Here is a 61,042-nt window from a genome sequence, read left to right as displayed (position 1 = left end):
TTTGTTATAATTTCTGGTATATATTGTTTTTGCATAATGATGTTCTAAATGAATATGTAACACATGTTTAATAAATACATTTGTGCTAGTATTTTGTCTTTTCGACCTTGATGTTAAACTAAGTTCAACCTAAGTTTTAATCAACTTATATTTTAATATGTTTATAAATATTATCATAGTTCAGATTGAATCGATATAAGGCAAATATACATTGAAAATAAATTTATTTAGACATACATCAAATAATCTTTTGAACATTATTATGCAAAGGTGATAAATAGGCATACTAAGAATTGGTGCCCCAAATACCCACAATAACAAAAATATTTTGGAGTACCCCTTTTTTTGGAAAACAAATGTCGAAAATAATGTTAAATCCACATTTGCAAGTAATTTCAACACTCTTTCATTTGATATTTGCATCATTTTCTTCTCCTTTAAATTTGTTGAAAAATTCTTTCAGTATTCACCAATACGGTTTAGTGGCTATGTGTCTACTTTTTTTTCAAGCAAGATTATCACACAAATGTTGATAATTTATATTTTCATAGTAAGGTGAAAATAAATTAATCCCGTTCAAATCTCAGATGTTTCACCATAGTTCCCTCTAATGAATTTATGGGTCTAAACTTTGTCTTTTATTAAAGCAGAAATTTGTGTGTGATACCAACCAAGTGCATTTGAGTGTGGAATAAGTTCTGTATTATGTTTTTTTTTTATTTCTGAGTATCAGAGAATCAGGGATGTATATGGACAGGTAATTTCTGGATACCTGATTATTCATGGAAATTTTGTGTCGTTGATTTTCACTAATTTAAAGTGCAAGTGCACTGCATGTAGACATACGTCTTGTGGGAAAGTTCCTGATTAACTCAGTTAACGTCAGTGGTTTATCCCAGACAAACTGTACGTCCGATTACTTCTACCTTTGCGAGCGCTACGGGTAAAATTGACTAAGTTCATAGATTTAAGTATCCGGGTTCCTCACAAGGACCAATATGTCACGAATGACCGCCATGGAGCTAAATGGGCGAAATGAACTGCTGATTTTTTGTCAATGTCTAAAGTTCAAAGTACTACAGAACAATGAAGCTGTCGTACTTGAAGGTCAGCGTGCCAGCGCGGCGCAATGACAGACACCTCTCACCAATACGATCCCGAGTGAGTTTGTCCCGCTTAAGCTGGTTTCCTCTCCGGCCGTACGTGGGCAATAATATACATGTTTCATATTAATTAATTTTTGATCGCTAATTTTGTACTGTGGTAAGACACGTTTGGTCAAGTTACAACATCCATCTTGAAAAGTTTTTGAGGGGCCGAGGTGATCTCATCAGTGCGGTCGCTGTGAGTTCAAATCCAGCTCATGCTGGCTTCCTCTCCGGCTGTTCTGTGGGAAGGTCCTTCAGCATTTTGCAGACTGGTCGTGGTTTTCACCCGGTCTCTGTCTGGTTTGCTTCCACCATAATGCTCGCAGGCGTCGTATGAGTGAAATATTCTTGAGTACGATATAAAACACATAAAATAAATAAGTAAATAAATCATAAGTCTTTATCAAGAAGGTTAACAGTTCAGACTTAAGTCGAAAATGGCAGTTGGAAGCAGACCCCTGACACGGTGCCGGGTGCAAATTTATAGCAAGGTTGTCATTTATAACATAAATCTTGACAGGACCCTTGGCAAAAAGTTATACGAGTAAGCCTCGTAAAGAAAGACGTCACCACTAAAATCAAATGTGCCTTTTAACTAGCTTTGAAATATTGCTTATATTAAGTACACTGAGGATGTACAGTCATAAAAACTTGTTACACACGGCATTCAAAAAAATCTGACATTCTGTGTGCGAGTTGTAAAGTCTTGTCATTTAAAAACTTGTATGCTTCACTTGACTGCATTTTTTAAAGATAGGGTCAGTTGATCTGGACTTTTTTATCTCCCAAGTGAGATTAGATTGTATTTTCTGAGTTCAGACTTCAGACATCGCCTGCAGGCTCATAAAGCTACGCAGTTACATGCCCAGGTAAAACACGTACATATGCTTCGGTCTTTGGTTACTACTGTCTCAGTGAACCCATCATAAAGTCATTGTATTTCGGTGGTTTTCACAATGCTTTGATCCATTCACCATCACAAAGGTTCAAAAAAAGTTCTCAAAGCACTAGTGGTCAGATCGGGCCTCTGCTGTGATTGAAAGGTTCCTTAAAGACTCCACCCAGAGTTGTGGCAAAGGTTATGATTAGGCCCAAAGCTAAGCTGGAGGTCCCTACCGTATAACGATAGGAACGTCCAGTTTAGATTTTCGGCTTAGGTTATGATTTACGTGCCAGTACGTGTCGTCTGTATTTGAATACTCAGTTCCTCCACATTTCCAATGCTGTAAGAAGAAAATCCATTTTCGAGAGCAAGCCTGCAATGCTGACCCTGATATTGGCCGGAGCATGGCTTGTGTTTAAAAAATGTTCAAGTTATGGAATGAAAAGTGATAAAGAAGAACCCCTTAGAAAATTTAAGTGGGTTGATCCGGTTACCTAGTTACCAAACAACTTTTTAATGATCGCCTAAACTATATAGCTGGTTTAGCTTTTATGCCTAAATCAAGCACATGGGCGCCGACTGTGAGTTCAAGTAAAGCTCAATCTGACTTTATCTCCAGTCGTACATGGGGCCTTGCATCTACCTGCGGGTGGTCATTGATTTCCCCAATGCTCTTTCTGGTTTCCCTCTCACCATAATGCTGGATACTGCCTTATAAGTGAAATATCCCTAGATACGGTGTAAAACCCGAATCAAATAAATGAAGAAATAAATAGACCTTGTCCGGATTACACAGTAAAACTTTCACGAAATGGCACTACGTACTGTATATTTACTGCTGCAGGGTGCGGACCAGAAAAATCCTCACACAGATTGAAAGAATTCATGAAGAGGTATTCTAAAACAAAGATCATGGTTTTAAGGGTAATGAAAAAAGTTACCGCCCCCCTCCCCCAAACAAGAACAAGAAAAAAAGAACAGAAGAAAAAAATGACTTTTTAATAATCGACTACCTTTTAATGATCCCTTTATTTTATGCATGCTTTCTTCCAAAAGTGGAAAAAATTTTGACATCATCCATGAACTTATTGGGAATGTAGGGCCTGCTTAACAACCCTCCATTCAGGCTCTATATCTACTTCCTCTGACAGCTTCCACTGTCTTTGTCATGACTGCATGCTACTTCCTATTTGGACTAACCTCTGGGACCTTAGAAAAACTGTAGCCACTTATACGTCCAAAGTATAAAGATGAGAAGCGGATAGGCACACCCTGTGTTGGGACACATCCTAATCTGCATATCAATAACTGTCGTACATGGGAAGGTCTGCCAGCAACCTGCGGATCGTCGTGGGGTTTTCACCCGGGCTCTGCCCGGTTTCCTCCCAACATAATGCTGGTCGCTGGTATTATAAGTGAAATATTTTTGAGTATGGCTTAAAACTCCAATCAAATAAATATTAATAATTAAAATCCAAATGTTTCATTTAGCCTTTAATACTCGTGACAATGCACCAGAGCTGAACCTTTAATACTCGTGGCAATGCACTAGAGCTGAACCTTTAATACTCGTGACAATGCACCAGAGCTGAACCTTTAATACTCGTGACAATGCACCAGAGCTGAGCCTTTAATACTCGTAGCAATGCGCCAGAGCTGAACCTTTAATATCCTCGTGACAATGCACGAGAGCTGAACCTTTAATACTCGTGAGGGTGCACCAGAGCTGAACCTTTAATCCTCGTGGCAATGCATCAGTGCTGAACCTTTAATCCTCGTTGCAATGCACTAGAGCTGAACCTTTAATACTCGTGACAATGCACCAGAGCTGAGCCTTTGATACTCGTAGCAATGCGCCAGAGCTGAACCTTTAATATACTCGTGACAATGCACCAGAGAGGAGCCTTTAATACTCGTGGCAATGCATCAGAGCTGAACCTTTAATACTCGTAGCAATGCGCCAGAGCTGAACCTTTAATACTCGTGATAATGCACCAGAGCTGCCCAGTATTGCCAGTACAGTTCATAAACATTTAGTGCAATAAGGTCTCACCACGTAAGTTCGCACAGATTTGTATGTGTTAGTGACCTGCACATGATGCAAACCCTGTTGGCTAATGTCACATTTAATGTGTTATCATTGGGTTGATATGATTTAGTATAAAATTGTATGGGAGCATAAAAAGTAAATGAAAGAGAAAATGTAAAATTAATATTTAATACTAAAAATTCACTTGAAAAAAATTCATTTCAAGTCAGAGCCAAAGTAAAAGTGGCAAAATATTAGGTGCTAGAAATTATATTACCAAAAACACCCTTCTATGATCAATATTCAGACAAAATGAGTAACTCGGTGTTCGAAATTTTAGGTCAACTACAGTAATCTTTTATCAGCGTGTCATTACATAAATAGAGACATTTATTGCAGTCAGTGTTGAAATAAGGGCAAAGGCCTGTTCATCAAAGTTCAGTGAGAGAAAGCGATTGTGTAAGTAACAGGAACATGTCCAAACGTGTGACATCCATACAACCAGGGACCAGAAGAGAGTTCAGCAATGGTGTAAGTAAAACTAGCAAATCAGCACATTCATGCTAAATAAAAGTTGCATGACTTGTCACGTCTTCAGTTCAGTATTCGACCTAAAATTTCGCCCGAATAAGTCCATCGTTACGTGGTAAAACTTATATTTTTGCAGTAGGACCTACCATCCAAACAACCCTCCGCACACCTTTCTGAAATCAATAGAACTCTCAGAATTGTGCAAAATGAGGCACTTGGTCATGGACCAAATTTCAGGTCAAACAGTAGGTCTTGTTTCAACTCAGATAAAGCAATCGAAAAATAGGCAGGTGCTTTAGTTTTACAGGATGAGTTGGAGGATTAATGTAGCTATAAGTTTCATACTAATTTTCCGTATATTTTGCCAATAACGTTCAAGGACAAATTAATGGCCTACCTAACTGCTAAAGAAACATGAAATTGCAGTAACTCTTTCAGAATGTCTTTCTTGATTGTTTTCTTTCTTCTTATCCTTTAACTCCTCGCTCACTTAGTTTCATTGTTTTATCCTAAAGCTGGCCTTCAGCATGCCTCTCACCAACAGATGTAGATTTTACAAAATAAATATTGATGAACAAATCAGTACACATCTGAAACTTAGTTAACGTGGTAAGATTTGTTGCAATGTTTTTGTGGGGTACAACGAAATGTAGTTGCAAGAAATAATTTGTAATCTCTTTCTCATTATTTGTAGCGTCCGACAGGAATCACATTAGTAATAATAATGACGTCGAGGCATCACTATGTAAATGTAAAAGGTTTCACAAGCTTTCGATCCACATGATGCCTCGACTTCATTAATTACTATTGAACCCACGTACAACTGTGAGACTTTAACTAGTATAGAATCACATCATTTGTTGCTGTTGTTCATTTATTTGAATGTCCCAAATTGTTCATAGTATACCCTAAATGATCTAAAAGTTCGCCCACATAAGGGCATTTTAGAGGCAAATCAGTATCACATAATACTATTTTTGGTGCTGAAACTTACAGAAACTTGTCAAGCAGAATAGCATCCCATGTTCCAAGCAAACTTTGAAACACCTTGTGTCATGCACCGTCATGGAGGAAACGTATGGTCATTTAGGGTGTGTCATTCACTGCAGTTCATTGGATGTAACTTGACCGACCGTCAAAAGGGCAAAAGGGTTCTAAAATTTTTATTAGAGTTTTGGTGAAATTTCTTTTTTTGTTTTTCTTATTCTTAATTTCTTTAAAATCCCTTTCTTTTTCATTAGCCAGATTAAAATTTACAAATTTTCCTATTAACTGACCATATTTATTCTCACATGGCTTGGTCTTGAAAAATGTTGTTCGGGTGGCTCAGTGAAACGTGTTCTACGCCATGACTGTAATCCGATGTAGCCTGCCAGGCTAGGTTGTGGCCTCGTTGCTCTGTTCACATTAGGGCTGGACTTTTATAGCCCCAGCTAGGACCTCAAAGAAAGAAATTTAATTACCCAGCTGTTGGTCGCTCCTCAGTACATGACTTCATAAAGATTTGTGCTTCCAAAACATTAGAAATACTGCATTTAAAGACAATCTAAAGGTACATGTAAAAACATTTAACTGTTTAATCCTCTACTTATACTCTAACAGCATGCAAAATATGAAAAACCTACTACCTCTACTTTAATAACTACAAGTTAATTAATCGCCTTGAAAGAACACTATCTCATTTAATTTTACTTCAAATCTTAAATAACTGTTTAAATACCACTTCCCATGCAGGCTAGTAACTACTATGTTAAAGTACAAGTTAATATGAACGTAGTCCTATGCGACATCACTTAAACAATGTTGGATTTTCAAATCAAAAGGGTGGGTCCTAATACAACATGACATTGCCTTGCTACATTTATGGTGGCTATGCATAGTTATATTGCAATGGAGTCAATGGAGACCTGCGCAGCACTTTTTCAAGCTTTTCGCAGGTTTGCAAGGGGTTTATTCAAGTATATTCTGAATGTATTATTTTAAGTACAGTGATAAAATTATACTTTTTACGAAGCCGTGAAATTGGTCAATTCAATCAGTGTAGTTTTCTCATCAAAATCAAATTAAAATGTACATAGATTGCGCTGAAATTTTTCTTTTATACTCGAAAAGGTTGAGAAATTAGGGTAACACAATGATGAATGACATTGTCTCTGGATGAACCCCCCTTAAACTGGGGTGGCTTCCTAGATAACCAGATATGTCCGGCAGGGAATCTGAGATAGCAAACAAAACTGGGTCACCCAGCAGGGACACTTTACTATATTTATAGTGTTTGATTTCAAGTCCATATTTAATTGGTTGGGCTCTACATGTACTTTGTACTTGTGCTTGGTTTTCTGATAAGGTCCATGCATGTCTCCTAAATCTCCAGTAAGATAACAGTCAGTTAGCCTGTCAGTGTCTTTCTGGTTTGAAAGTGAGTTGGAAATGTTAGATGTAAAGAACGTACACACCATATACTGAATATATATATTTTGGAACCCTGAGATATCATTTGTTTTATTTGATTGGTGTTTTATGCCGTACTCAAGAATATTTCACATATACGACGGTGGCCAGCACTATGGTGGGATGCAACCGGGCAGAGCCTGGGGGAAACCCACGACGATCCGCAGGTTGCTGGAAGACCTTCCCACTTAGGGCGGGAGAGGAAGCCAGCATGAGCTGGACTTGAACTCACAGTGACCGCATTGGTGAGAGGCTCCTGGGTCATTACGCTGCGCTAGCGCGCTAACTAACTGAGGCCTGAGATATCAAGTGACCTGATCACTGTATTTCACCCAAAGCTTAACAAATTAAAATTCACTGCCAGAAGCACATAAAGACATTGGACTGATACTTTTGATACTTACACTTAAGCTTTTCTGATAAGAAATTTATCAAACTTTACAAAAACTCTTAAGTGGCCACATAACGAGAATGAACCAATCAAAATAAAACAAGATGTGTCACCTGAAAAATGTTGAAGTGTAAGTGAAATACAGAATTGCTGCTGTCCCATACCAGTACCAGAGGGGGCTATAGATGTACACCTTGTCGGTCAGTCCATTATGGATAAAGTTTCTAGGACTTGTTTTCAAAATGATTCATCGTATTGAATTGAAACTTTGTACATAGCTTCAACATGACAAGTTTTGATCAAATGTGAGTTTCTGGTCGTTTCGTACATTTTCGACGAAATTGTTTTCACTTGTTTGTCTTGTTTTGGACTTTTGCAGTTTTTATGACTTTCTTCCAAAACGTTGCATTTGTTAAATTGAATTCAAACTTGGTATGTGGACATACCATGACAAGTTACAGATTATGTTCTACATTTTGACGATTTCTTGTATTTGCGACAAAATTAAGGCCCTTTTTTGTTTGTATAAAGTCTGGCATAGCCATAGCACTAGTTGGTCTTTTTAGCCTTTTTTGGTAATTGTAGCAGAAATGAATAGTTTCTTTCTTTTCACAAGGTTTGTCCAGGATACAGGATAATCCAGGAACTTTGTATGGCAGCGGGAAAACAGAGTGGTCAGTAATCACAGTAACACAGCACACAGCACCGAGTGTGACCACCCTTAGCCGCGATAGCTCCTGGCTTATTGCCTTAAAATGTGAAAATCACCAGGTGGAAACTGAAGCCACAATTGATAACGAACACTTACCCTAGTTGTTGAGTTATTTAATACTGAGAGAAAACAATATAAAATTGTTTTGCGCGTTTACGTTTTTGTTGAGTAGATTTATATTTTTACTTTTCTAAAACATTGAGAGAGAAAGGTGCTTTCAGCACTACTAATATCTGTCCTAAAAATTAAAACAATAAGGGTTATTCTGAGAGCTCAAACTGCTAACATATGTTTCGCTTTTGCAATACTTACAGATTGCTAGTTTTCAACCTTTTGGCATATTGCCATTCATTTCTGTTTAGTGCTTTACATGGCTTGAGTAAATTACACCATTTACAACCTCTGTTTATACCTTTACGACCTGAAATGAACCACGTCATTGCTTTAATGTTTATGCTTCAGCATGATATGGGCAAACACTGCCACATGTGACGTTAAACCGCAATCAATCATTCATTTATTCATTCATTTTATGCAGGAAAAGGTTTAAAAACTGGAGTGTATGTGTTTGAAATATATGAAATACCAATATTGTAAATCATTCGATAGAGCATGATAAAACATTTTTGATTTTCACTAAGTTGTTAGAAAACCCTTCTCTGGTTACAGCAGGGATATTGTTTTAATAAACGCAGACTATGTTGTTAAGAAGACAATTAGACCTGAAGACCCACAGAACAGGGCATGAAAAAGCAGCTCGGTGAAACAAAACATGCTGTATCAGTTTATCAGATTTAAGCTTTTGATTTTTTTTTCTTACGAATAACTGGGGAATGTTGCTGGTTTACTCTTTGCTCCTTCACTTTTCACACACTTATAAAACTGACTGCGGCCATGTACATGTATGGGAAATCCTTCTTCACATTGATGTTAAGCACCAGTAAATAAATAAATAAAATTCTTTTTGTTGCCTTATCACTCAGACCTCAAAAAGGGCGCTAGTTTTGCACCAGGCTCTGTTTTGTTTGCTTCAAACATAAACTCTGCTTCCATTGTATACGTGAACAATATCTGGGTGCGGCTTTTTAACACTTTATCTTGAATAAACATCCTGCGAATATTGCGAAAAGTTTTAAGAATAAGAGTATATGTCGTTTATATGTCAGTATGTCAGTACTGGTTTCCTGTCTCATTTCAAACCCTGACCATCACAATGGCAGTGCAGCCACTGAGGTGATGATTTGTGTATATAACTTGATGCATGTACTCACCTCCTCTGAAGAAAACTGACATACTCTATTCTGTTCTATTCTAATGTAAATAATATTTCTCTGAGTTAAGTGAAGGGCCTTCAAAAGTCAATTTATTCGTCTGTGTCATGTGCTTGTTTGTCAGATAAAACATGAATACCTATCTGGAATTATTACATACAGGGATAGAACTTGGCCGTCATGGTCAAAGGATGCCGCCAGCGATAAGTCATGAGCAAGTGCGTTACATGACATGCCTCGCCTCTAAATTAAAATGTTGACAACGTTACTTGTAGGTTGGTCTACTGCTCTGGCAAACTTTCTATTTTTGAAATAAGGTGCTCATTTTTTTCTCTTGAACTGTCTTCTTTGTGTCGTAGAATAGGTTTGGTACATGCAGGAATAGTCGGTCGAACTTTTCAAATCAGAAGGTATGAGTTATAATAGCCCCAGACTCACTGCATACCTGTATCTCTCAGAGTCGATTTGAGGTAGTACATGATTCCCCATTGAGGTACTTTTGCTCTGAAATAGATTCACACCGAATTACCTCTACTGAGGTCACTCTCCCTTTTCAAAAGGTGCATTTTTAGGAATACGTTGTGGCTACCAGAAAATGGCTAATGGCAAGTTTCGGAGTGAAAGTGGCATAAGCAAGTTGAAGACCTATAGCTTTAAGACATATTTTGTAAACTTGTTGGGAAACCCCTGATAAACATTATGTATTTTTTAAAATCCATTCGGAGGTAATTTAATACAGTCCTAATTAAATACAGCAGATAGCTTTAGCAACCTTGTCAGGTATAGATTCGACCTAAGCTGAAAAACATTGATTTAAGATTGTCAACATTTCTGTGGCTCTCTAAAGGTTTTTTTTACATACTGTTGCCTAGAAAAAAATTTGTCACTGTCGTGCTACATACAACATGCTTTAATAGGCAAGGTCCCACTCAAAACCTGATCTCGTGTCACGTCATAGTGGCTGTCGTGTAATATGTATGCTTTGGGCTTAACGTCGTGCTTGACAATTCTTCAGTCGTATAAAGACGAGTCATTATTTATTTCATTTATGTGATTGGTGTTTTAGGCAGTACTCAAGAATATTTGACTTATACGATGGTGGTCAGCATTATGGTGGGTGGAAACCGAAGACGAGTCATTAGGTGTGTGTACATAATATATTGTGTCTTCTTGTGACAGGGTGAATCCATGCCGCTTAAGTGCAGCCGTCACTGAAGTATCATGCCGAAGACACCACGTACGACAAAATAGCAAACTGTGCATGAACAACTGTTATATGTTATGTCAAGTCAAATATACTCCAATTTGAAGTTTGTGGGTTTTAGGGTTTTAAGCAAATTCAAAAGTTGCTTTGTCCCTTGTCGTCACAATTTACACTTGCTGAACCAAAAAAATTTCAGTGTCCCGTAACAAACTCAGGACAGCAAACAACTTACTTTAAGACTATCTATGTACTAGGACAAAGGTCCATGCTAACACTAACTTCTCTTAGCTACAACCCATTGATATTCTGTGGCCAATGCACTTCCCCGCTATCTAACCAGACATGGGAGACAATGGAGGAGAGAGATGCTTTTCTTGCACAGCTTGAAACAGAGAGAAATTAAAGTTCCGTGAACAGCTTCTATTGCTTTGCTATGTCTGACCGAAAAACTGTAAAGGACAGCTTTCATACTGTCACTATATTCCAAAAAGTAAGGGGCACTCCTATTTGTTTTGATACTTGTTTAAAATAGGATTGAATAAATGCGAATGAGCAAGGAATACCATTAGGCTGTTTAATGACGTGCGATGACAATCATCAAAACATCTTATATGACGGCAGCCAGCATTACGGTGAGATGAAACTGATCGGAGCCCGGGGGAGACCCACGACCATCAGCATTTATACTGCACATCGCATACTGTTTTGAATTGTATCTGTTTGTACATGTCAAAAAGTCTGCATTGTATTCCGTTTAAGTCATATCAAAGAATTAATGCGCCATCTGAAGGGGTTGTTTGTCAGTTTTGCTCTTTGCATCCAAACTGGGAAAACCAATGTGAACTTGTGCTATATGGTTTTATTACTTAAGTTTTGGCAAGACAAAAAAGATTAGCGGGGAACTGTACTGTTTCCAAAGACAGTGTAGTATCCAGTACTATTCAGGTGAACAACAGGTACAAATGTAGGCTCAATCTTCGACGGTAAAGGGCTGTGTGTGTTTGCTACACTTGAGGTTTTACGTCTTACTTGACAATTTTTCAGTCCTATGACGACGAGGAGTCATTAGGTGTGTGTACATATTGCCATGCATGCTCTAACCTCTCGGTACAGAATATATCCTGATGAATAGCGTTATAATTCTGTGTAAATTAAGACACGAAATAGGTAATGGAAAACATTTTGCTAGAAATGGTAAATGTAGCCTGCACACCACTGTGTGGTGTCGAGAACCCTGTACACATATATATGCATGTACTATATTTACCAAAGTAGGGTTGGTATTATTGTCTTCACGATTAAAGTTACCGGGTTAAGCGCTCGACACCAAATTCTCAACCAATTTTACTGCATGGTACCACTGAAGTCGCGTTCACGCGGAACGATTTGTCGTATTGACGCCTCGAGTTCGAAAAGTGAAATGAAGAAAGGAAAGTCTATTTCATAAGTCGTCTTTACACGCATGAAATAGACGGGCAGATCGGCGCTCAGATCGGCTTTTAGGCTGAGCCATGAAGGGCGTATTCTGCTGTAATAGGTTTACACGGACGCACTGCACAAACTGGTTATAACTTGTTGTGGGCAAGGATAAACTAGGTCAAATTCACATTTCAAAAGTGATTTAGAATTGTCATGTAATGCGGCAGATCTAAGTGACTGGGTTGAGCCTGAACAAACACATATCCCCGTGTGGGTCATCAGGTATGTAGGCCCTACATCACTGAACATTTCTGAGAAATCCAAAAGTTGAACTGACTGAATTAAGCATATACACCGATATTTATATATATGCCTATGAGGGCGGTAGAAAGCTGTTTACGTCCATTCTATCAATTTCAAACCCCACGGTATTGCTTCGTTGATTAAAGCGGAGAGACAGCGTATGTGCATGTACATATGGTGAATTTACTTGCTCTGTGCAGCATGCTATACGTGCAACGTTTATTGGTTTAAATCAAAAAGAATTTGCCCGTAAAAAGTTAACAGACTGGAAATGTTCAACCAACAAAAAGGAAAGAAAACAATCTTGGAAATCAAGAATGTTAAAACACTACAGCCATTGTAATCCACTCTAAAGCAAGTTGCCTTCTGGTTAAATTACATTATTTGAAAAGTACAGAAATTAACGATTGCCTCTCAGTGGGCTCTTGAGCCCCATCACATGAAAATATCACTGGATTTGATCTCTCCCGCGTCATGTTAATTTCTTTGTCCATGCATGGTGCATGCATGGTGCATGAATGCACCAATCACAAGCCACACCTTATTTTATACACAGGCGCAATAGATCCCCACATATGTAGAATAAGGTTTTGCATATATATGTACGCAATAAACGTTTATTTTGCATAAATATGTACAAAGAAATTGCACATATGTACAACTATTTTACACACGTGTGTAGGACACATTAGGGAATAAATACCAAACCGACATGCTACATACGACAAGACAGGTAGTGACTGTAAGTTGTTTTGCTGTTGCTATCAGTGTGTTTCTGTATATACACTGTATGTAACACGAATCGATGCACGTACATCGAAAGGAATTGTTGTTTGAGACATAGATGAGATCGACCTTCAATACCAAAACCGAAAGCACACCCTATGCCAGAGGCATTGGGGATCAATGTAAAGTTGGATCACATACTTAAAACTGCATGTGAAATCTACAATATTAATTTACTTCCTTGGCCTGAATAATAATAATATCTTTATTTATTGAAGTTAACTCAGTCAGTCTGTGCAAAACTCTTCTTCCTCAATGCATTTAGGGGCCTCCGTGGCTCAGTCGGTTAGCGCGCTAGCGCAGCGTAGTGACCCAGAAGCCTCTCACCAATGCGGTCGCTGTGAGTTCAAGACCAGCTCATGCTGGCTTCCTCTCCGGCCGTACGTGGGAAGATCTGTCAGCAACCTGCGGATGGTCGTGGGTTTCCACCGGGCTCTGCCCGGTTTCCACCCACCATAATGCTGGCCACCGTCGTATAAGTGAAATATTCTTGAGTACGGCGTAAAACACCAAAAAAAAAAAAAAAAAAAATCAATGCATTTACAAACAAAAACAACACTGAAGCCCATCAGCTTACATACATAAGGGTATATACCCTTATAATACATGTAGTGCTAGTCGGTTCGGTGTCAATTCATATGCAGTCCAATGTGTTCGGCGTGACTGTGGGGCAACACTAATTATGTCGGCTCATGGACCGACCTTTCTTGTCGTATAACCAGAAAGTGATATTAAATCCTAAGCAAACGAAGAGATCCCTTGCACTGGATACAATCATCCAATATATATCACGTATATTATCTTAATATCCAGCCTGTCCGAGTGGTTTAAGGTGCTTGCATTTCCATTCTGGGGTCAGATGATCGGGGTTCAAATCCGGCCTTAGACAAGGAGTTTGTATATTATCCAGCTCTCGTTTTTCTTGGGGTCTTTGCGACGATAATTGTTTGGCAACGTTCGTGTGACCGTTTGCATATTCTGTAACGTTCCATGAAGACCACTTCTCTTCTACCAATATATTATGTGGTATGCACATCTGTATGTCATAGTTTTTGACGTGGTGATGTTTGTCAGTAACTGACCGAAGTTCGAAGTTTGAGGCACATGTTGACCTGAAAAGCTGACCAAAGTCAGTGAAGAAGACACTTTTGAGTATAGCCAGCTAGGCCTGGGTTAAGCTGGAAAGTACACCCTAAACATGTGTCCTTAAATACATCTACACACATGTGATGTATGAACACAAGCTTGTGTTCTTTCTCACAAAATCTTTGTGCCATACTTTAACAACTGTATCTTGTGTTGAATTAACACAAGGTTTTGTTCGTGTTTTATTTTTTCTAACACAAACACGTGTACTTTAAATTTGTTTAACACATGGTTGTGTTGGGGTAATACATTTCTATATCGATTTATTTATTTATTTATCTATTTGATTGGTGTTTATTTGATCGTACTCAAGAATATTTCACTTATACGACGGCGCCCAGCATTAGGGTGGGAGCAAATCGGGCAGAGCTCGGGGGAATCCCACGACCATCCGCTGGTTTGCGCCTGTCAATCCCACATACGACCGGAGAGGAAGCCAGCATGAGCTGGACTTGAACCAGTTCACTGAATGAAACAACACAAGCTTTTGTGTTAGATTTCAACACAAAGTGATTTTTCTGTTCCTATCCAGTGTGAAGATAAAGGTACTATGGTTGGACAACAGTATCGAGATTATGTGTTTGCTAGGTTTTTCTTTCGTCGCTTTTCACATTATTCAGATAATAACGGCTGGAATACCTAAAAGCAGGTCAGTCTCAATGCCATTTATTTTAATAGGAGGCCTAATCCTATGGAAACCGGATGCTACCATGCTCTCTCCTGTATATATGCCCCAAAGCAAGAACATCGATATTTGAACGACAATGCGAGAATGAGTCCAGATTAGGTTGAGATTAGGGCGACTGCGCAATTTTCAGTCTGGATTCCCACCATTCTGCAACGACAATGGGTCAAAAATCTCGTGAAAATCTCGTTCCGTCGTTGAAATCTCGCGTTGTCGAGTGAATCTCACGTCTTCGTTGGAATCTCCCTCCCTCGTTTAATTCTCAACCAAATCTCGTCTGGATATCGACCAAATCTCGCAATGAACATTAAATCTGAATTTAATCTGTCATTCGAATGGCGAGTTAATTTCGACCAAATCTCGCACTGTCGTCTGAATGGTGCTTGAATCTCGACTAAATCTCGTGTTCCCGACTAAATGTCATCTGCATGTCGCGCTGTCGTCCGAATCTCGCACTGTCGACCAAATCTCGCCTTCCGGTCAGCTAACAGAGGTGCATGGTGGAAAGTGGCATCGTGGAGAGTGGTACCAGCAGCATTGGCAATGTCAGCACTATGATTGGTGTCAGCTGCATGATGTCCCATATTCTCTACATATAATAAAATATTGCGTGTTTTCTGTCAGCAACTTGCATATGGTCGTGGGTATCCTCCGACCATAATACTGACCGTCGTCGTATAAATGAAATATTCTTGATTACAGCGTAAAACATAGATAACATAAATAAATAAATATCCATGGATAGGGGCCTCCGTGGCTCAGTCGGTTAAAGCGCTAGCGCAGCGTAATGACCCAGGAGTCTCTCACCAATGCGGTCGCTGTGAGTTCAAGTCCAGCTCATGCTGGCTTCCTCTCCGGCCGTACGTGAGAAGGTCTTTCAGCAACCTGCGGATGGTCGTGGGTTTCCTCCGGGCTCTGCCCGGTTTCCACCCACCATAATGCTGGCCACCGTCGTATAAGTGAAATATTCTTGAGTACGGCGTAAAACACCAATCAAAAAAAAAAAAAAAAAAAAAAAAATCCACGGACAATGTATAGCAGTCACTGGCTTAATTCCGGTACGTACCGGTACAAGCAATAAGGACAATGAGCAGCGGTTATTTGACAGGTGTCCTACATGCACGTATTACTTATTTGGACAATCTGCATGGGTGACTAAACTGGGCCCCTCCACACATTGTGCACACAGACAAATATATAATTGGCCCTGACTAGACAAGGCATATATGTCTCCCCTGACTGAGGTCCTGCCGGCACCGGTAAGCCTATTTATTTCATATAGGGACATGAGAGGGGTAACTTCCCGCCGATTTGTTCACGGTTATGTTGACACTAACGGCCGTGTGTGTGTATGCTTTAACCGCAAAAATGGGTTTTAACTGCTATTCTAGAAGAGTGTATGAGTCACCATGCAGTCCTTGTGTGAGCCTTAAACGCGGCTTGCCTGATAAGAATCAGAAAGCCACGCCACGTGGAGTTAAGTTCATATACGTCAGTGCGGCTGAGAATGGCCCATCTTGAACGAGCTGACGTGGTACTGCATGACACTTGATAGGACACAGACCCCCATTACAACTTCCGTTTTGTAGTTCTGTGTATTTTAGGGTGTAAAGTCTTTTTTTGCTGCCAGCCTGCCGTTTTTGGTGTGCAGGTGCATGCTTGGTATCAAAATGATGGAAATTGTCTAAGCTTTGGGCAGGTATGAGTTTTAATGGTGAAAGTTTGAAATTCTGGGCGAGAGGACACAAGGAGACAGGTGGCGATGAGGCTGCGAGTGACGTCCCCTTGGCGTTGCTAGGCACCCCTCCCAGCTGCCGGCATGGAAAGGTCCAGATTTTGACGATCAACCCATGTCAAGATTTTTACAGCTTCTTTCTCACAGGCTGGGCCAGGTATGCACCAAAGCTTATTGGCCTCGGAATATTTGGGACTGAGCTACAGCGCTAAACGTTAACATTGTCGCTAATGGGGGTCTGTGGCCATACTGTAGCTGAGGATCCGGCCACAGGCCATTAATTTTCCATAAGCGACAGTGTTAACGTTATCGCTGTAGCTCAGCCCCAAACATTACGTGACCAATAAGCTTTGGTGAATACCTGGCCCAGCCTGTGAGAAAGAAGCCATTAAAATCTTGACATAGGTTGACTGTCAAAATCTGAAACTTTCTATGCCGGCAGCTAGGAGGAGTGCCTAGCAACGCCAAAGGGACGTCACTCGCAGCCTCATCACCACCTATCGTCTAGTGCCCTCTCGCCCAGAATTTCAAACTTTCATCAGTAAAACTCATACCTACCTAAAGCTTACACAATTTCCAGCAAATGATACCAAGCATGCACCTGTACACCAAAAAAGGCAGGCTGGCAGCAAAAAAAGACTTTACACCCTAAAATACACAGAAGTACATCCTCCCGGATAATGGAAGTTGTAATGGGAGTCTGTGTCAATCCCAGACAGTGACTTCATCAGGGACAGGGGCCAATCACAAGTACAAGTAATCACAAGATATCCCCGACTTGACCGAAAGGCGAGCTTTGGTCGAGATTCGGGCAACATGGTGAGATTCAGACGGCATTTACTTGAAAACGCGAAATTCAGTCGTGATTTAGGCACAAGTCAGACATTGTCTGAATGTCGTCTAAATCTCGCCTGAATGTCTCACGGTCGGCCAAATCTCGTCCAAATATCGCGTTGTCGTCCGAATGTCGCTCATTATGAAACTTCAGCTTGGGTTATAAAATTACTTATTTCGTGGAGACAGCAGTATTCTGAAGAGATTAAATACCTGCCGACATTCTGACCGAGAAGTCGAGATTCAATGTTCATTGCGAGATTTGATCGATATTCAGACCAGATTTGATCGAGTATTAACGAGGACGCGAGATTCACAGGACAACGCGAGATTATGTCGAGGTTGCGATATTTGCACGAGATTCTCGACCGAATGTTGTTGGTATCTCATGGGAATCTCGACCTAACCTCGCGTTGTCGTCATTATCTCGACTAAATCTCGCACTGTCATTTAAATATCGCTGTTCATGTTTTGGGGAAGTGTGTAGGCCTAGGAGCTCGGAGCTCGGACATTTCCCCCTTTGGACATTTCCCCTAATATATATGTAACCAACAAACGAACACAATATTTTTTCTTTTAGTGTGATATGCTTATTGCAGTATAACACTGTATACCATGCATGGCATGTTCGCACAAAAACATTAACTTCAGATGAGTTACTCACCTCAAAATTAAAACAATATTGACGAATGTAATAAAGCATCACAAGCATAATAAGTGTGGTGTGTATGTGAATAAAGGTCGCATTTAACTTAAATGGCAGTGAATGTCGTTCATGGCACGTTTTATTACATGTCACGCACATGTTCATTATATGTTTATTGCCTGTTGAGTATTGTATTGGAATCTTGTGCCAGCTTCACCCACCTCATGTAATGCTCTTATATATTGTGCATGTACATGCATGTATGATATTCATTATCTATGAATGTATGCTTAGGGTTTTACGTCGTACTTAAGAATTTTTCAGTTCTATGATGAGAAGGACTCATTAGATGCATGTGTGTATATTTACATGTCGTGTTTTCTTGTGTGGCAGGGCTAGTCCGGCCGCCACTTAAGTATCATGCAGAAGGCAACAGACATGACACCCTACTTACATGCAGTTACATTATACTAACACCAACCTCTAACCTCTCACTGCTGAGGGCCAAACAATGCAGACACAAGTGCCATTTTAACGTCTTTGGTATAGGCCTATGACCCTACCCGATTTTCACTATGAGAAAGAGTTATTTATGCACCCATATACTGTGGGCGTGTATATGTACTGATAAGTATTGTCATAATTAGATCCCGCCATAAGCACAAGGGGGTGGGGGGGCACAAGTACTATGGAATAAATATATAATAAACTAATGTATAGGAGTACCAAATATATGTAGGCCTACATGAGTGGACAACTTTCACTTTCGTTTGTATAAAGCCTGGATAAATACTGGAATCCAGTCACAACCGGTCGCTTTGTGTGTCCCACTTTTTCCATTATCCACTTAAATACATACAATCTGAGGTTGATATACTGGAATCTGTCAGCACTGAACACCGGCAGTCTTTAGAGGTTGTGTTTTGTACCCTGGCCCTGAAAAAAAAAACTGTCATAGCACTGCGCCTTGCCTGCGCGGAACGTGACCAGTGCGAGATCCGTCTATCCAGCGATTAAACTTATTTTCTTACAAAGACAGTCTTAATGTTATAAAGTGTAAAGTTTAAAGTCTTATTTACTTTAAATTTTTGTTAGTATGCACGCTAAAATATTTTCCGTTATATCTTTTCACTGACTGATGAGGCCTTGATTTTTATCACAGAAAAAATCACAGAAACATTCAATCCGTACTTGGAGAGAAGAGTTTGTGTCTGGTTATATTGTTGACTCATGCACTTGTCCGAAAACTCACATGGAGTCTTTCATGACTCAGCTGATCTGAAGGCCGCATGACTCAGTTCTCTGAGTTGAATTAGCTCAATTGCATAACTCAGATTGTTGCGTCAGCAGACCAAACTTTTCTCTCAGTGTAATCACACGGATTTAATGGAAATGTTTTTGAGGATTCACATGTATAGTGACAGTAGTCACTCATAGCCCTATATAGCCTGAGACAAAAGATGCTGAGACATATGTACACTACGGTATATAGCATGGTGGTATCCACGTGGCCAGCAAACTATGCATGTCTGGTTCCTTTCATTTTCCCGAGTTATACACCTACTCTTCTCCTCTCTTCTCCACTTCACCGGTCACATATCTAAAACCATGGTCAGTTTTCCACTCATTTTTTAGCTGTGTAGGTGTCACTATACCGTGATTGTGATTGACAAGCTTAACGTTACATATAGCAATTAATAATAAAGTTAAACCGGGAAGTTTCTATGGATGACCTACAATAGTAGTGTAATAGTAGTAAGTATGTATATAGTAAATGTAAGTACGCTGCATGTGTATATCGGTCAAGCTCACTCTCAGATATATACATTGTGCTTCTCACCACACAGAGAGATAAACGCGCAGAGCACGTTTGACACTTGTAACGTATGTTTAGCGTGTAGTGAGACAGTCGGGATATACACGCTGTTCACAGTGCTGGATGAGTATATAGATAAATAAGACACTGTGTATGTATTCCAGTTGTTTATAACATTTACGTTTGCATTCCCCAGCGACAGTATGACTGACATCCCTCGACTGATTGAGAAGAAGAGAGATGGAAAGTGTCTGGAAGACGACGAAATACGGACATTTATCAACGGGCTTCTACCTGGCCCGAATAAATGTGTAGACGACGGTCAGCTTGGTAAGTTTTATTTTCACTGCCAATTTCTTGTTAATATACGTTGGAATAAAATGAAACAAAGGGAATTATTACACCAATGTAGAATGTAAACTTTAAGGGAGGAGAACTTCTACATTTATAAAACTGCATTGTAACTTACTTATATGTGAGTACATGAATATACCGGCTAAGACAATATGGGGCATGAAAGATATTAAATCCGGAATGTACTGTAACAAAATTAATTTCCGAACCAGATTAGCCGTTATATACATGTACTAACATATAAGTAAATTCATGTTATAAATTAGCGCTAAATTTTACCATTCTATATTCAGAAAAAATTAGATTTGATATACTTTTGGCAGAAACCAATATTTAATTATGCTTTAGTTAAGAGACAGGAGAGTCAGTGGTGATGTTGTATGAGTTGATTCATACCCAGCATGTAGCGAAAATCTGGTTATGTCTTACATGTACATGTACCAACTCTTTCCCCCCACCATAATGCTGGCCGCCGTCGTACAAGTGAAACATTCTTGAGTACGGCGTAAAACATTAATCAAATAAATAAAATAAAATAAAATACATGTACCAGCTGAAGAAAAAATAAATACAGGTATATAACCTCTTCTTTTAACTTTTAGTTGATTTATATGTAAGTGCATTCTCCCTTAGCTTTCATTTTAACTTTATTTCCATCGTATTACGACGCATCTTCTTACTTAATTAGGCTTACAAAGGATAGTTCTATTGCCATTGTGCATACACATGAATACATGCATGTATAATAGCTATAGTTCCAAAAAATCTTCTTACTTAATTAGGCCTATAAATATATATATAATTATATATATATAACAGACAACCTTAGGAGTAAAGACAGCACTATCGCGTTTTACTTGTACTGCAAGTTAAATATGGGTCAAGGTATAAGGTGCATGAAACAGTGTTACTCAAGTCGCGATGACACACACGCACACACACACAGAGGCTAACTGAAATTATCCCTCTCCCCTCACCTTTTTTTTTTCAAGACTTACATACGTAAACAAAATCTCAAGTAAACCCAACCTGCTTTGTTCCTTGAGACTATTCCTTATCTTGTTTTCCCTAATAAGTTTGCCTACTTTTTAAAATCGAAGTGTCGTGGGTTTCGTCCGGGCTCTGCCCGGTTTCCTCTCACCATAATGCTGGCCGCCGTCGTATAAGTGAAATATTCTTCAGTACGGCGTAAAACACCAATCAAATAAATAAATAAATAAATAAATAAATAAAAGTCCATAAGCTCGGTTTCGACAGCAAGAAACCCATTGCCTCGGCTGACGTCATAATTATTCAGAAACCAGTGGCATGCTGAAAGTTGGGCCGAGTTCAACGTATTTTGACAAGGGCGACACCTAAACTGCTATCGACTGTAAATCCTGTTACTAACACTGCTATATTTGAAATTGTTTACACGTTTTAGTATGATATAACCTTTATAAATGAAAAAATAAATGAATCTCTTGCAGTATATGATCTTACGGCGGTGTGAATTTAGAGATGGGTGTTAAAATTTAAAGCCATGTAGTATATTTGCAGAGACAGTACAGAAACACTGGCTAAAGGCAGTTTTGGTAGCGAGTATGACTGATTTCATAGACAGCTGAATATAGGCGACTCTCTAAAAGAAATGGACTATAAGTGTTGTTTTCGACATTTATAAATGTTAACTTTATTTATTTATTTATTTATTTTTTGACTGGACAGGCGCTTTACGCCGTACTCAAGAATATCTCACTTATACGACAACGGCCAGCATAATGGTTGGAGGAAACCGGACACAGCCTAAGGGAAACCAACGTTCGGAGAGGAAGCCAGTGTGAGCTGGACTTGAACTCAAATCGGCCACATTGGTGAGATGCTTCTCGGTCATTGCGCCGCGCTGGCACTCTAACCACCTGGGCCACGCAGGTCTCCTATAAATATTAAATATCTTGTATCGTTTAATAATCGATAATAATAACCAGATACATGTATATAGCTGGAGCATTCCTTAAGCGTTTCTTTGAGCATTCCTCAAGCACACCAGAAACAATCCAAAAGCAAACCGTACATGTATAGTGGCTTCTCATGTTGTAGATTGGCTCATAAGAATTTTAGTCATATTTGTTGATTAATTTCGATTGTAATTTTTATTAAATTTGAATAAGTAGTCTTGAAAATAACTATATGGTACTAATTATTTATTTTATTTATTTGATTGGTGTTTTGTGCCGTACCCGCGAATATACCTTTTACACAACGGCGGCCAGCATTATGGAGGGAGGAAGACGGGCAGAGCCTGGGAGAAACCACTAGCATCTGTGGAACTAATTAATCATGGGCATGATATAATTATCATAAACTCTATACACAGGTGCCATGCTAATGGCTATTTATCTGAAAAAGATGAACGACCGTGAGACGACGGTGCTAACGAAGGCCATGCGTGACTCCGGGGAAGTGCTTAGTTGGCCACAGGAGTGGAAAGGAAAAGTAGTGGACAAGCACAGCACTGGGGGAGTTGGGGATAAGGTCAGCCTCGTTCTGGCCCCAGCCTTGGCCGCGTGTGGAATGAAGGTTGGTACATGTAACATGATAACGCAAATATATTGGTGTGATACGATATATGATCACACAGCGAGTTAGATGATATGCTGCCTTGTATTACTTATGGGTTCAGCTATAGTGTTGTTGCGGGACCGGTAGATCCAGGATCAATCCTTGGTCGAGTCACACCTAAGACTTTAAAAGAGGAAGTTGTAACTTCCTCGCTTGGCGTTCAGCATGAAGGGGATAGTGCAACGACTGGTTGACCCGTATCAGTATAATGGCTCGGGCGGGGCGGCTTACTTGCCTTCGGTAAGTCGTCTCAGTGATGCAGCACTAAATAAAAGAGCGGTGGAAATCCGTCCTGTAACAAGGAGGCACATTACACGTGCATGCACCCTAATGATTCCTTCGTCGTCATATGACTGAAAAATTGTTGAGTATGACGTAAAACCCCAAGCACTCACTCACTATAGTGTTGTTGGATATATGGGTACCCTAATAATCTTTCGTTATTCCACTAAAATTCGGTTTCTGCGTAACGTAGGAATGTATTTTCGTTGAACCAAATGATTAATCTGTTCATGACAACGAATTTAACCGTAATAAGGATCGGATCAATCCCTACTGGCGAACGGAATAATCCGTAATCAGGAACGGATTAATTCTTCAGGAGGAATGGATTCATTCGTCGGATTAATACAATCCCCGTTTTCCCTCAGAGAACGAGTTTAAAAATGTCGGAATAATCATAAAATTTTTTATTTTTGATATATCATGGGTTCCGTTATCATATCTTAAGTGAAAAGTGCTTTGTTAAATTGTTCAACTACAAAATATTTATTCTGACTCCAAAATGAAATTATATGTGTGTCTGGATTATTATCAAAACGAAAATGTCCAATTACGCATTCGAGCTCACGCCATTGTACTACATAATATACATGTATATGTATATATTGTCAGGTGATAGTATGTGCCGTGTTGAACGACCAGGACGATATTTTTTCTTGATCCACTGAGCCACGCCTATGCGAACAATTATATTTACTTTTTGTCTCGCGGGAAATTATATAGGATTTTAATAACTCAAGCCGACATTACACCGGTCGCTATTATTTTCACAGATCAAGCCGATATTATACCAGTAGCTATTATTTTCACGGCTCAGGCCGATATTACAGTGGTAGCTATTAATTCCAGGGCTCAAGCCGATATTACACCAGTGGCTATTATTTTCAAGGCTCATGCCATTATATATTACACCGGTAGGTATTATTTTCACGGCTCAAGCCGATATATATTACACCGGTAGGTATTATTTTCACGGCTCAAGCCGATATATATTACACCGGTAGCTATTATTTTCACGGCTCAGGGCGATATTATACCGGTAGCTATTATTTTCATGGCTCAGGCCGAAATTATACCAGTAGCTTTTATTTTCATGACTCAGTCCGATATTATACCAGTAGCTATTATTTTCATGACTCAGTCCGATATTATACCAGTAGCTATTATTTTCATGGCTCAGGCCGATATTATACCCATATACCTATTATTTTCACGGCTCAGGGCGATATTATACCCGCGGCTATTATTTTCATTACTCAGACCAGTATTGTACCGATAAAGCTATTATGTTCACGGCTCAAGCCGATATTGCAAAAAGCAGTACTTTCAGAATTCTTTTTAAATATGGATAGGAAGATATTATTACAAGGTTTTGAAACCACATGAACTCTCGCTGTTATCTGTGTTTGAAGGTTCCAATGATATCAGGCCGGGGACTTGGACACACTGGCGGAACTTTGGACAAACTCGAGTCTGTACCAGGGTACAATGTTTCTCTTAGCAAAGAGCAGATAGAGTCGGCCTTACACCATGTAGGCTGTGTCATCGCTGGTCAGACAGCTAATATAGCACCGGCGGATAAGAGGATGTATGCGTGCAGAGACGTGACAGCAACAGTCGACGACATATCCCTGGTCACAGGTATATGCACCTCCTTAAACGTGACAGTCACAGTTACAATCGCGGTCAGTGATATATCACAGGTGCATGCATGCCTCCTGAAATGTGACTGTTGACAGTAGAAGACTGGTGATACTTTATAAACATGACAATCACCATCAGCCATAGATATACCTCTTTTAACGGGACAATAACCGTCCTTGATATATGAATATAACGGTTGAGCTTTAAACATTGTTCTTGATTGATTCTAGGACAAATAGGCAATTTTCCCAGAAAAGAATACGTGTGTATACATGTATTGACTTTAGGTAAAGTAGGGAATTTTCCCAGAAAGGAATGTGTGTGTGTATACATGCATTGACTCAAGGAAAAATAGGCAAGTTTCCTAGAAAGGAATGTGTATGCATGTATTGACTCTAGAAAAAGTAGGGAATTTTCCCAGAAAGGAATGTGTGTGTATGCATGTATTGAATGTAATGTAAAAATATATATTAAATATACCAGTACAGCTTTGTACTGGCTTTATCCAAGAGCTTTACATGTAACTTCGAAAGAATTCCTCCTGTAACTGTCTCTTGCCCTAATAATTAGACAAAAATAATTGTAAATTATTGTAATAAATCATAAGCATTAAAAGTCCTACCTTTAAAGCACACTTTATTTTAGACTTACTGCACATTTCAAAATATTTCAGGATCAATTATTTGCAAGAAAGCTGCTGAGGGTATAGACGCGTTGATCATGGACGTGAAGTGTGGCGAAGGCGCCTGGCCTATTTGTTCTAATGTAGAGGATGCCAGCAAGTTAGCGAAATGTTTGGTAAGAGAATGTACGCTGTGCTAAAAATATTCCACATATACGACGGCGGCCAATAAGGCCGTGGGTTAGACTCCATTTCTCTCCGGTTTAGTTGCGACTTTATCTTTATACTCATAGTTTAAGCGCGATTTCGACATTGTTTCTGTGATGTATATAGCATGGGTATAATATCGCCCTGAGCCGTGAAAATAATAGCTACCGGTGTAATATATATCGGCTTGAGCCGTGAAAACAACACGACGGACTGGTCAGATATATTTTAAGTGTTGCTTCAATTAATGTAATTCCATAAGCCATATACAATAGACGTTGATTCTTATTCCGAAATGAAGATCTAGGCACTCCGGCCTCCTATATACTCAAATCTGACCACCATCATATTCATGTAATTGAAAAAGTCTTGTGCACCGCGTTCAACCAATCAACCGATCCATCCAAGACCAAGACTGGATAATCCTTTAATCTGTAAAGGGCAGATTTAGAACATACCAAGATTATGACGGCTTAAGTCAGGCGTTTAATTGAAAACTGAATGAAGTTCAATAAGTATGAACCGTTTCGGAATTGTCACATGCCACAGGTAGCAGCTGGAATCGGCCTCGGCATTAACACCGTTGCCTTGGTGACACAGATGGATGCTCCACTTGGTCGAGCAGTTGGCAACGCCCTCGAGGTTGCGGAATCGGTTCGATGTCTTCAGAATAAGGGACCAGCTGATCTTCTGGACATTGTCTCCGAACTAGGTATACTGGCATATACCTATAAAAAAATAAAATGTTGTTTTTTTTAAGGCTGAATTGCAGTGGAATCCTCTCGGAAACCGATGACTGTTTAAGGGCTTGATGGTTTCAAATGAAGAGCAACCTGGATATCAGGGAATTTAAAATTCATTGAATAATGTTTCTGTAAAATGTATGGAACATCTTAAGTTTATTGGTCTGAAAATTACGTATTCCTTATAGTTGTAAAATAAATGTAGGATTAAATGAAATTTATGCTGGAGATGATGTTTTCCTTTTTGGGGGGGTGGGTGGGCAAATAGCAGCTTGAGATAGAAATCAGTGTATCGATGCACAATTCACAAACACCAAAAAGTAATTGTGTCGATGATATATTTATACCAGGTGGTGAGCTTCTGGATCTTGTTCAACCAGGACAGGATGGGAAGGCCCGAATTAAGTCTGTGGTTAGAGACGGACGCGCGCTGAAAAAATTCCAGGAAATGTTAAATGCCCAAGGGGTTGACAGCCAGCTTGCGCAGAAATTATGTTCATCCGTCAATCCTCTATCGGAATTGTGTCAGGCTGAACACAAAACAGAACTTAAATGTCCGACAAAAGGTGAGATTATTTTCAAGCATTTTCTATTAGTTAGCATAGCTACCTCATGCATGTATGGTCAGGTCTGTTAGCAACCTGCGGATAGTCGTGGAGTTACCCCCAGGCTTTACCCAGCTACTTCCCACCATTGTGCTGGTTGCCATCGTTGTAAAAGTGTAAGTGAAATATTCTCAAGTGCAGCGTAAAACACCAATCAAATAAATAAATACACATAGAGTACATATATTTAACGACACGTTATCATTGCGGTGAAATATAGGTGGGAATTGTTTTTCTCATGTACAATAGGACGTTGCTATGCACTCAATATTGTTATGGACCAATCATACAAAGTAACTGCATGTACCTCTACCAGTATCTTTTGAAGAGCTGGTTATCCGCAAATTATAAAGAACATGTAGTAAGTATGAATTATATTCCAGTCATGTCTAATTATATTTTGTGTGTGTGTGACAAAGGTTATGTGATAAAGCTGGACGCCATGAACTGTGCCTTGGTGACACGTGATCTTGGTGGCGGACGTATGGTGGCGGGTCAACAGTTAAACCACGCTGTTGGCTTGGAATTGCTGGTAGAGGTCGGGTCGGAAGTGGAACAAGGTATTACAGTGCATGCTTCGCTCTCTACGTTCGGTTAACGTCACTGCCACCGCCAGCAAATTTTGTACAGAAATCCTGAACAACACCCAAGTCACTGGGGACACGGCGATGAGACAGGAAGCGCTATTATAAAACACACAATTCTGGCTCACCCTTTGTTTCTACTAATACTTGTACACATGCATTTTCTTCATCTAAGGTATGCACAACATGATTCTAACCAACACCTGAAACAATTTTATTTATGAATGTTGATTAAACAGTTCCGTACTAGTGGTGAGGCTGTATAAACAATCCTACGTGCGTCGCACAGGACCCAATGGCCGGGCTTGTCTTGTGGTGGCAGTGCTGTAAAGCGAGCGTAGAAAGTGGCACATGCGCTCTGAGGAGCTTGGGTATAAATAACTGCAGGTTGGTCAAAACTCTCTGTTATACCTGGGAACAATCTTAGAAATGCAAGTTTTTAAAAATGGAATTGGAACAACAACATACACTCACAACGCTAGGACGTGAGCATTAGAAGCAAAAGTTATCCCATGCAATGCTTATTGCTATTCTTTCAGTATTAGTTTTATCGGGTATTGTCATAGGGGTCGACGTTAGTCTGTCCGTCCGTCCGTCCGTCCTTCTATCTATCCGTATCCTTGTCAATACTCTATCTCTTGAACAATGTGGTTGCAGGGTTTATCAAACTAATATCATATGTAAACTTATAAGCACTGGGAAAAATCCTGATCATTTTTGGTGACCTTGACCTTTTCTGCCAAGGCCATTGGTTTCATATACGTTGTTTTGTGACAAATCTGTAAACACGATATTTCTTCAACTATTTTTAATAATTTTCAACAAACTCGTACCTTCTGCGCATCCAGTCATGTAGAAGAACCTTATTGTTTTCACTGACCTCGACCTATTTTTCTCAAGGTCGTTGGATTTGTGTCTCCATTGTGTTTTAAACACTATCTCTTAAACGGCGTTAGCCAGGTTTAGCATGTACAACCTGTAGTCTTAGGTATTGGAAAGAACCTTGCTCATATTTGAATATAGTTATCAGTTTTTCATTACTCCCCGTGAACAAATTATCACTTGAAGCTGAGCTTATGTCCGGGGTCTTTTATTAAACTACATGTAATTGCTGTTCATAACGAGGGCTAATTTTATTATCCCTTTCAACATTTAACCGTCTATAAACATACTCTATATATTTACTTTATGCCAAAATAAATATTCTGAAGAAGTGATGTCCTGCAAACCCATTGGTTAAATGCGAAGTTTAGCAATCAAAATATATGGAACTATGAAAACCCATTGCGGTCAGCTTCGTCTCCTATATATTTCAAGTTATATTGGCGCGTTGTTCTCTCTGCTTTTCTGCATTCAGATTGACACCAGCTATTTTATTTATTTATATTTTTTTATTTGCATCGTTATGCAAATAACGATGAAGTTACAGAGCGACGAAAATGTTGCATTGTCAAGTTGTCATGCTGCTTGACTGTGTGACGAAGGGATGGTCGCAACGGTTTTCCAGAGGCAAATCTAACATTGTTTGATTTTCTTAATCGTTTCTCCGAATATTTTAAGAGCGATAAAGCTATTTTGAAATGAAACATAAACGCTATATATGCAATTAACATGATATTTGTATGAATATTCTAAGGCAGATGTAACTTCATACCACTGGGTACCGGTATATATTTGTGTTTTCTTTTCTTACAGGCCAGTCTTGGGTCAGAGTACACCATGACGGTGAACTGACAGCACAGCTGAGGAAGACTCTCGACAATTCGGTCACCATATCCTCGACGAAACCGGAAGTCAAGTCCAGGGTGCTACGGAAGATACCGTGATGAAGAAAAAGCAAGCTTAATACATCTGTGTGTTCGATTACTATGCCTTTATACACATATTATGTTATATAATTAAGACGTAGAAGACGAGAGCAGGGACGACAGTGTGATAGCTGGCAAATAATCACACGTAACCGGTGAAATACGGCCTCTTGTCAATTGACCTCAGACAGGGTTTTATTCTAATTCTTCATGTAAATTCATAAAAAGTAGCAATTTACACGCCCCCAGCTCTTTTTCTTAAGCAGAATTAGGTAAAAAAATCTGCAGTGATGTTATTTGCAATTTATTAGACGTCACGGGTCTAGAATTACTCAAAATGCTGTGTTGTCATCACATTTAAGGTACGGTCTCATTAAAACAGTGCAAAAGGACCAGGCCTCGGGCATGCTTAGTTCAGCATTATCCCTCCACCCATAATAGTTAACCCCCCTAAACAACAATAAATAAATGAATAAATGAATTTATACTGAATAATAAACAAGGCATGACTATGGCCGTGTAACCAGAGGGAGATGTTTCAGAGAAGCTCTGTAAGCTTGTAATGTACGCAATTTTGAAGTAAGCCACAAACTGTGTTTCTCTCCTGAAAGTCGCTGCGTATAGATCTACCTAAAATTTACAATGAAGTGACTGTGCATGTATGATCAGACGCTCTCACTGCTTGTGTGGCCTTGGTGACAATAAGCGTCTAAAACGTTCCTTGAAGACCACTTGTCTTCCGTCAATATATCGGCCAATTTCCACTAATTTACTTGAAGAACTAAATGTGAGTTAATTGAGAGTAACAATTAATAGGGAAAAAAACTGTCCGTTGCATATTTTTGCACGTTTTCTTGTTACCAAGGGTGGTATCGGTGCAAAGTTCACAAAAAGACTGGTCATTGCCTTTTGCCAAACAGTCGATTGTTTGTAGTGCTTTGTGTGGTATCATTGAACTATTTTCATAAAGCTAAATCACCACGATAAGGCTGCAATACTGTGGTTTTTAAGACGTAACTATTCATTCATAACTCTACAGTATATACATGGATTATGGCAACTAACATTCATTCCTGTGTCATGGGAATTTTCATGTCTTTAGGGTTACCATAATTGCCGCATGAGGCAACATTCTGTTCCCAAACCATATACTAGCTAATTTTTAAAAGCAATGTGAGGGCATCCCGGTTGATGAATTCTAGATATCCTGCTAGCTTGAGGGAATTATCCAATAATCCAATACAAGAAGTTGTTTTTATACATGTATATGTGTCGGCGTATATATGCTGGTACGTATATATATATATATATATATATATATATATATATATATATATATATATATATATATATATATATATATATATATACACACACATATATCATGTTGTACATGTCTTTACGTACTTTAGTCAGATGATATAGTATGCTTTGCTTAACTGTGAAAGGGTGCTTTTGTTATGTCATGTCGCTTGAGAAATGAAAATTTATTCCACGTATATTATTTTTATTTACAGTACATAAAACTGAACTGTGCTTCTCCTGGAGATATTGTAATACAAATATAGATATATATATTTACATATATTTAGAGCATGCAGTTAAACTGTGTCTGTTTTCCTTAAATTTCATTATGAATACATACAATGACTCGAATTTGGCTGATTTACTTTTTTGATTTCTGTTTATAATTCAGTACACGCACTTTCAATCTGTATTATGTCTTGTTTTAATCGCGAATTCCCCAAATAAATTGGCCAGCCTACAGAATTAAGCCACTTGTAGCACAAAGATGTAGGCCTATAGCAACTGATGCCCGTTTCTTAAATATCGGGTTTCAGTTACATGAATAATAATAAGTGTGCAATATAGCCAAATATATATTAGAGGATTTCTTTTAAAAATGGCATAAACTACACGTACTATTCAAGAGTGCGGTCTATAATGAGGTTTCCGATTTACACCACGCACGCACACATATATGGGCCTATATCTTAATAACTTACAGAGTAATAACCCAATAAATGTAATAAATTTTAAACATATATCATGGATATTTTCTTCTTTTCGATACAACACCTTATAGCAGTGGGCATATAATGATTTTTTTTAAACCTTTGTGTTATACTGCATATCTCAATGGGCCTTCCACAAATATGCAGTTTTAATCCATAAATATGTTAACGGAAAAAAACATTCTCATAACAATTTCACGACAATCATATCAAAATGGTAGGGCCTAGTGCATAATGGCTGGTGCATTCCAAACAAAACTGACAGACACACAGACAGGCATCCATTTAACACGTCATTATAAGTCTTCATGTATTTCTTTATAATTTTATCTTAAACAATAATTAATTTACACCGACCAGTAATTAATTTACACCGACCAGTGGCAATCTTTAAAGCTTATCTGTACGCTAGAACATGTATGGATTGCACATCATAATAGAAGTTAACTGTACGGAGTCTCAAAAATATTTCCAGTAAATTATGAAATTAAAGTGAATATTTATAGATATATAGATGTTACTGACAGTATTATGTGTATTACCTGTTCATCGGAGCCCTGAGCCTCACGAAGACAAGGGATAGGTGATCTAGGGATGAACAGGAAATGAACCAGAGCTGCAGAATTCTCATCACCGAACACTGGAAATATGAAATGTATAACCTGTAAAATTCATTGGGGCTAAAGAATTTGTATCACGGAATACTGTTCACTGGTTTAAGAAGAAAAAAATCAACATGTATATCATTTGGTATGTAAAATAAACTCAAGCTATGGGAGGCACATCACTAAATGTTGTACACTGGAAAAATAAAATGTGTACGGTATTTAATATATGACAGGTAAAACTGAATGTGACTAAACTGTTCATACACTGGGAAAATAGTACATATATTGGATACCGGTAACAGAATGCACAAGGAGCACAATACACTGGAAAAACAGTACGCATTATCATAAGGAAGGTGAAATGGGCATGAGCTAAAGAATTCGTATGACAAAGTCGCACTTGTGTTAGGAAAGCCACAACGCATATGGCATGACTGGTGAAACTTGATTACACTGTTTTACTAGAGAATTCAGAACAACTTATGAGATGACAATAATGTAAACATTTTAAAACTACTTGAGTATATCACTTGCTCAAAGCAATTGAGCTTTGAATGACCAAATGACTGGAGAGGAAGCCAGCTTGAGCTGGACAAACTTCATTGTTAAGAGACATCTGACTCACTCGGCCACGGAGGCCCCTCAAGACACTACAAAGGCAAGAAACGGACAAGTTTAACTAAAAGAGGGCATAATCACCTCCAAGATAGAAAATAATCTGACCTAGCTATCTTCATAAACGATATCAGCTGGAATACACAAGGCCAAAATCTTATGGGCACCCATTTTGACCGAAAACCTGCAGCGTCTTATGCTTTTTTCAGCACTTGATGAACAAAACTGTTTCAAAAATAACATTCGTATATAATTAATTACACAAATTTCTAACTATAAGTTTAAAACACATAAAATTTCTGGCTTACAGATTACACAAGATGTTGTATGTTCATGCAAATCTGTGCAGCTTTAAATCACAAGAAGTTACAAGATTTTTTTAAAATTCAGAAATAGTTCACCTTAGATGCGGCTTACCTAATTTAACAGTATACATGTCGAGATCGAAAGGCATTATCTCCCCTTACCAATTGGAGTTCTTCTATTTCTAGCAGACGCTTTTGTAGGCAACAACTTTGATGAGGGTAGGCGCAAAGAATGCGATACAGTACTGTCTTGCTTAATCTAGCCTGTTCCTTGCATGGATAGTAAAAGTTTTGGAAGAGAAAAGTTAAAAGAAAGACATACATAATCAAGATATTCACGAGGGACAGAATGTTTGTAAGTTACCCACTTTTGCTCTAGTCCTGAGAACCCGGCTTAGAACTTCCTTCCTGAGGACGTCCCGTGCCGCCTTTATGCTCAAAGAGATGTTTGATAATAACACTACGGATCTAAATTAAAACCATGCAAAAATACCAGTGTAGATCGATAAAGTGTGTGTGTTTGTTGAATTAAGACAATGTTTACAATTGTGACCAACCTTTTTTTTTTTTTCTTTTTCTTTTTTACATTTTAAGGATGAACCCTAGGCCTATATAGCGCCTATTCCCATCTTGTCTTGTGTAACCCAAAATATTGATCGTGTATACAGATGTATACATATGTGTGTTCTGAAAGCTAAAAGACTGCTATTTAAGAAATACATTCAAAATTTATCAAACTATCGTATGAGTGAAAATCAAGAGAAAGTTGACCAAAAATCAAAGTTCTATTTTTTCGCTAATGTTGGACATTTTCAAAATTTTAATCTCCAAGTGCATACCGTATTTTACTGTTTAAACCAATGAAATGCCCCACCGATTTTTAATATTCATTATAAACTTTTCTGACTGAGTGATCAAGAGTTTTGGAAAACTTGATATTCTCTTTCTAATATCATTAAAACTGGAAAAGGTATAAAAAAAATTGTTGAACTTTTTTTAGCTCAAGCTATCAGCTGTAGGTGTCCTGGATGTCAAAGCTTTATGTTGAAAAAATAAGCAATGATATAAGTGTATTCCACCAGATGAGTGTCTCATGTTGAGAAAGGGAGAAAATTACCAAAATGTTATCTTTCACCTCATTGTCTGCTTGCCGCTGACTTGTATGAGAAAAGTACCCAGGTGTCTGTTGTCGCAAATATAATTACCTGATGATTACACTGAGACCAGTGGTAAACACGTATCCATTAGTTCAAAATGCAGGATTTGACTTATTTATAATTTGATCTGCCTAACATTATTACTATCAACCATTTGAGTTTCATTGTATATGAGTAACTTTTGGAGTAATGTGGCAGAGTGATTAGCCTGCTGGCATAGCACTGGGGCCTCTCGCCGGTGCGATCATTGTGAGTCAAGTCCAATATATGCTGGCTTATATACAAGGGATAATCATGTGGTTCCCCAAGGCTCTGCCTTCTTTCCTCTCACCATAAAATATTTTCCGCTGTTGTATAAATTAAATATTCTTGAGTACAGTGTAAAACGAACAAATAAATTGTATTTCTGCTTTTTACTAAGCTAATTGTAGAAAACATGGACGGCAAGAAGAATAGCTGAGTATATAGACTATTTCCAGCAGCAGGTCATTGAGAAGATCAGAAATATCAGAGAAAAATGGTATGTTAGTGACAGAAAAATCAACAAAAGAAGAATATTTGTACATCCCTACCAAATGTTTATAAGAAGACAGTAGGATGCTACTGATGAATTCTTGCTTGATCAAGTGTTATTATGAGACTGTCTTGCCAGTGTTGCTTTAATGCCAAGCTACAAAGTATTTCAGTTGTAAATATCAAACCATAAATTTTCATCAATGGCCTTTAAATTGAGTTTTTTTTTTCATACTCTTAAAAAATCTAAAAATTTAAGCATACATAATGAGTTGAATTTGTAACACTGACAGTATGGTTATTATGATTGATGGATTTAATTCACTGATAAAGATTTTCTTCATTTTAAGTAAGATATGTTAAGATTTTTAGGGAAAATAAGATAGACCTTGATATGAAAGGCCAAATAAAATTAGCCTTGTCCATATCTTCATTCCTGGTGGTTCAGCTTTCAAGTTTGTTAACTCAAAACAGTAGCGTTGAGGCTGTTCTTATGTTTAATTTATCTTGTTTCAGGCGACCATACATGATTTACATGATTATAAATCAGATGGAACAGTTACACCCAATGCCTTGTCTCCATTGTTTGATATGGCTCTGGGCTTCCTTGAGCTTGTTATCCCAACATCTGCAATTGGTAGGTAGCATTTTCCCACAATGGATTATTCAAAGTTGTATAAAATTTCTTAGAAGAGCTGCAAACATATAAAATATATATCACTGGGTTTATTTTCTTTCTACTTTATACATAATACTGCTGTGGTATTAGACATGATTTTATATGAGGAAATTTATCAGATCCTCTGTCATGTGTATTATATTATCTCATGACCTATATATACTGTAAGTCAAGAAAGTGAGTTAGGCAAAAAACAAAATCATAAAAAAGGAGAAAAGTGACCAATCTGTTTTAACTTCTGTTTTAATGTTACATAAAAAACCTTCATTTTTACTGCCATTCAAGTGATACAAGGATGTGAATTTTGTTTGCAGAGTATGTGGTCAGAGAGGTGCCACGTCTGACTTTTGGGCAGTTTGTATTTAGTTATTCCAATATCGAGGAGGTAAGTGAGACATCAAGTTAAGCTGCAAATTTCAGTGTGTTGCCAGGCTCACTCTAAGCATACTGGAAACTGTGAGTTAAAGGATTTTCACTTGTGAAGTCTGATAAGAGCATAATAATTCAAAAATAATGTATGGTATCTAACAAACTAGCTAGTAAGATAAATAGATACCAGTATATGTGTGAAACATTTATGGCCTTTTTTGTGAACTTTGACACCAATAAGTGTAGAACACAAACTGGATTCAGGGGTTTGTGAGGAAAAATTTGAATGTACCTTAATTCCGTTACAAGAATTTCCTGGAAATGGTTATGCTACTGATTTGTCTCAATGTGTTTCTCTGCAGATTGTGATGCATACTGGAGGTTTGTTATTTTGTCTTATTTTGGGGATCCTATTCGTCGTCTGTTTTTCTGTGACTGGATTTGTATTCTGCTGCTGCCGATTATGTGGGAAGTGTGGAGGGCACAGGCACCATAGATTTGATGGAGAGAGTCACATTCGGCAAAAAGCTGTTGGAATTTTGTCTCTTTATTTTGACTGCTTTATCAGCGTAAGTACTTGCAAGTTTGATGTTTTATGTTATCAATATTATTCATACTGTCTCTGAATCAGTATTAGTCTCAGGTACACGGAGGGTTGCTCAGTAGGTAATAAACAGCAATGTATTGAATTTAGATTTTCTCTCGTTGATAAATGAAGCTGTTCGTATTGCATTTGGTTTCTTACAGGGTCAAGATAAATCATGCGTGTAAAAAGTTTAAAAGCCTCCAGAAAAGTTACATGAATGGATTTATTAATTATACTTTTTTTATGTTTTTCACGTACATGTACTAGTTTTTACATGTACTTTTCGAGCCAAAACTCAGAATTGTCATCTGTGTACATGTAACATGTTTTATCTATTGTTTGTGATATGTTTTGTGACATTTCTATTGTAGATCTGGATTAGCCTGTATTTTTTTATCGACTGGTCATGCAAGAAATGGATTATTAAACACAAGCTCTACACTTCGAGATGCTGTTGATGATGTTTTCTTATTTGTAAATAATACTGTTGTGGTGAGTAGACCCAAGATGCTTCTTGTCTTGCCCTCTTAGTGGGTTCTGCAGGAAGACAACTAACCCATGATTGGTTAGGCTGACAGTTTTTTGGGATTTTTTGCCTGGCTCAGAACTTGTCAGGTAAATGCTAGAGTGCATTGGTTCTTTTGAAGTATCCTGAAAGTAACTTTGTTTCTATTACTAAGATGGCCTTCACCAGTTTGCTGAGATCAGACATCTTAGGAAGCCTTGCTACTGTTTACTTTCAAGTATCGAAAAATTTTGGGGGGTTATTTTCAGAAGGAAATGCCTACTCTAGGAACTATGAAACAAGAGCTGCTACAGTAGTCTGCTCTGTCATATCTGATGCAGAGACTCATTTTGTCATGCTTGAGACGCCAACATTGGGCATACGTAGACCGGCAATACATATGTATTTTTTGATTTATTTCATTTTTTACACCGTCTAGGTAGTGAAACTTTCAAGAGCATTTGGTACACACATATAAGTATCATATATTACTTTGTATTCTACATGGTTTCATGGCCTAGGTGCCAGATCCTCTGTCATGTGTATTATATTATCTCATGACCTATATATACTGTAAGTAAAGAAAGTGAGTTGGCAGCGTTAAGACGTATAGGACACAAAGTTTGGTGAAGATCACTTACCTTACACCAATATGACGTTCACTGGTATGCCACACATGGGAAAGTTTGTTGGTTTATATTTGACAAAGGTTGTACGGTTACTCTGACCACAGCATTAAACACCAAGGGAATAAACATATGACACACAGCTTGACATACACCTCAAATTGCCTCTATTTATATATGCATGGTTGTGCATGCTCTTTCGGCTGACATATCACCTAGTCCATGAAGCAGTATGTTAGATCATTGATAATGTATGTTACTTCCTACAGGGTGTTTGGAACATCACTGAAGTAATATTTACAGAGTTTAACACTACCCAGAACAGTGTGATCAGTGATTTGCAGGGTTTGTACAATCTGAAGGGCAAATTTTTTGTTGGCTTGATACTGATTGAATTCTCTTTTTATACTTAATTTTATGTTTTTTGTTTTCTTTTATTTTAAATTTGACCTGTCTTTTGTGATGTTATTCAGTGTTTACATGTATTTAAAGAGAGTAGTTCATGGGGATCGTTGTTGGTGTCCAAGCTGATTTACTACTTGGGAATGTAAATCACTTTACAGTGATTTGCACACGAAATGAGAAAAGCTGTGTGCATGCCCATTTCAATTGGCTACCTTTAGGCATGCTTAATGTTACAGTAAATCTGATATTTTGTTAAAAGTTTAAGAACTTAAACAAAAAATGAGCTCAAGGAGATAATACATGTAGAAATGTTTGGCCAATAAATGATGACATTACATGCACACAAAATACTGAATTAGTAACAAATCAAACTAATTAGAATTCAGTACCTACATTAGTGAAGTTAATATTAACAAGAGAATTATCACAAACTTATGAACTTACTCATTAAAGTCTGTAATAAATAGTGCTTGTAATTTTCTCACATTTTATTTCAGGTGCAGGTAACGCTTTTTCTGATAGTTCTGTTGAGAGTTAAGATTGTTGTTTATTGTTTGATTTACATATCATAATTGTTGTATAAGCATTCATCAGTTATTAGTTTGCATCATCAATCTGCTTGTATGTTTTTAAAGAGCATATAAGTTCAGTATTTCAAATAGATGCAATAGATCTTGGGTTTTTGAGGTTTGCCCTGTGTAGACCACTATTTCAACCAAAATGTTGCATGTGTTGAAATACTGTTTGTCACCCAGATGTAGGTACCCAGGTGTCTTCCCCTTTGATGACGATGCTGAGAGAAGAAGGAGGGCTTAATAACATCCTCAGTGCTATCACAGGCTTGCAAAACAGTATGTGTACACTTTGTAAAATCTCCTCTACAAATGTAGTTTCCACTAATTTGTTACAATATGTACATATATAGTCAGGCATGGAAATTTAATTTGCTGAGTGAGCTGACGACAAATATCCTGAAGACATTAATGTGATGTTAATGCTCAGAAACTTTCGAAAACATTTAATCTGTGTATTTACATGTATTTGTATATCCATTAATGGTCCTACTGGCTTGGCAGAATAATTATTCATAATTCATTCAGCTACAATGTTGAAATGAGACACTTCATCGGTCCTGAAGAATACTTATGCTCACTGTAAATCGTTCTCAAGAATATTTCACTTATACGACGGCGACCAGCATTATGGTGGGAGAAAACTGGGTAGAGCCCGGTTAAAACTCATGACCATCTGCAGGTTGCTGCAAGACCTTTCCATGTACGGCCGAAGAGGAAGCCAGCCTGAGCTGGACTTGAACACACAGCGACCGCATTGGTGAGAGGCTCTTGGGTCATTACGCTGCGCTAGCGCGCCAATCAACTGAGCCACGGAGGCCCCCATGGTGTATATAATATACATGTATATTCATTCATTCATTCATAAAGAAGCTGATTGGCTCCTGATTAATAAGGCTACAGACTCAAATGAAGCTCTCCCTGATTTGACTGCAGTTTCATTCAGAAGGTTCTGTTATCTGATAAACAGCTGTGATTTACTGAGTTCATTTTACATAAACCATAGTACAATTTATTTTTTCAAATAAATAAATTTTTGGTGCCTTACTCCCAACCCAACCAGGTGCATTCCAAGCAGTTCAAACTGTGCATTCTCTGAAAATGTTGAAGCATAAGGAAATTAAGTATGTATATAACCATGAAATGACTTTTCTCTCTAGGTGCAGGTGACATTAAAACCAAGCTAATCTTAATGGATGGAATCTTGGGGAACATGATCAACTTTACAGAAGTGTTGAAGACTGAGGTGGTTGGTGCTCAGACTTTGTTTCAAGAGGCCATTGATTCATGTTGGTCAACACAGTGTACAGATGCCCTTAATGCATTTAAACCAGCAATGGATGCATTTGGAAGCAGCATTAGCAGTATTGACTCTTCACAGTTTAGAGTAAGTGTCAAAGTAACATCATTTTGGTGTTGCCACTGCTGAGCAACTTTCTACCCAGTTTGGAACCTTTCTTAGTTCAAACAATTGGTATACATGTACATGTTTGAGGCAAATACTGATTAGGCATGGTTTGTGCTGAAAGATTCAAAATTGGAGACATTTTTAACGTGTTTATTTCTATATATATCTGATCAAAGCCCGATGCGTCAAGGATGTGTTTATTGCATCTTTAAACATATCTTCAGTCTAAGCAGTATTATTTTCCTGTTCTTTACGATTAGGGAAAGCTCCTGTCACCTTTAATTTTATATAAACAAAAGTTTTTTGTTTCCTTTTACAACACAACAGCCAGCTGTACTGAACTCAACTGCACAGACAATAGACCAAGTGCTGCAGACAAACTTCTCTGCAGTTATTATACAGGTAAATTTCTTAGTATAAATCTCAAGTATCCAGCAAACGTTTCCAAGAGCTGATCATTTAAAACTTATAGCTTTCATATATTATAATATTTTTTATTCGCTGATAGGTATGTTAAATATGAACACCCCTACAACCATAATCAGTCACCGTAGTAATGGCTGAAGGATTTACTCTGTAAGCAACATCAGTGTTTGAACTTAAATTTTCTTAGCTGGAGTCACAGGTTTCACAGCTCTATCAACTGCGGTAAAACAGTATTCAACCTGTATTTGGCTAGTATAAGCAATGTACAGCTACAGGTTAGTCTCCTTTACTTAAATCCTTCCCTCTCTCAAGACACACCTACATTCAAAGGCCCAGAGCTCCATACTTCTTGAAACATGTTTGGCCAAGGCATGCGTGCAATTGTTGTAGGATTTTATTTTATTCTTTGGGTCATACCAGGGCTTGAGCTTGGATTTGCACAGCCAAAGTGCAGCACTGTACCAGCTGAACTATCTGGAAATTCCCACTGGTAGCTGCTAGAATGAGCATGGGAAAGTTGCTCTCGTTACATAGGCAACATGTGTTTGTTACACCAAGGATAGCTGCAACTGTTTCGACAGTTACTGAACTGACATGTTAGTTCAGTGAACATCAGATCAGTTATGGCTACACCAGGGGTAAAGTGCTTCCAAGCACTTTACATTGACTAGTCCACTGTTCATCTTGTTCATCCACATATTCCTTAAAATTTACTGTTTCATCTTTCAGTAGCGTGATAGCTGCAATCTGCAAGGATTTATTTTCAGCATGAAGAACTCAACAGGGAATTAAGTTTATGTGCTGGTGAAAGTTGTGAGTTTTGACTGAGAGTCTTTCAAAGCATCACAAAGTGACTGACTGGATATTGTACATGTAGGCATTATTTATTGACCACAGCTGTGACTACAATCTACCTGATTTAATTCACTCACAAGTAGTTTGATACTTATATATGTCAAGGATGAAGATTAATCTCTTTTTTCAGGTTTTTTGGAATTTCATTATATCAGACTTTTGGCACTAAGCTGCAGTCAACAGGTTGGCAGGTGCGATGCACAAAATATGCCTAATTTATACACCCACTATTTCCCATTTTACTTGTCAACAGTAAAATAAGTACTAGCAGAAGTCTGTTGATGTGCTGTACAAATTCATAATTCTCATCTTTCAAAGACTTCAACTGATGGTTTGTTGAAGCATAAGATTATTCAGTGTAGAATAGATGTTTTGGTTGTGTACATTGTATCTTCATGTACATAATCCACTCAACATCTCTCCTGCTTTCCTGTGTTGGTCAAGCATTCTGAACTTAATGAATCAAGGGATACACTTACATCCGAGGAAGCCTATGAAAATTAATATACCATATTAATTTTATGCCATTAAAATTAATCATATACCATATCTTTCTATACTTGTCATCTTATGAATTAACAAGTTCTGTGTATACTGTCTTTCTGTTGTTAATTTTTTAGCAATTTGATATAATACCAGAAATGGTGAACAATGTCAGCGGGGGATACCTTCAACGTAAGATTAATTACTTGTTTTGATTGTTTTATGTTTTGTGAGGTGTAATACAGAGATGTGTTCTACAAGCTTGTGTGGTATAAAAATTCTATTTACTTTATAAATTTGGTAAATCATTAGATATACACACATTGTGGCTCTTCATATTTTTTTGTCTGCATTGTTACTCTATAAAGTAATTTCCCGTTAAACTGTTGAAATTTAATTTTAATATTTAAGTTTAATTTAGAGTAAATCTATTCCAATGGGTATTTTGTTCATACATATATGAAAATATTGTAACTGTTTTGGCTTCTTGTAAATCATTTCCATCTGTGTATTGACATGTGAATTAAGACCATGGCTGCAAGTTTAAGCCAGGCTGAACCAAGTTTTACACAACAGAACAAATTAACACTTCCTTTGAAATCAGATTTTTTTTTTTATCAGCAGAGAAGATTTCAGAAATTGATTTTCTCTTCATTACAAGATTACCTTGCAAAGTAAATGACACTGTTTTGCCATTCCCTGCTACAGTGATGTGACTTACATTTCTAGATTCTTTTTATGGAAATATAGCTTGTTTTATATTTTCACTGCATTAGTTCACTTCATCTGTGAAAGACTTAATGAGAATTCTCTCCTGAAAATATGTGTTGATATGATTGATTTGTAGCCATAAGAGATGCTATTAGAGATGTTAATCTGTCCAGGGAAATAACACCAGTGATGGAAAAGCTAAGAGAGAGTATGCAAATGGTTTATTCCGTAAGTGTTTTATGTATAGATTCTACATTTGATTATTTGATTGATTGGTGTTTTATGTCGTACTCAAGAATATTTCACTTATACGACGGCAGCCAGCATTATGGTGGGCAGAAACCGGGCAGAGCCCGGGGGAAACCCACGACCATCCGCAGGTTGCTGGCAGACCTTCCCCACTTATGGCCAGAGAGATTCTACATTGATGTTGGCTTTCATAACAGTTTACAAATGTTGCATCTTGTACGAAAAAAATGACACCAGTCAAAACTGAAATAAGGGTAATCTGCGCAACTTTAGCCAAAATGAAATAGCTGTCATTCTGAAGTTTTTATAGATCATATATAGGGTTTGAATATGCAGTTTTGACAATATTATTTCAAATTTTTGGAGATGTGTATGTCTAAATAACTGGATTTGTGAAGTAACAAATCTTTGATATTTTGCTTTTGCTACTATTTGCTGTGTCAACGACAAATGTGTTCTACCCGCTGTAACTTTTGATTGTAGTTCTTAACAGCTATTTTGAAGTTGTGACCATGGTCATGACATGCCATTCTATAAATAGTGATAGAGATGGCCATTTTGTGTAAAGTATACTTTATTCGTTACATTGCAGATAAGGGAGTTGTTTGAAGTGGACTATTACATTGGCGTTCTCACTCGATCTGAGCAGGATTTTGCTAACATTATGTAAGTTGTTTTCTATTTGGACTTTTATACGGAGTATGCTAAAGAACCAAAACAGAAAAACTGCAGCAGCACATTTGAGTCCCTTGAAGAATACAGGTGTCAAAACTTTAATTATAGACCATTACTGTAGGTTATTCAAATTCATATAGTACAAGAATTCACTTAATGTGAGTCATTCTAAAAATAAAATTATATATATATATATATATATATATATATATATATATATATATATTATGCACTGTATATATAGTGTAAATGTACTTTAACATGTGTTAATCTAAAACCGAGGTCCTCCGTGGCTGAGGTGGTTAGCGTGCCAGTGCACATGATCAGGTCTGCCAACAACAACCTGTGGATGGTCGTGGGTTTCCCTGGGCTCTATTCGGTTTGCTCCCACCATAATTCTGGCTGCTGTCGTTGAGTGAAATATTCTTGAGTACTGCGTAAAACACCAATCAAGTAAATAAAGTTAAAAATTATTCTTCCTTTTTGGGGTGTATCAGCGCACTTGTAAGATTGTCTACACATGCATGTTTTATGTAAGCACTCAAGCTTTTTTGATTGTGGAATGAAATATTGGGGTTACTATTGTTGTAGGTATGTATACTAATATTCTGCTAGCATGCGGCTTAGTACACTCGCCACTGTTCTTCTCCTGTTAGCTGGCCTGACATTGTTCAGTGACAATTTACATAACTGGGATAGCTGATTACCTGTAAGGATCACTGCTGAGGCTGGTAAATCACAATCACCATTCAGCAGTTACATTTCCTAAATCGTTTAAATATGGACTGTGGTCTACCTCTTTCACATAAATTAATGAAATGATGAATGTTCTTATATAAAATATACATATATGTAACAAATTTTCTGTATTTAGGTGTCAAATTATGATTTATTTTGATTTGTCTAAGTATGCAACAATTATTTAATACACTGAAAGTTTTAATCTTTTAATATATTTTTCTAAAGCTTCAGTTACTTCCCCTTTACATGTACTGGTATTGCTTCTTTCAGCTTGATGAGTACATTAAGCTTCCTAAGTGCCCCAGTCATGATCCTTTTGACTCAGTGTACTGGTTTGTGGATGGGCATATGTTGTGGAAGTCAGAAAACTCACCCCACTGAAAGGGGATGTGGCTCAGTCACTGGGGGACGCTGTCTTATGATGTGAGTAACCTCTTCTGACTGCTTTAAAGCCATTGGCTTACCTGTCAGAAAGTGCTATAAAAAGCACCATCTTGACGATGGATATATGTAAATTTTAGCTTGATGGTTATGTTTGCAGTATATTTACCATTAATTATCAATTTATGATGCACTATTCATACTAAAGGATGGGAGGAAATTATTTCACCCATGTATGATCTCAATCTGATTTTGAATTTTACACTGATTTATTATAAAATTATTGTTGTTTTTATGGATTAATTTGAGAAACATGATCAGATTCACCAAATTCACAGTGTGTGCAAGAAACAAGCATTCGTGGTGATGACATGGATGAGCAAGTGTTTACTGAAAACTTGTAGGCTGTGTTGTCTTGCTGTAGATAAAGCTGTGTTGAGAGAAAAACAGGTCACGTAACAGCTAGTTCACCTAAACTGAGAGATGTGTCAGCTGAATAGTATATTCTGCTGAATCACTTGTTTAAGGAGTAATTAAAGATGTAAAAATCAAGTAATTAACCTGTAAAGTGAACAAAAGGAGATAATTAATTGCAATTACATGTAAGTTTCTGGATAGGAAATTCTTAACAGTTATGATTGAGTTTGATTTGTTCTTGTTTTCCCTTACATGTGGCATCAGTACTGTAGCTCTGATCTTCCTGCTAAGCTGGATTATGATGCTGCTGACCACCTTACTCTTCACTATTTCTGCACCTGTGGCTAGAGTTCTTTGTGAAGACGACTTTGAAACAATGATCATGGTACAGTGCTAGTGAAAAAAAATCCCTGTGTTTATTTCGCTATTTTAATGCCTTCCCCTTGACTGTATTTGAGGAGAGATATACATCTAGTATGGTTGTGTTGTCCTGTCTCTGTTTTCCTGAAAAAACTTGTCCATTCTTCATCAAATTTGTCTTGAATGCTGTTGACATGGACTTAACTGTTTGTTTAGCTTTGAGTGTATGTCTGCTTTTTGGGCATCAGAAATTTTTTGATAAACTACATGCATACACATTACTATTATTTGATGTAATATTTTGTAATGGGTATCAAAGACTTAGGCAACCTCTTAATGCAGTGGTCTTATGCCCTGTCATATAGACATTGGTATGTGTATTAGTTTAATTCTGTACACAATAAGGCTAAATTTTTTCTAAGTCTTAATCTTGGTAATGTTTGGGTAAACCTTACAGAAACCATTGTAGGTCGATGCTTTTTTGCATGAATTGTTGGTCTTATTGGTCTGTTTTCCATCCCTCCTTATGCACTGTTGTTAAATCTCTGGTTCAGTGAGGGAAACTTAAAATTCTGTAGACAGTTTTGGCTTATGAAAAACTTACTGCATTCTTTTGTAGTATTATATGTATAATTCTTGTATGATATTAATGGTGCATTTTTGCTGTTCCCCACTTTAGTACTCCATAGAATGATATAAAGTATGTGACTGTTATAGCATGTCATGTGATCATTATTGGTAAGTCTTCCAAGGGCAAAAACAATTTCTGATCCTAATATCTATCAAAAATATCATATTGCAGTCCAGGGAAACAGGGAAATTTCTGTTTTTCTTGTATGTTTTCAGTTTGAAAAAGTTTTTGCTGATCAAGGGTGGTTTTCTATAGAATCCATGTTACCCAGCAGCGTACAACTCAACCTGACTGTCACAAGAGTCATGCAGTAAGGATAACTATTGAATTACACTTTCCAGAATAGTTTTGTACACATTTGGCTATAAGTCTTTGGCTTGAAATGTCCTGATAGAGCCACTGCCATCTTCATCATGTGCAATAGTAAAACAACAGTACATTCATCAGAATATTAAAGTTTATATCGCTCATAAAGAAATAAGTTTGAAAGATTTTGGATAACATCCTGAAGCAGTCTTGCTTTCAAGGGATAATGGTAAAACATATTTCAACCAATGTATTGTTATACTATTATATATATATATATATATATATATATATATATATATATATATATATATATATATAACAAAAAAGAAATGAAGTCCTTGCAAGTGGTATATCCAGGAGAATGACTTGCTAGTTAAAGCTAGTGAAGTGTATAATGAACGAAAACTCAGGTGAAGTGTATAATGAACGAAAACTCAGGTGATATATATATATATATATGTTTTCTTCTTTCTATGTTTGTAGGAGATGTGATGTTGATTATTCCATGCTTGATGCCTTTGGTTTAAGAGAATTTATATCAGGCTTTATCAACGCCTACAAATCGGTACTGTTTGTATTTATGTGCATTTCATAAACATGTTGAAGCTGTCTCTTGTTATCTTGGAGGTACAAGTATATTTAACAACACGTATTTTATACTGACTCACTTTTCAATCCCCTTAGCAGTTGTTCTCTTTTAGCAAGGTATTACAAAATTCATGACTTAGTGTATTGTGTATTAGAATGTTAAACCACATGTTAGGAATGGTATCTTTAAAAGTACTGCATGTATTGAGATCACGTTTTGCACACATGTAGAGCACAATAACGTGATGGGTATGCTCTATTGTTCATTCATTGTTGCATATTAATTATCATAAATTACAAAATTCACAACTTCAGCACTTTATGTATTGAGCTGAAGTTTTGCACTCATGTGTCTCTTACAGGCAGACTCTGGTAGCAAGTTTTTTTTTTCAACTGTTGTATAGGTTTTTGTTTTCCTCTTCAAGATTTCTGATGGTCTAGAAGTAGGCCTGAACACTGTGTTATGTGTCCAAAGTGAAAATGGTTATCGTTTCATAAAATGTTTATTGATGCTCTGACACATGTATATTTCAGCATATTGATATAGAGGGTCAGCTACAAGCGCTAATCCAGAATATGAACCTGAGTGATTTTGACCAACTCTCAACTATCATGAATAGTAGCCTGAGTGGGGTGGTCTCTGTCATAGACAACTTTGATATCAACAATATCTCCTCACAGGTAAGCTACATGTAGCACCATGTTACCAGACAGTTATCAAGGAATGTGCTGGCAATCTCGCTTCTAATAGATTTATTAAGTTTGCAAAACATTCCATCATCATGTGAATAATAGAGAAAAGGTGAAAGTATAAATGTGCCACAAATTCCATGAATTGCCATGCTAATTGAGTTTGATATTTATTCTGTTCGCATACTTTTACATTATTCCTTTTGTTACATAATTCATTGTTTTTCCTTGCTTACAAGGTGTACAGACAAAAGGTGGAACTATAAATGTGCCATATATTCCATTAATTACTATGACCAATGAGTTTGATATTTATTCTGTTCACATACTTTTACAGTATTCATTGTGATTCCTTGATTGCATGGTGTCATCCATCCATATGCCTTGCTGATCTCATTAAAGAGTCTTTGATAACACTTCAAATATCAATTATCTCCCTGCAGCTGATCAACTGTTGGTGTATCGGCTGTTTATTGGTTTCCTCTGCCCATAAACGCCATCACATAAGACTTGTCATTACAGCGTTAAGCACCAATGCAGAAAAAAAACAAATGAACATCAGTTAAATATGTGACTACATCAGTTAATTGTTTAGTCCCATGAACTTTTGGTTTCAGCACACCATAATACTAGCTGACATCATATAAGTGAAATATTCTTATGGTACAGCGCAAAACACCAATCAAATGAAATAAATAAATCATGGAATTTATTATTTAAATAAAACTTTATGTGTTCCATTTTTTTCAGCTCCTCACCATCCCCCTAATCTTTGTGATTTTTCCATACATTTTTACATTTTCTGATATCATTACTCGCAGGGACACTGTGCACTTTTACTGCTTTGTGGGCCTTTGTAGCAATAATCAGTAGACCATGCCTGTATGGCCGTTCGCACAGTCAATATCATATCAGTACATTACGTCACACATGGAAAGTAATTGCCAATGGTCAGTGGTTTACTTCAGTCACTCCCGTTTCCTCTATCCATGAAACTGACTGCCATCATATTGTGAAAAACTCTTCATTGTGGCATTAACGGACACGCAAATAAACCTGTTGTGGGATTGCCCTTGTGTCAGTACAGTGAGTGACGCAGATTGATTATTAGTCATTTATTAATTTATTTGTTTCTTAGTTAGGTGCTGTAGACAGTCTGTTTGACGGTTCTAACCCAGGTGTGAACGACATGGCTGACCAGTTAGTGAACATTTCCCTCCAAATGCCTGGTGCGGAGTCTCTGGTCAGTGTCCTGTAATGAAATACCATTATAATCTTACTTGCCATACTAGTGTGTATGTGCCATGCTTTTTACGCTAGCCTGATTGTCAGGCTTTCTTGTACATTTGTATAAATAGTCATTTTGTAAGTGACAAAGATGTTTAATAGTTGTGGAATATTTGTCAGTATTAATGCAGCCCGAGGACAATAGAATAAAGTTTTCTCATCAGAAAATTAGTACTCATATTTCATGAAGTGATCTGCAAAGTATACTTGTGGAAGTAAATTGCATAGAATATTACATTCTCATTTCTTCTGCTAAAGTATGTCAGTTATAATGTGTCATTGTTTTACAGACTGTATATTTAAAGCATCATTCATGTACTTTCTCCTGCATTTCATTATTAATCACTGTTTTATGCATATTGTGGTCAGTATTTGGATGGAATTGTGGAAAAGTTTATCTGGCTAGTGAAATACACTATGCTTGATACCATACTTGAGATATGGTCTGCACCACCGTGGACATAGACATGTAAGCCATGTTTCTTCCAGGAGTTCCCTCTCCCACCCACTATGCTCAATAGTGATACAGTGATGCTAAAGATATCAAATCTGCCTTGTTCAAAGTGCCAGCCCACTTGATAATGATCTACTGCTCTGGAAGCTTGGGTGGATCTAGTGGAGACAAGTAGTGGCTTGTCCATGAATGGCATGACCCAGGTCTTACTGACTCCAGCTGCACGTTTATGTCAGGAGGTTTGTCAGATTTCTGTGTGTGAATGGTTCCTTATCTTCCTTTAACTTGCTTTAGATGTATATTGGTGTAAATTGGTGATGATAACACTTGTTTCTGACTTGTATTGCAGGCAGCAGGAAAGCTGAATGACACTGCAGATCAGCTGAGAGGACCTGTTAATAATGCCATGCTTGCCATCAACTCCACTAAGGTAGGCTATATTTTACTTAGTGACATGCATATGAGTATCTATCAGTGAGACTGAAATTGGGGGCGGCCATCTCTGCTAGATCTATGCTGAGTTGTAATGTGGATGTGGAACTGGTCAGCGAGCATGGCCTGCTCGTTTTCTGCCTGTTTGCTGTGTTGTTTCTGCAATAAATTGCTGAACACAGTAGCATGAGACCTGTCGATGTAAAACTTTATTTACATTTCAGAGATACAAAAGCTGTTAAACCAGATTATACTTATCAGTCATTGCATTCTATGGAACTTTGTTTCACATTATATAAGGGAAGTGAACTACAATCAAGACAAAGCTGTTTGGTTAATCTGGTTGGTCAGATGACAAATCTAAATAACTATGTGTAACGTAGTCCCAACCATTGTTACAGTGCCCCATTGTTTTGAATTCTCAGAACTTTGTTCTCTGCGCAAGGCCAGATTATCTTCTTTTCTGTCCTCTCCCTTCACATTAATACTTCATAAATCTACCTGTCTGTTGGTTACTCATAGAAGCTCCAAATACTTGAAATTATCCTGACATCTTTTTTTAGAATGAAGTCATGAACGTCCTGACCTTGATTGGTGGAGACATTGTGAACATTTCTGGTCTGGTAAGCTGCATTCTATAGTTTACTCAGGATATTCTTTAACTTTAGGCATTATCATGATGAAAACTTAACTGTTATCAGACAATGTGTTTGTACCTCCTATTGTAAAGTCTTAGTGCTTCCCCAATCATTTGTCTATGTTTCCATATTTTTTTCTCATTTTTTTTTTTGCCTGTGTATAGTGCAGCTGGAGCTAATGTCATTTATTGATGTCGGCACCCAATAACCGTTTAAGGAAAATTTAATAAATAAGGTAAATGTTCAGGGTGATATCTAAAAAAGAGCAGCATTGATGCTCAGTATGTGTCTTAACTACTCTATTTCACCTAAGGTTTGGTTTGTAAAAATGAACTTTCAGTAGCATATAAAGGCCTTAAAATAATACTTTTGATATCAACATTTAAGTTTTTCTGATAAGAAATTAATCAAACATCACATAAAAACTGTTAGGAGTGCCCATAAGGTGGATGAATCTATTAGAATCCGGCAAATGTGTCATTTAGAAAATGCTAAATTTTAGATGAAATACAATACCCTAAATTACAAAATACATGACTTTTGTGTGTTAGGATCAATGTTACGGTAAATGTTAAGAGTAATATCTCAAAAAGTACTGCATTTGTAGGGCACATTTTCTGGACGCATGTAAAGCACATAAACATGTGTGGAGATGTGTTGATGCTCTGCATGCTAACTTGCAAAATTTATGCATTAGATTTCAATCCAAGGTAAACGTTTAATAAGGGTAGTATGTGAAAAGTACTTCAGTAAAATTTATAGAGCTGAAGTTTTGTATGCATGTATTTCCAACAGTTGAGCTTTGCTACCAGGCATATATTTTGAGTTTACAATTTAGATAACTTTTTTGGTGGTGTTTTTCATTCAATAACTTGAAGTGTAGGTTTGCAAGAGCAACTAGTGTAGATGGTTTTGCAACTTTTTGAAGTGGTACCAAGGATATAGAATCAAATTATTTCCATTACAAAATAATAACACTTTTCATGCAGGTTAACAACACAAAGGATGCCGTGTTAGGCCTGCAACAGTATATCGCAACAAATGGACTAGATGTCATTTTAAGGGTATGTAAAATGTGTTGAATTACTAATTGTTAATGATTGATACTGTATTACCATTACAGATATTGTCACAAAGTTTTATAACAAAGTATCACTGTCTCCAGCCGTAAATGAGATGATCCTGCAGCAACCTACATGGGTTTCCTCTGGGCTCTGCCCTTAATGTTGGCTGCTGTCGTATAAGTGAAATATTCTTGAGTATGGTGTAAAACACCAATCAAATAAATAAATAAATACAGTATCCCAGTATTTTATTTATGATATTGAGAGGAAAACTATGATGTTAAATTCAAATTTTCTTAGCTCATAGAATGATTCATCTTATTTGGTATTTTAGATTAAACATAAACTTACCTTTCACAGAAAATGCTTGCAGATACAATATTACTTCTAAATTTGGGATACCTGGCCTGCTCATTTTAGCCAATATGTATGTAACTGTAACTGGAATTTTGAGTTTCTTTTTTGTCACATGGTTAGACCGTCTAATGAACAACATACTTGTATCTTTACTTGTCCAAAAGACTTTTAAAGAAATGTAATATTCTGCTTTTTACAATATCTGTCCTAAATTTGAGAAGAATTCGTCTGTGTATATTTAAGCGCGTATGTATCTTATGGTTTCAGGCAGCCATGATTGCAGTGAACAGTCTCCTGGGTAGAATCGATACTTTCATTCATGTTGTTTTTGAACAGGTAATCATAATATTATTTCTGATGCGAAGTGGTACGTGATTTGGGAAAGATGAAGGTCAGTCCATTCACCATTCATCCATTACAAACCTATTGTCACCAGCACAAAGTTGTGAAATGTGCAAGTTTTGTAGTAGACACCTGTCACTTGTACAATACCTTGATCAGGTTTACCAACAGACAAGTTTTGAAATTTGTTTGAATTTCTTTGCAAGTTACTGATATGCGATGCATTTCTGCGAAATCAGTTTTTGTGGCACTCTCACCCTGTCATGCCATTCATTCTCCTTAAAACCCATAACAAATATTCTTGAGTACGGCGTAAAACACCAATCAAATAAATAAATAAAACCCATAACACCAAGTCTGTACTATTGTTTTTAATGTGCCTCAAGCCCTGGATCCTCTGGATCTTTTCGTTTTTTAGCTCACCTGTACGAAGTAAAGAGAGGTATTGTGAGAGGGTGGATAGCGGCAGTGTTGTGTTGGGGATCGACGTTGGTGTCTGATTAAGCTTATTTTTAGTTGCTGTATAATGGTCTCTCATACGTGGATTGAAGGTTAAGATTTTTTTTATCTCCAGTGTATTGGGCTCTTCACTGCAAGGTATTGTGTGTAAAATATACATACTCCAATTTGAAGTTAACCTTTTTTTCTTTTACATGTAGCTTGTAAAAGGTATAGTGTGTAAATGTAAGTACCCATATGGAAGGTTAGGCTTTTTTTTTTTGAGCTCATTAGTCTTTATACACATACTCATCTGGAAGGTTAGATGGAGCATGGAGGGTTTTTTTTAGCTCCCTAGTCTCCCTAGGTTTTGTTATATATATTTTCTGCTCTGATGTGTAAGGAATCATGGGTATCATTTTGATTGATAAACTTTCAATGTAAAAATTCACTTTGTTTTCTGTAGTAAACACATTTTCTCTAGAAAGCCTCCATGCAGGGCTACAATTTATTGTGCACATGGTCTGTTTTTGTTTGTTTTTGTGTTTTTTGAACATTTATTGACTTTGCTAAATTTACCTATTTCTGATAATCAAGAAAACATGCATGAACATGTAGCGCTACAATTTTTGTGCACAGGTCCGCCTAAACATAGGAGAGCAAGAAGGGTATTCATAAGCAGGTTTCTCTGGCAATTTGACCAGATTTACCATCGTTTTTCTGTTTTGTGGACTGACTCTGTACTCTTGTAAACACAGATTTCTGTAAACTTTCATGCAGCGGTTACTTATGCAAATTCCTATCTAGAGAAGCTTATTGTCTCTCTAGCTACTGTAGCAGATTTATTGAGTGTCAGAATTACCTAATTTTTGGACTTCATATTCTCTTGTGTACACATTTTCTGTGGAAAGCTTTCCACATCTATATTAGCACTAGGAGCGTAATACCATGATGACACTGGGCGATGCATGTGCCTTACTAGACTGTGACGGAATGTTTAAGACATTCGTATAGACAGTGTCTGTTGTCAGCTGAGTAGTTGCTCAGCCAATCATTGCAGATTGCAGTGGCCTCCCATAATACATTGATAGCCAATCATTGGTAGTGATTTGCATATCAAAAACCACTTCACCGAATGGTGCTTGAAGAAAGTTTTATTACCATAGCTCATCATTTACTCAGCCATTCACAGTGTTGCAATTGCCACCCGTAGTATACGGATTGCCAAATGCAATTTGTGATTTGCATACCGGTACTGCCCACAAGGGTGACTTTACCGCCGCATTGATTTGCAACTCAGTAATGAAGATCACTGCCCTACATTCTTTATCTATCTAAAGCCATATTTACATGTATAACAGAATAATAATTTTGGCTCTTCTTGTTGATTTAATGGTAAGATCTGAGTACCTTCTAATTAGAGAATAATATCTGTGTATGACATTGTCATCGTATTTTGTTTTTATGCAGAGATCAGTATTTGAACATATCACTTCAGTTAAATGTTATGCAGTTTTACGAAATGCTCTGTCAGGCAAGCTACCAGTGTTTTCTGAATGCAGTTGTCTACTTAGGAGCCAAGAATCTGTGTTACAGATGTGTACTATGATGTTTATTGTTTCAGGCCCATCTTGTTCTGCGATGTAAACCTGTGATGGATGTGTACCGTGCCGTAATAGACAAAACCCTCTGTGAATTCATCATCAACCCTCTTGTGAGTTGACCTTATTGTTGAGAAAAATGATGGCTGGAGACCTAACCTTTAACAAAATCATGCCAGATGTATTAATTTGTACTTCACTCAATATGAATTTGAAAATAAGAGTAAGGATGGCAGGAGTTTCATAAGCTGTGATCACACTGCAGAGTTCATCGTGATCTAAGTCTACATCTGAACAAGGTCACATTTCACAGGACATCATACATGATCAGATCTGCTTTGTTTTCTTACTTCATCATTCAGATTGTGGTTAAAGTGACCTGGGCGCCCAGATATAAGGTATTTTTGCATTATCGGGTATTTTTCTCAGGAAGTAAAAGTCACAAGCTTTTTGTTAATCCCACCCCCAGCATTGTATGTTAAGTGAATGTTTAAAAATAAACAAAAAAACTGAAAATTCTGCCAGGTTATTTTAATGAGGTGCTGTCAGTTCAGGGGGAATGGAGTGTGCGCACAGCGCTCAGTAAACTTCTTGTGTAAACAAATATAATACATTACACATTACACATGTAAAAGAACGGCTTACAGCTCGCTTGTGACAGAATCAGCCAAAAAGAGGCGTAAAAAAGAGCTCAACATGTTGACAAGCAAGTCTAGAGTTATGATTGGTGGTCAGTTTGAATTGAGTACATTGAAGAAAGAAATGGGTTTCACGAAGCATGAAGATATTGCAAAACTACTGCTTGATAGGTGGATGCAAATGTTGTTGTTATTGTGGGAAGGGAGTGTTAGACTTCAAACGTAAACACGTTTCTGACTCTTAGTTTAATGAGAAGATTATTCGTAACCTATTCCCAATGCTGTTTTAGCTGCATGTATCTATGTGTACGTCGAGTGGTCGAAAGATGGTGTCACGCGGAACTTTCCGAATGCTGCGCATATGCTTTGAGCCCTTCCGTTTAAATATTAACAAGGCAAAGTGGCCCTTTTGGTGTTGAATTCAAATAATGACAGGACATCTCCTGGCTCGTAGAAACTACATACCCAAATAATATTTTTTATTTCAATGTGAGTGATTTAGTTTATGAAGGAACTTTAAAACTTCATTAAGACATTGCACTCAGAATTTGTTTAAAATCAAAATTTTGAGCTACCATGTCACTTTAACATGCATTTTCATTTTTTGCGTTACTCCAGCAACAAGGAGCAAGGTCAGTCCTGGCCTTTGAATAGGAATATGTACATCCCGCCACTGTCATTGATTCAGGAGCCTTGATGACAAGAAACGGTCAACGGGTCCATTTGCTTTGTCTTATGTTCGTTTGACACCTTCTTTTATACCAATATTGCATGCATGTCTATTTTTCACATCTGGGAAGGTTTGTCAGTAATTTGCCAAAGGTTTCTCCTGCGATCTGTGCTTCTCTCCACCCTTGAAAATTCTTGAACAAGGTATTAGTCAACACTTCAGTAAGTAAATGCCTCAATGTCCAGTACATATCCTGACGACTCTAATATGGCATTGTGTTCAAGAATGGATATATGGATTTGGTCAATCCAAAGCATTTTTCCCTGTGAGGGAAAAGTCATTCAGCTTATCAGTGTTTAATAGGCCCCTCCTCAGCATACATGTTGATGACCATATCACCAAAGGTATGAAAGTGATCTAAAGATGTCAACAATTTTGGGTATATTGTCTGTCCAGTTTAATTACCATAAGTTAAACTGCCTGCAGTTTCATGGCTTTCAAAAAGTCTTTGTAAATGGTTTTCAGCTTCAGCTTCCGTACAGAGCAGTTTGCAGCACGACAATGTTTGTAACACTGTTTCATCAACACAGCAGTGTTGGTATAGGCCCATTAAGCTACACAGCGCATTTGGGGAAATCTTGGACAGCTATCTATATAGGCAGATAAAAAGCATATCCATATGTACATGCACATCGTCATTGTCCAGTTACCATCTAAGTCTAGGTTAAATGAATGGGCTTAAACTTCTATTTCTGAAATTAATTTATGATATAAAAGATTAGAGCATAGAGAGTAAAACCAGAGCAGTGACGATAGCCTGATACTTGGCAAATGGTTAGAGGTAACCAGTGAAATATTGTCTTTTGTCAACTTAGCCCTGTGAGGATTTTATTCTTACTGTTTGTCTAGATGCTTAAATAATAACAAATTATATCCCCCCTAGCACAGTGGCAGAAATAGGTAATAAAAAAATACATCGATGATTAGTGTAACATATTAGCCATCACTGGCCTAGAATTTAAAGACCTGTAGCAAAAAAAGCAAAAAAAAATTGTTTCTTAAATTGGCTTGGAAAGAGCATACGTTTTGGTACAATTTGGTGCAAATTTCTAGTTCTCATAGTTACATAAATTGCATAACTGCAATGTATACTTAGTTATCTCAAAACATTGCAAACACAGGCAGAAAAATAAAAGCAGATTCAGAATCACTTGACCAAAATATACCAGAATACATCATCTGTCAAAATTCAACATTTTTTATGATGTTATACATTTGACCAGTGGCAAGCTTTTAAAGTTTTAACAGATTTTAGTGTCATTTTCAGACTTTAGATAACTACATGTAGCGTTGTTTTATGTGCATATCAAATTTTAGAAATTTAAAGGACCTAGCAGAACAAACTTCAAAACCCTAAAAGATAATATCTGAAAGAATTTTTTTCTGCCAAATTTCATGTGAGTGTGATTTGCAATTTTCTATAAAACTGTCTGAAAGATACTTGCTCAAGCACTCAAGTGGTAGAGTTGGTTGGTGATTTATGCTTTAACTGTGACTTCCTGGTATTCTGTGTTTTACAGAATGGGTTTTGGTTCTGCCTGGGTGCGGTTGTGTTCTCCTCCGTCTTAACAGTCATTGTTGCCGTTCGTCTATCCAAGTATTATCGCAGGATGGAGCCAGTTGAAGGCAACCAGGTTATGTAAGGAAACTTTCTCATACTTGGACTAATTTTGATTAATTTTGTGTTGATTTATAGGCTGTGAGGTAGGTACAAATGTAACAACTAAGATGCTATGGAATTGTACCAAAAGTCTCTCAATATGAAAGTTTCTCAACACTCATGTTAGTGTAGTGAATAAATGTATAGCTGGCACAAAACTTTTGATCTGTTTGCACAACAGCAACATGACTAAACATGATGATTTCATCCAGGCCTGCCTAAATAAAATCATTGATTTGGTGGCAAGATAATTCTGCATTATGAAATGGTGTAATGTCTATTGAAGTGATGTTTTGAGTCAAAGATCACTAATGAATATCACATTGTACAAACTATTATTTTAACAAGAACATGTATACATATAGAATAAAGAAAGTTGCAAGACTGTCAGTAAGATCTATTAAAGTAGGAGTATAATGATACATGTATTAGATATTTTTGTTTGAGTTGGGTGTATGTACTCCATTGAGTTCAGGCAAAACTCTGCAAAGATTGTTTCCCTTCAGATCCTTTTATTTATTTATTATCTCACAGTTATGACCCGAGGTCCTTCAAACAGGATGGGTAAGTATTTTGTTATTCCTCATTAACATCTGTCCTAAGATTGTGTCATTGAGAAAATAACAGAAAAATGTTATGAAGTTTATGTGTGTACATATACATCCATTATTTAATGCCCATGGCATCCTGCATCTATGTTCATCTTCAGTTTGCAAAATTTGATAAGTATTCATCCAATTTAGGTCTGGGACATCCTTTAAAGTAAATCTTACAAATTAAGTTATTTCTTAACATTTCATTAATCAGGTCATGGTATGCATTCTCATGCAGACACTGATTTATTAAGAGGGTTTTGAAGATTATTTAATCTTTTTGTGAAATTTTTTAAAACTGGGCCTTGTTCTTAAATGTATAATTTTGTGTATTAGATTAAAGCTTGAAATGATTATAAGTAACACCTGATTACCTTACCTTAAATAAATTTAAATTTTTGTTTTGTTTTAGTGTGAAAAAAGCATCCAGTCACGTTCAGTAAGTAACCTCGATATTCTTGTTTGACTTTTGGAGAAATTTTCCTACAACCCTCATCACTGTAGATACATATAGCTTTATGCATAATATTGTCACTGTTTTTGTTGTGAAGAAGATTTTGGAGGAATTGGACTATTTCACGTTCAAACCATTCATTTGAGACTGGCACACTATTATGAAGAGGTCTTTCTTTCTTTTTCTGCAGGTCAACCCAGATAAGGAGAGTCAATGTGTAAGTTTTTCTTTGAAATTCTTTAGTATTTTCATGGTTATCTTTTAATTTATGTAATTCATTCACACACCAGATTATTAAACACAACGGGAAATATTCTTGTATTGTAAAAAAACTCACATGGTGTTACGTTATTATATGATTTGTTATTATTTACGTTTCAGAGTACCGGCTCCCAAGTCAGCTCAGTACAGGTGAGAATATCTCAGGAAGTTTTGAATTTCCTCAGTGACAAAATACTGACATAGGAGATGGCTTGTAATTGTCCGTGAAGAACAGCATGTGGTTCTGAACATAGGTACATGTATCACGTCTGACATATGTGACAAGCTGCTGAACAGTTGAATCCATTAATTGTTAAATACACATGTGTAAGTAACATCATTTTCAGCCTGGCATTGTGGAACTGCACATTTAATTCCCTCAACATTTTCATATTACAGGAGCCCGATGGTTTCCTGAGTGCAGTGCTTTTCGTGGGATTGGTGTTGTCATGAGAAACATTTAATTGATGACGATATTGTGTTCCACATGAAAGAAAAACCATTTAATCTAGCATCCATAGCTGTTCTCTGTGTTATGGAGTGTCTCATGGGAAGGATTTTAAAATCCTTCTCGTGTAATTACATTTACCCTATGCTCAGAATTCTATTGAATGTAACACAAGCAGAATTCATTTGCATTTGGGGTACCTTGGTACACACAGAATGGAAATATCCACCAAGATATCCAGTGATACTGGAAACAATCTCTTCACATCACATTTCATTTCACACTCATTTCTCTTGGTGTCAAATTCCCCAATTCTAAATGCAATCCAGGATACAGGTAATTCCAGCTAGGAAAGAATTTTTGTTGCTTTTTAAAAAGTGTGGCATAATTTTTAAACGATAGGTGATCAACGTAAAATTTCAACCTTAAAATTATATATTTAGACAAGAAAACTGATGTTTACCCATGAGGATATCCTCGTACCTTCAAATAAACCAAAAAACAGCTTTCTCTAGTAAGATCCATAGAACTTGGATAATCAGACGAAATGTGCAACCTCTATTATCAGCGATGCTTTAGGTCATTTACATGAACTGTACATTTTGGATGCATTTGTGATTTTGCCTGGTGTTCAGGTTTTCAACGCCCATATAAGATACGCTGACCAGGTTTTCTTGTTTTACAAAATATTGCCAAATGTATGTATGTGTATATCTTAAGCATTCCATTTGTTATAGCGTTAGATGTTTATCTTCGAGAAATTCATGTTCTCTTAAGTATTTATCTCCTCAATATTGTTAGCACAGTTTTGTTGTGTTGATGTTACTGTCTTCTATGAATAAGAAAAAATATAAGTATTGATTGTTAGACAATTTTATTGATGTAAAAATGCAAATTTTCTTCTGGTTGGTACACAAATACAAGTTATACATTCTAAAATCTGTCCTGTTGTCATTTAAATATATAGTGTTACTAGATTCCAGTCATTTCTGTACCATCCGTAATATCCACGACAGCTGGGGGCCTTCAGTGAAAGAGCGTTGTCTGATGATACTGCCTTGCAGACGTGCCATCCTTGCCCTTATTTAAAGATTACGCACACAAAATGGCCGTCATAGTCAAATTGAGACCGATACGCAGCACGGGTATTGATAGTTAGTATAGGTTATCTAGTATGGTTCCACTGGTGTAAGTTACCGAAAAGGTTATTAGTTAAGCTTTTACCTTGATTTGTTTCTGTTTTTTTTTCTTTACTCTTTCAAAATAATGCAAAAAATAAAGAAAACGTTAGTGTTTTCTGTGTGCTATAACAGTGGTAAAGCATTCCCCTTTGGAACATATACTCAAACGTGGTGTAAACTACTGTTCCACCCACTGATTTATAAGGTCAGTAGACGAGGAGGTACGAATTGCCAGTATTGACGACTTTCCATTGTGCAACTGAATCACGGAGTACTTCCTATTCCCCACCGTAACGAGGAGAACATTTGGCTCCCCAAGGCTGATAATGAAAGGAACAGTTGATGGGTTTGAGGTACTGGAACCAAGGATAGCGGGGGGAAAATCGACTGGTTAAGCTAACTAGCATAACTAAACCGGTTACCAATGTTACGCGCGGATTCATTGGCGTTATCAGACCACTGATTTTGCGGCTAAGCCGCTTGTCACTTCTGGTCGGTATCAGGTTTCCCAAAGGTCGGCATCACTCCCTACCATGAAGTAATCAACCTGTCCCGCTACCGCGCTGTGGGATGTACAATGGTCTACAGTCGGGTGGGAATTGGCCCCGACCAACGGGTATGTTTTGATGAAGGCAACTGTGTGATATATCATATGGAGACGAATATTCTAGTCTCGTCAAAAATATAAATTGTGGCGTCCAGGGCAATCTGTGTCTATGTATTACCATTAATCTGCATTACAAGTGAGTCATGAATGTCAGGAAATGAAGTGACCAGAAGGCATTCTCGGAACAGGAGAAAAAAGACAAATCCGTTACGAGGACTGGATATCAACCATTATAAGGCTAATATATATCCGATAATTCACCAGCTTTAAACGTGTGGCTTCAAAACATACAGTCGAATGTGCCCTCTTGGAATAACAGTAATGCGTATAGAAGGTTTACATATTTTAAATAATATTGACACCTTCCCAATCAATCAATTCAAATACTGTAGCATACAAAGTAAACCTCACAATACACAAGACTGCTATTACAATCAAATATGTGATGCAAGGTGCGCAGAAATTCAGGATCAGGGGACCAAACTCTATGCACTGTATTTATTTGTCATCTTTAAATTGATTACATTTTGACCATATT

The 61,042-nt window shown here is 37.4% G+C and overlaps 2 protein-coding genes across 3 annotated transcripts; both read left to right on the top strand.

Annotated features, from left to right (window-relative positions):
- The first annotated feature begins 17,375 nt into the window (after positions 1–17,375).
- LOC135468045 (thymidine phosphorylase-like) lies at positions 17,376–30,675 on the top strand. The gene is made up of 9 exons (XM_064746057.1): positions 17,376–17,513; positions 20,187–20,320; positions 22,701–22,903; positions 24,640–24,868; positions 25,545–25,669; positions 26,250–26,412; positions 26,794–27,009; positions 27,468–27,608; positions 29,328–30,675. Exons 2-9 carry the CDS (start codon positions 20,194–20,196, stop codon positions 29,456–29,458), a joined length of 1,335 nt encoding a protein of 444 aa, XP_064602127.1. The 5' UTR covers positions 17,376–17,513; positions 20,187–20,193; the 3' UTR covers positions 29,459–30,675.
- Positions 30,676–33,058: 2,383 nt separating this feature from the next.
- On the top strand, positions 33,059–59,655 carry LOC135469298 (prominin-1-like). 2 transcript variants are annotated; one of them, XM_064747913.1, is made up of 30 exons: positions 33,059–33,338; positions 34,562–34,660; positions 35,170–35,290; positions 35,647–35,717; positions 36,064–36,270; positions 36,659–36,779; positions 37,688–37,763; positions 38,579–38,674; positions 39,556–39,782; positions 40,131–40,205; positions 41,705–41,759; positions 42,415–42,506; positions 43,120–43,193; positions 44,214–44,366; positions 45,006–45,126; positions 45,948–46,042; positions 46,525–46,606; positions 47,164–47,310; positions 48,458–48,562; positions 49,410–49,490; positions 50,056–50,115; positions 51,120–51,194; positions 51,819–51,887; positions 53,956–54,045; positions 56,821–56,939; positions 57,495–57,524; positions 57,966–57,992; positions 58,198–58,224; positions 58,389–58,418; positions 58,668–59,655. In XM_064747913.1, exons 5-30 carry the CDS (start codon positions 36,203–36,205, stop codon positions 58,684–58,686), a joined length of 2,214 nt encoding a protein of 737 aa, XP_064603983.1. In that variant the 5' UTR covers positions 33,059–33,338; positions 34,562–34,660; positions 35,170–35,290; positions 35,647–35,717; positions 36,064–36,202; the 3' UTR covers positions 58,687–59,655. The 2 variants fall into 2 exon arrangements, with proteins under 2 accessions (XP_064603983.1, XP_064603984.1); XM_064747914.1 differs by lacking the exons at positions 33,059–33,338; positions 34,562–34,660; positions 35,170–35,290; positions 35,647–35,717 and having other exon boundaries at positions 35,728–36,270.
- Positions 59,656–61,042: the final 1,387 nt, after the last annotated feature.

This window comes from Liolophura sinensis, chromosome 6 (assembly GCF_032854445.1).
Source record: "Liolophura sinensis isolate JHLJ2023 chromosome 6, CUHK_Ljap_v2, whole genome shotgun sequence".
Classification (NCBI taxonomy): Eukaryota; Metazoa; Mollusca; class Polyplacophora; order Chitonida; family Chitonidae; genus Liolophura; species Liolophura sinensis.
The sequence above is the reverse complement of the archived record's forward strand: the minus strand, read 5'-3'. Positions and strand labels throughout refer to the sequence as shown.

Excerpts from the sequence above, each read along its gene's own strand:
- LOC135468045 (XM_064746057.1), top strand. The coding sequence starts at position 20,194 with ATGACTGACATCCCTCGACTGATTGAGAAGAAGAGAGATGGAAAGTGT. Across the intron at positions 24,869-25,544 it reads CGACATATCCCTGGTCACAG|GATCAATTATTTGCAAGAAA; the intron begins GTATATGCACCT and ends AAAATATTTCAG. Across the intron at positions 25,670-26,249 it reads GCAAGTTAGCGAAATGTTTG|GTAGCAGCTGGAATCGGCCT; the intron begins GTAAGAGAATGT and ends CACATGCCACAG.
- LOC135469298 (XM_064747913.1), top strand. The coding sequence starts at position 36,203 with ATGGAGAGAGTCACATTCGGCAAAAAGCTGTTGGAATTTTGTCTCTTT. Across the intron at positions 40,206-41,704 it reads TCTCTGCAGTTATTATACAG|CAATTTGATATAATACCAGA; the intron begins GTAAATTTCTTA and ends TTAATTTTTTAG. Across the intron at positions 50,116-51,119 it reads TTGTGAACATTTCTGGTCTG|GTTAACAACACAAAGGATGC; the intron begins GTAAGCTGCATT and ends CTTTTCATGCAG.